The sequence below is a fragment of the Hirundo rustica genome, chromosome 7 (assembly GCF_015227805.2).
Source record: "Hirundo rustica isolate bHirRus1 chromosome 7, bHirRus1.pri.v3, whole genome shotgun sequence".
Lineage (NCBI taxonomy): Eukaryota > Metazoa > Chordata > Aves > Passeriformes > Hirundinidae > Hirundo > Hirundo rustica.
The window spans coordinates 17,999,651-18,053,244 of record NC_053456.1 but is presented as its reverse complement, the minus strand read 5'-3'; the positions used below and the strand labels follow the sequence as shown (position 1 = coordinate 18,053,244).

At 36.6% G+C, this 53,594-nt stretch overlaps 1 protein-coding gene across 1 annotated transcript; it reads left to right on the top strand.

The window, feature by feature from the left end:
- The first annotated feature begins 30,610 nt into the window (after positions 1-30,610).
- On the top strand, positions 30,611-52,376 carry SLC38A11 (solute carrier family 38 member 11). The gene is made up of 12 exons (XM_040069559.1): positions 30,611-30,639; positions 33,033-33,150; positions 33,570-33,644; positions 34,245-34,379; positions 35,456-35,521; positions 37,131-37,237; positions 37,400-37,479; positions 45,759-45,829; positions 46,691-46,852; positions 48,555-48,667; positions 49,335-49,466; positions 51,408-52,376. The coding sequence occupies exons 3-12, from the start codon at positions 33,584-33,586 to the stop codon at positions 51,651-51,653; spliced, it is 1,173 nt and encodes a 390-aa protein (XP_039925493.1). The 5' UTR covers positions 30,611-30,639; positions 33,033-33,150; positions 33,570-33,583; the 3' UTR covers positions 51,654-52,376.
- The last annotated feature ends 1,218 nt before the right edge of the window (positions 52,377-53,594 follow it).

Genomic DNA, 53,594 nt, shown 5'->3' with positions numbered 1-53,594 from the left:
ATATTTTGGCTAAATATTAAATTGCTCATATAACCATGAAATAACTGATGGAACATTGTAACACTACAGTCTATCAAAATCTCTAATACACTGAGAATCAGCAGTTGCTGTCTCTGAGTTGGACTAGCATGTAGTAAGGAAGCCATACTTCACTGGTTGACAGAAAATCCTGTGTTGAAAGGAGCCCACAAGGATCATTGAGTCCAACTCCTGCCCAAGAACCTTGCCCAAATCTTCTTGAACGCTGTCAGGTGTGGTGCTGTAACCATTTCCCTGGGGAGCCTATTCCAGTGCCCAACCACCCTCCAAGTGAAGAGCCTTTTTCTAATGTCCAACCTAAACCTCCCCTGCCACAACTTCAAACCATTCCCTTGGGTCCTGTCACAAGTCACTACACAAAAGAGATCTGTGCTGCCCCTCCTCTTCCCCTCACAATGAAGTTCTAACTGCAATGAGGTCTCCCCTCACTCTTCTTCAGGCTCAACCAAGTGCCCTCAGCCACCCCTCAAACGGCTTCCCCTCAAGGCCCTGGACCATCTTCATTTCTCCTCTTTGAACACAATCCTATAGCTTCAGATCTTTCTTATATTGCAGTGACCAAAACTGCACGTAATATTCAAGGTGAGGCTGCCCCAAAGCAGAGAAGGACAATCCCTCCCTTGCCCGGCTGGCGATATTGTGCCTGATGCCTCCAGGACATGGCTGACCCTCCTAGCTGCCAGGGCACTGCTGACTTGCCAGTGACCAGGATGCCCAGGTCCTTCTCTGTGGCTCTGCTCTCCAGCACCTCATTCCCCAGTCTGTCTGTACATTCAGAGTTGCCCAATCCCAGGTGCCGAATTCGGCATTTCGCCTTGCTGAACTCTACATGGTTGGTGATTGTCCAGCCCTCTAATTTGTTGAGGTCTCTCTGCAGGGCCTTCCTGCCTTCAAGGGAGTCAAGAGATCCTCCCAGTTTTGCATCATCTGTGAACTTCCTTAATATCCCTTCCAGTCCTGGATCCAAGTCCTTCATGAAGGTGTTGAAGAGAACAAGGCCTACGATGGAGCCCTGTGGAACCCTACTAGTGATAGATCACCAGCCTTATGTCATCACATTCATTATAATGCTTTGCACCCAACATGTGAGCCAGTTATTCTCTCTTCACATGGTGTGCTTATCAAGCTGCATGCTTATATAAATGGCTTTCCCTACACCAGAAAAATGCCTTACTAAGAACATGCAGAATTGTTTAGCCTGCTCATAACCCATAAATCCTGGAGATGGTCTCTGGGCCTCTTAGAATACAGGGTTAAAGCTCAAGACATGACCTTCCCTACCTGTCTTACAAGCACCTGGTCTGCAGGCCAAAATGAGAGAATCCTCTAACTTGTGTTAATGTCAGTATGTACATCCTTGAAGTCAAAGTTACATACATTATTTATTCCTCTGCTCCTCTGACTAACTCATCTAACCTTATAAATGATTCAATTTACTTCCAGAGACTTTTGGAGCTCTTCTGCTTCTTTGGTTCCTAACTTGAATCCAACAATTTCATTTTACTCTTATCTTTTCATATTACCCGTTCAAACCAGCACCTAAAATCTGCAGAGCTTTTGCCCTGTGAACAAGATGGCAAGTGTTCTGATGAGGAATGAAGGTTCATCATTCATTTTCAGGAGCCCAGAGTCTCTTACAGTACTCTGTAAAAGTGAGGTTATTGCATCCATCTTCACTACCAAGTACTGTACATGCAGAAACACTGACAACACTTTTGGAATGGACTAGCAGAAATGGCTGAGGGTCTCGGTTCCACCTGGTCTGTAAATAAGCTCACTTTGAGAGCATGTATGTCCTCCTAATTACCCTTTGCTGCTTCTGTTAACAACTTCTTTCCTTCCACCTATTCCTTTTCACACAGAAATTAGTTGAATTTGTATAATTTAACCTCACATCACTCCTATCTTTCCAATGTGTTTGAATGGAAATGCCACTTGAAAGAACTCTCCAAATGCTACTAGGCAAGCCAGTAGTGATGACTATTCCAGTCAAGCAGAGTATTATATTACTACCATATTGTGCTTGTAGTCCCTCCCCATTGTTAGTCCTCCTTTGTTTCTAGTCAGCAAAGGAAGATTCCTTATTTCATTAACTCCTAAAATTCTCACTGTATGACTATACTGATCCATGTCCAGGTGAATTTTCAACATATCCAGCCACAGACAAAATGCCTTCCACTCTGTATTAAACTTATCTGTCACGTATCGCCAAAAAGAGAGCATTAGTAATGCTGACAGTACAGCTAAGTCACTCTCCTAGTATAAGTTCATTACTTGGTATTTTTCCTTAATGAGTTTTCAGATGAAAAAATTTCCACATGGATGCCCAAAAAGGAGACATATTCCTGTTCAGTACATTACAAATTAATTCATAGGGCAGCACAGCTTAATTCTGTTCCCAAGCAAGTGTTCCCAGAAGTCCCAGTTCCTCACAAGAGCTAATGCAGCAGTACTACCATGTGCACAGTCATAAAAGAGTAACGAGCCTGCAGAATTAACTCGAGCTAATTCAGCACTGAAGTAATTTTAACAAAGGAGGAAAGACCAGTGTGTGGTGGAAATAAACCCCAACCATTTCCTCCAAGAAGCAGACTGGCCACAATAAAGACAAGCAGGACTGCCCTTATGGGAAGTTAGGATCCTGAGCAGCCAAATGTATTTACTGTGAAATTCATTAATGCATTAAAGGAAATGATGAGTACTCAGCACTTCTTAGTCCATTATTAATTGCATCCTGTACTTTATTGAAAAAAAAAAAAAATCCTTGGGAAGGTTAATCATGAATTAAAAAATCAGGAAAGTCCTTGCCCAGAGGGTTCATCACTAGTATATGACTGACATGATACATTATTATTATTGCTACATTAAATGTCAAAATTGTGTGAAGATTTTTATATTTCAGGCCTTAACTCTGTTGAAGTGCCATTTGTCGTGATTTTTATGTTCATCTCTTTAGTTCTTCATATAGACAGATAAAATGGAAAAAAACATGAAGAAATCTGAGCAGAAAAGATTACTGGACTAACAACAAAATCTTACACTTAAAATAAGTTTATATTGTTTTCTATTTTCTGCCATTTTGAGGAATGCTTGGCTATCTAGAAAAAAAGACAAGCCTTGGAAAAGACAAATAACACCATGAGAGTGAAGCTCAAAACCACAGAAATAATTATAAGTAGACAAAGAAAACAGCAAGCAGAGTTCATTAGTCGTGTTCAGATTACTGAGCTTGTTACAATGGATGTTTTCTAAAAGATCATGATTAATTCATATACAATTTAATAATAAGACAAGATAAGGTAAAGGAGGATTGGCAAAGTGCTGTGATCTGTTTCCACTAAACACCACAGACCAGAGATGTGCCTCATCTTTGTAATGTAACATACTTCTGCACCACTTTACAAATTAAATACCTCACCCTTATACTGCAACACGAGGCTTGGCTAAGCTAAGAGAATAAATTGTACTGCAGTAGCCTAAGTAAATTGAAGCCAATTACCATCTCTCAGGAGAGGAGACAAATCACATGCATCTCTGCAGCAAGTGCGATGTTTGATGCATATATGAAAAGACATATCATGAACAATTTATAGCAGTAAAGCAGGCACTGGTTCCCAAGCATTCCACACTTCAAGTACATTTCCTGTATAATAAAAGCCACTTAATGTTTTTTTTTCTCATAACCTACATTAAGGGGTAACAGAAAAAAACACTATCACTCCTGAAAGTATTCATTGTTTTCATAGAAAACACACACCAGACCTTACATAGCATGACTGTTTTCTTTCTATAAAAGAAATTTCAGTATCACAGGGATATCTACCCTTTATTCTAAAACCATAGTAGTCTGTACCTGGATCGCAAACACTTTACCTTTTCCTGATATAGAAGTGTTTAGTTTTCTTTCAGAAGGCATAGTCCCAGCTATATGCTTACAGTGAAATGCAAGCAAAGTGCAGTCTTAATGAGTGAAATTGGCCATCCTAAATTGAAGTGGGTTGTACAATTATTTTCCCTCAGCCTAATCCAGTGATATCACATCCAGCAAACCAAAAGAAGCAGTTTAACAACATATAATATAAAAGCAGCTCTATTCAAAGATAACATGCACAGGTTTTTTAATTATGTCACACAAACACTGTAAGTTGTACTATGAATCTCTTTCCCAGAGATTTGGACCTGACTGAATTGAACAGCCACAAAAATTTACACTTCTTCAATTTTTCCTCTTGTTGCTGTTACAGGGGGATGACAGTGATAGGTCTAATTTTATGACTGCAGGAAGCTCAGTCCTGGTATACACTTCAGAGATCCCAGCTCTGATCTAAGCAAGGAAATTGATTGACCCAGAAAAAAATAACAGATTTTATCTCTGTGGACTATCAAAGGCCTTTTCTTACCTCTTCATGCAAATATGCAGAAAAAGATCTGAGAAGCATGCTAAAGCATACAATGTGAAAGTTGTATAAATTTTCTCTCTCTCAACTAAAAAACATTAAAGGAAATAAACTCAAAATATACAGAAGGTCAAAGGGATAGTAGTTTTAATTGATAAAATCAGATACTAATATGTAAGATGTATCATAGGTATCATTTATTCTTTGGATGGGATTTTGCTACTGCAAGTCAAGGGAACAGCACATTCTTTTCAAACTCTGAAAGTGATGAGACAAAAGTGGCAGAGCATATGCTACTTCCATGAATGTGTGCTGTGTAGAAAGGATGTTGCTAACATCTCCCATCTGCACTAGGCACATCCTTAATTCATGTGTTGCAGAGTTTGTTCAGAAATTAGACGAGCAATGGCTTTTATTTTACTGTTATCTTCACTTCATAATGCACCCTTTTAACCTACAATCTAATTTACATGTGTATTTTCAATTATATGTTTTAACTTTAAAATCTGTAACTGCTCTATTTAGGATAATATTTTTTTCTTTTTTTACCAGAGAATGAAAATAAATTACCTGGTGCATCCAGGTCATGCAATAGGCAGCAGTAGCATTTAAATTACCTGCATCCTCTACCATGCCTTCTGGGTTCCTCACACACAGCAGAATTTCAAGAGTTCCACACGGGGATATACAGCAACATCCCACTCGCTGCCCATATACATGGAAATATATATATATATAAACTGAGTGCAAATAGCTATAAGGAGTACCTGGCCTCCACTGGGCAGTCCTATAGGGGAACTCTCAGTTTCTAGATCCAGCATGATTAGCCTATTTTCATACTGTGATCTGAGTTCACCATGACTCTGACACTGACACCTTGTATATCCTCATGATTTTCATGAAAAACAAGTCAAAACTTACTAGGTAACTAAAATACAAAGCCCCCCATTGTTTAGATAAGGCCAGAATACTTGTCCATAGGACGCAATTTTTTTTTTTAGTTGGGTGATTCCTGCTGTTAATGAAATAGACAGAGCAATTTGATGGCTGGGTAGTAAATTCTCAAAGTGATTTTGTGAGTCTGTATTTCTTGTTCTAACAATTCTATTTCTATTTTTCAGACTGTTCATATATACAAGAATATGCAAGCTCTTTGTTTTGCTTCAGATTAAAATATGTAACTGACAAAGCTGTTTACTGGCTTGGCTGTGTCCAATCCACATTCTGCAGAATTTGTCTAGCTGAAGCTAGAGATTGTAAATATTTTACAGTAAAATTACATTCCTGTATTTTCTAGGTCACTGCTTTTTCTGTTCCTGAATCATTAGGAGCAAACAGCAGAGTGAAAGAAATGCTTCATCTGAAGATGGAGTACAAAGGAGACCAATTGTTCTCTGCAGCTCACCACTGCTCCCACACTGCTCCACAGCACTGAAAACATACACAGAGTTGCTTCCCTTGGGAAACCAAGATCCAGATAGTAACTCTCATTTAACATGGGTACTTAGACTCCAGTACTAGCTGGAGTCCTTTCTTCCATTTAGCCAAATCACTCTAATCAATTCCCCATTTAAAAGGTAGGTTTTCTTTCTGTCTTTACTCTCCCAGAGCTTTATACTCTCCTTTATGTCAGCCTACATTAATTTGAAACAGGGACATCTTCCTGTTGTCTGTATACAACATTCCTGGCTGAACTTTAGGCTGAAAACTCCAACACTGAATAATAGTAATAATATCACAGATAACAAATTCTTTTCCACAACCCATCTTCACCAGGTATTTGAATAGACATACAGAGTGACAGCTGTATGGTCCTTAATATAAAATTTCACTCATGTAAACCACAAAAATTCCCAGCTTTCATTTACCTTGTTCTGTACCCTTCAAGTCTGACAGTCCTTCACCTTTTTTGAGGTTATGGTAACTCTCTTACATATCTCTCAAGTGTTCCACTCGTTACTCAAGCACTTCACCTCCTCCTGTAGCAGAGGTGTTTACTTGTGCTGCTGCAAAGGAGGAGTGGAATTGAAAGGACAAGTATCCTGCAGCAACTCCAACTCCAGCTGTGGTCTTAGCAGATTGCAGAAGTTTAAATGAGGCCACTCCAGGTCAGGTCATACAAAGCATGTTGAAGGAAAATACTAGCTATTCACTAGGTGGCACTTTTATGACCCTCTTGAATCTGAAGCCAAAGAAGATGCAATCACTTTTTTCTGCTACGACATTGAAAAGGTCAAACCATATTTCATCACTGAAAATGCTGTAAGACATCTTTCATAAGCAAAAGTCTGTGTGTCCTAAGCAAAGCCCAACTTCGTATTTCTTACCTAAATTGCTGGAATATACTGAGGGAAGACTGACATGAAGGAGTTTTCCCATTTATTTTCATTACCATTTCCCATCATGTGTGTCTACTCTCTGCTGCTAGAAGTGGTCATAGCCACGGAGTTCTCCCTTCTTATTCAGACCAGTGCCCTAAACCACTGCCGTATTAATGTTTTAACCCCAGCATATAGGTATACCTTTCCTTCTGAAGTGCCTGACTCAGGGAAGACCTTTGGTCAATATAATGTAAAAGCTCAGGCAGTCCAGCTGCGATTGTCCTCTTGTCTTTCCAATCCACGTAAAGATTTTAAATGGCAAATGCAAGCAGCCTCTATCACACTGTCTGCAGTGATCGATTCTTTTCCATTCCTGCATTTCAGGGAGCACGCACACACATAATAGGGTAGACAGGGTAGGCATGTAATCATGTGCAACCCATACAAAAGAACCCACAGCTAGGAGACTATCTTCATGCCCTTCCCCCGTTCAGGAATTACTATCATCTTACAAGAGCCCTCCCTAAGGGCTGTATGTAGTCATGGTGACAAGACATCACCACCTGTCTGCCCCTGCAATGGAAGCAATGAGCCAGAATGCAAAGCTTTGTTTTGCTGCTGCTGAATGCATACAGCACATTTCTGAATAGCCTGATTCAAACAGAAACCAAAGAAAATGACAACACTTTTCAAAACATAAATCTGAAGAAAGTTTCAGATTTATTAATAATGGCTTATGAAAATGAATCAATAAAAGAGTGGCTTGAAAATCTACATGAATTAACATGCTTCACAATGTTTAAAATGCAATTTTAGTCATAAAATCATAAAAGAGGATGCTTTATGACAAAAAGCTGAAAATGCCAACATTACAGTAACAGAATTTAAAATAAGCTGCAACTGTTAACACATATTGTTTTTATGCCAGTGAAAATGCACACAGACTACTACATACTGCTTGCCTGCTCTTAACAATGTCCAGCTTGCAGCACTTTGCCGGTTTGGGTACTGACTCCAAACATCAGCTGACCGAAAATCACAAAGAAACTGGCCACAGTACTAGCACAACACCAACCAGTGAAGGGAAGCAGTAAATATAAAAAATGAAACAAGCAGGTGAAATGCACCCCAGCAACAAAAGGAGACAGTCTAAATGGAACAGGAGCAGAGTATTTCCTCTTTATTCCAGATATCTAACCTATATCTCAGGTTACGCATACATTAGGCAGCACTTCACAGCTCTCAGATGTGGACTGTATGCCCCTACCTCAGGCTGAGCTTGTGCTAGGCAAGACACAGTGGGAGTATCTCCTTTCTCTTACCTTCCCAGCACAATGGGTTTCCCAAGGAAAGAAATGACAACTGGTAAGGATTTTCAGTGTTCACTAAGTTCCCTGAAAGTGAATTGGAGGGTGAGGACTGAAAAGCAAGCTGCAGAATTCTCCGTTTTGTGGCTTAGATTTACCATCAGAGATGGTACATAAGTTTTCTGAGGCTGCACTGTTGAATTTGGCCTGACCTTTATTTTCCTATATAGGCAAGACCTACCAGACACCTGGATCTCTTATGGATCTACTCACATGGGCCGGCCCTTCTCTGCACATGCTCCAGCACTTCAATGTCTTTCTGGGAGAGGCCTAAAACTGAACACAGGATTCAAGGTGTGGCCTCACCAGTGCCGTGTACAGGGCGTCAGTGACCTGCTCCTGCTGGCCACACTACTGCTGATACAGGTCAGGATGCCATTGGCTGTCTTGGCCACCTGGGCACAGCTGGTTCATGTTCACCTGCTGTCAATCAGAATACCCCAGGTCCTTTTCTGCCTGAAAAGATTTCCAGTCACTCCGTCCCAAGCCTGTGGCACTGCCTGGGGCAGTTCTGCCCCAAGTGCATTACCTGGCTCTTTGCCTTGCTGAAACTCTTGCAATTGACCTTGGCCTATCAATCCAGCCTGCCAAGATCCCTCTGCAGATCCTTCCTGCTCTCAAGCAGATCAACACTCCCATCCAACATGGAGTCATCTGCAAGCTGACTGAGGATGCAGTCAATCCCTCTGTCCAGATCATTAAAAAAGATATTAAACAGTATTGGCCCCACTACTGAGCCCTGGGGAACACCACAGCAATCTGGATTTAATTCCATTCCCCACCACTCTCTGGACCAAGTCACCCAGCCAGTTTTTTACCCAGAGAAGAGTACGCACATCCAAGTCAGGAGCAGCCAGTTCCTCCAGGAGAATGCTGTGGAAAACAGTGACAAAGGCTTCAGTAATACCTAGGTAGATGATATCCTCAGCTTTTCCCTCCTCCACTGAGACACCTTGCCAGAGGTGTCATAGGTTACATCAGATATTCTTCCATCAATTACAACACCATTTGCAAACAGCAAACATTTTATCTTTCAAGTGGTTAGCAGAAAAGGCATTGTTTTGATAAAGTTAGGAGAAATGAGGAGTGCTTCAGTGCTCTCAGGTACTAATTGATTCAATTTTGGCTAATCCTTACAACTGCCCAAACGTGAGGCGCTTATGCACTCTGCCCATAGTCACTCTCCTTCTAATATATACCCATTTAACAGGCAGACAGAGGCTTTCTGGTATCAATAAACATAAAAGCTTCATGCCCACACTCAATATTCAACAAATGCTAAAGGTCACATGTGCTAAAGTTAATCTGCCATCTTGTGGGTATATATCACAATACACTTTTTTTTATTATCAACCATACAATGTATTACAGACAAATTAGCATCTTGTATTTGTATATAAACTACCTAAAGGTTTCTGAATGAAAAATGGGAGACGCAAATACAACCTACCACCTGCTAAATAAGACATACACAATGAGTATTGTACTTCCTAAAGAAGTAACCACAGAGAAATATTACCCAAGATAGAGTAGTAATTCCAGTTGGACAGACACTATAGGCTGGAAACTTGATCCCTTGAAACAAATAACAATATAAGTATAAATTACGAGTTAACTGCATAATAAATTAGTGTAATTAAAATAAAGAAAAAAGACTCTTTTTCAAACACAGGAAGAAATATCAGTCATGAGGTGCTGAGTAACAACTTTATTACTGCTTTGGCTGCCAGTTAAATTTTACATGGCATAGAGCAAGTGCCAATTTAAAGGTAAAGTCCAAATGGCATCTGCAATGGTACAAACATCAAAAGTGTTTCCCCATAGATACATAAAACTTGCCAGCAAATTATGACTATCAAAGAAAAAAAAAATCTTAAATACGCTTAAATACAGCCTTGAAATGCAAACAGCTCTTTCTATTCTGTGTGGAATATTGTTTCATTAATACACAACAATATAATGAAATTATATTAGATAAATTAGTGATTAACTTCAACAGTGTCATGAAATGTTGTTCCCTGGTAGAAACTCCCAAACTTCTATCACACTTCATGTTCTTTATTTGTTCTTACTCTAATAAAGATCTCTCTCTAGTCATGAATTGTGGAAAGTCTATAAAATTAACAGTAAAACCTTGATTGTATTTTAGATACAGATAATTTATTTCAGTGTAATCCATCAAGACACTTTTCCTCAACTCTGATGATAATGACTATTTGCAAAGCTGTAAGACTCTAAGGTGCTTTCATAGGAATATTCCTACTAGATAGAAATAGTACACTAGTATGGAGACATCATATGTCTAAAACATTTGCTTTTTTAACAGTTGGAAATCAAAACTCTGGTTATATCTTAGCGAAAGGTATTTAGGGCATTTTAATAAAAACAAATAAATGGACTCAAAGAATGGGAAAATTTCATTTTAAACCATCATTCTTAGAGCTACAAAGTGTATCACTTGCAAAAGTGTTGTGGTAAAGATTCACATTTTTCTTCAGCAGGATTGAGGATTTAGGGTCATTCATTGAGACATATTTTTTTCTCATGTTTTTAAGTGAAGATCGGTCTTTTAGCTTTAGCTAGCCCGTAAAGATTCCAGGTTTTCTTTCCAAGAGAAAAAACCCAGAGAAAATATATCTCAATAGCTTATGATGTCCCTCCCAAATGCTTTTCAAGAAGAAAAAGAAAAATAATTTTCTAATGAACACCTGGGATGTATTTTCAGACTGAGAAAAAAGGCTTCACACAATGACAATATCATATGAAATAAATTTCTACAGTTATCTATAATTTTGTCATTTCTCATTATGGGAATGTATTATGTATACATATACAAAATGCAGTTCAGAAAATTTTATAAAGATTCAGCAGTGTTAAAAAAGGTGACAACAAACAAAAGAGATCATGCTTCACTAACTTGATTGTCTTACACAATGACAACTGACTGGATAGACAAGGAGAGAGCAGTGGATGTTGTCTACCTGGGCTTCAGCAAGGCTTTTGACACTGTTCCCCACCTCCACCAAAGCAAGCTCAGAAAGTGCAGGCTGGACAAGTGGATGGTGAGGTGGATTAAGAACTGGCTGAATGGCAGGTCTCAAAGGGCTGTGATCAGTGGCACAGAACCTACTCATCTAAACACTCTCTAAAGCAAGTCAACTGTTAGAAAAAGGTAAATACCATCAAGATATCCCTCCCAGAACAGTAAAGAGGAAAAAAAATCTGAAACAAAATCTCCCAGCAAACAAAAAATCCCAGCTTATTTAACACTCATATTTTCTTTGCAATACATTAACATACAATACACAAAAAAGTTGGTTTCAGGGGAACTTGAACAACTGTAAGCCTTCTCTGAAGAAAATGTCTTTAAATTGCTCTAAAATAATAGCGTGGCTTCAGTGCTGCTCATACAATTATATTTGCTTGGATTGTAAATTGGGTAAATTTAAGTAAATCATTCACTAAATTGTGTGGTTTGGTTTATTTCCCTTCCCTAGCATATTCAGATTCCAGAAACAGAGTTTCTAGATCAAGCTAAGTTATTTCTGGTTTTTCTACTGGTGCTGACTGAAACATGTTCTTGTTCCACAGGCTGCAACTTACCTACTACCCTCCCCAAATAAATTACAATCTTGGCACATCTATGCCCTGTTTATATCCTCTTTCTGTGCTGCTCTCCATAGTTATTAACTATTACGTTTCTCATACGATATGAGACAAATTATTCTCAATGGTATTCAATTTTGAAGTTTGTTGTTCTCCTTCAGAACCATAAAAGGGGCTTCTGTGACCAAATGCTGTTTTTTGAACTGTGCTAATTGTTCCAAGAAAACGTATCACCTGTACCCGCAATTCCAATCTAGCACCTGAGAAGACATAGGAGCCAGTATAATCAACAATATCTGTATAGTTGTTTTAATAATTCCAAAAGAGATTAAATGAAGAGATCCTATACAATCACTTTATGGCATTAGTACAGACTGAATTTCATAACTATTGGAGTATGACTATGTGGTCTTACACAACCCTGTTCTCTTTGTGGTGACCTGTGTTAGGGTACCCTACAAATGATTTCAAATTATGGAAAGCATGGGATCAATTCTGGTTAAATACTAGTGTTGATTCCATGGCTTACATTTTTAGTGAAGAGTCTCCTTAAAAATTAACTATCATATTTTGGATGAATAAAGTAAATCCAATTAAGCATAAACCAGGATTTCAGTAGATCAATAACTAATAAAAAAATTATGATTATTTCATAGCAACTTGCAATAAGGATACTCTAAAATTCTTATTGACTTGCCTAATCCTAGTAAAATCCTTCTAATGTGTTTTCATAGACCATAACTCTGCAGTACAGCAAGCAGAGTTTGTGCATAAACAAGATGACCTAGTTTTCAACATCTGCAAGTCTTAGCTTGAAGCTTGTTTGTTACTTGAAAAGGCAATTAAAATTTAAACAAGTGTGAAAGAACAAACTTATTTTCCTTGAATTTCTGTGAAAAAACCCAGATACACATTAACTAATATTTAATACAAAGCCACATCAGAACTCAAAATAACAGCAGATAATTAGCATTCATTTTTTAGAATAAAACAAACCACAGACAGATACTAAAACATACTCAAAAATATACAAGAACAGTAGGGGTAAACAATCCAAGAGATTAGGCTGGGCAATTCCGTTCAAATTATAAACCATGGACAGAAAGTGTAATTTCACAGGACAAAAAGAGATAAGCTGTGAGTCAATGAACTAAGTGACGTATTGTATGGTATTCATTAAAAATCCAGACACTCATCTTGCAACAGAAAAACACTCCACATAAAAGGTGACTTTCAAACACCAATACTTACAGAGACAAACTCATTACTCTTTTCCTCTGATAGCAATTTTTTTTTTTCATTGCGTTTGCCTCTTTTACTATTTAACTAGGATGGACTTGCTATTAGTTATTGAATATGACGTTTATTACAAGAAGAAAGGTGATACAGATCAAAATAATTTCTGTTCCAAAGAGCTTGTAAACCAAACACAGGAAAGCACAGGAAAAACTGCCAAAGGACCAAAGGGCATTACAGCGCCCATTTTAAGAGGAAACGAAAGAACCCAAATAATTTATACTTCTTCGTGTCCTGAAAAATGTTCTGGAAGACAAAGGTGCAAGAGCTTAATATACTAAAAAAACTATACTGAGTAAATTTAGCTCCATCCCTGTCACAGCCCCAAATGATGGCTTTCTAGTTAAAGCACAGACGCTGAAATAAAGAGGACTGTATCCAGTTACCAGTTCCTCTGCAGGACTTCAGACTTTCAGCTGAGACTGTTACTTATTTTCTCTACTTCCATCTGTATTCAGAGTCCAAATATATGTAACATTTACATAAAGAAGTGTTCTAGACTTTCCCTATGGAAAGTCTACTTGTTCTGTGTAAGGCATATAAATTATTTTCATGACAAAATTCATGTAGCATTCTACAAATGCTCAATACTATAAACACAAGATTTCTGCTTCCACAGACCACAGTATTCATAAAAGGAATAACTGATAAAGATGAAGGATGGAGAATAGAGTAGTCACAGGACACTAACCTGCTTCTAAAATTAAGTATGTATTGCCATTCTTTGTGAATGTATATTTAAAACACAAATTCAAAAGTATAAAGGCAATATCTGATTACAAAAATATCTGATCTTTGTGCATTAAAGGAATGTAGAAGGATAGGTTAACATTAGCACAGAAATACTATTATTTCCTTACTATACATTTATGTACTTTCTACTCCTTCTATTTCTCTTATTTTGTCTTCATATTGTTGTGATTTCTTTATTGTTTTAATTACCACCTACTCAGACTTTTGCTCTTATTAATACAAAATATTTTCAAAGCATGAAAGACACCAGACATATAAATATATGCTTTTACTTTGATACTGGGCAAAATCATAGAATAGAAAATAAAGACCACAGTTTAGAATTGGAGTTGGTAAAATAACTGATCAGCTAACTGAAACAGCTTAAGGAGAACTAAGTCTCGCCAAACATCACTTTTTTTCTGAATAGAGGTTTATTTAATCAAAGTAACTATGTTGACATCAAATACCTGGTAGAGTCTTCTAACAGGCTTATATCACATTCTGAGATACAGAAAGCAAAAATTAGTAATATATAAAACACAGGTATCCAAAGATAAATGTAAATGAGACACTTTTAATACAACAGAGCATTTCCATGCAGATTCCATGTGGCTGGTTTTGGCCAACAGAAACACAGACCTGTTTATTATAGCCTGGAGCATGGTCCTGCAGCACATTCTGGCATACTCGCTCAAGAAGAAAAGAGAAGTTGAAAAAGTTGAAAACTGTGTGTCACATACCAACAATACAACTGAATACTGAAGCAATGTGATTATCATCTACCTATTACATGCAGAAGATATTCTTTCTACATTCTTAAAATGCAATGAGATAATATGGCTTGCATACAATTCTCTTCAATATCATAATCTGGTAATAGATGCAAAGTCTAATTCCCGGTCTCAGAATATCTGCATATGAGCTACAGCCCAGTAAAATCACTCTATTTACTATGATTTACGCAACTTATTTTACTCCCACAAAGGGGAGTTACTAGAATTTCTACTAGAATACTAAAAGAAAAAAATAACAATCTCCCTACAAGAAGCATAAAATAGCAAGAATTAGAAGTTTTAAAAAAATCCCATACCTAGAAACATCTCTTTGGATTAAATGGTATTATCACGCACATGAGATTACATGCTTTGGAGTTCAAATTGCATGACTCCAGTATTTCTTTCACCAGTAGAACAGCTTTACATGTTAACAATTATTTCTTTAAATCATATGCATCTCCTTATTGAAGAAGTCTGCCTTAGTGTAACTTATGTTTGGATTTTATCATTCTACCATCCTCTCTTTCTCTTAGACAACTTGTTTGCTTGTGGCACCATCTGAGAAAAGATTACAGGTTAACCCGGCAGCTATTAGCCAACCAGTTTCCCTTCCAGGACAGCACCCCTGGGCATATGGTCAGGCAAATCAGCTCACTCCTTCCTGATTCAACCCAGACAGGGACACAAGTGGTTCATCCCTCCTCGCAGATAAGCTGCTGACATTTCCATCTCTGTTTTCTGGGTTAGCTGTCAGATTGCTGACACGATCCCCCTTTGTTTTCTCCCTATTCTCTTTACATTAGAGCCAGGAACTCTAGCAGGTGAACACCTACTCTCTTCTACAGAATGGAAACACCATGTGGAGTCCACTTTACAAGTAGTTTCATTTTTAAAGTATAAAAGTTAAACACATATTTTAAAAATATACATTACAAAACTCAGATTGACAAAAAAGTATCACAAGTCATGATGCATATGAATTTCACATACAGATGTTATTTATCAAGGAGCACAAAAGGTTTTGCAAAGATTTCAGAAGGTACTGCAAAAACACTTATGAACAGATCTTGATTAATTTAAAAAAATTAGATCATACGTCTTTTTTAATTTAAATGAAAAGCAGTTTTAATTCTAAAATCTAAAGAAATTTAAATTTGGAACTTGTGAAAGGAAATGCAGCTTTTGACAGCAAACAAGTGACTTCAATAGCTTCAGGAGTGCAAGAGTTTGGTCTAAAAGTTTCTCTATCTATAAAATAAGGATATATTAAATTTTTTGTGCTGTTTTCCAGATCCATTAACTTTAAGCAAGTTAAGCTTGACATTACTCAACTGTAAAAGCACAAAAATGTTAATTATATATAGGATTACGCAAATAAATCTTCCTAGGAATGGAACTTCAAAACCCCTACAGGACACAGTGAGAGAGGACAGGCCTAGATACAGGACTGGCGGAATTTAAAAAGACCACTAGTACTCTAAGAAGAAAAAAAGCAGTGAACCCATAAACTTCTGACACCACTAGACCAGACATTGTGGAGCACACAAGAACATGGAAACTATTTGTTTATTCACTGTTCACTGAAATCTCACTAATTTGTGAACAATACATTCGGCTTTTTCTCCAGAGATTAAATCATCAAAGGCAAAAAACATACAGCATTCTGCATGGAGGTTTGTCTTACAATGATAGCTTAAACCCAAACCATTCTGCAGCCTCCTACACAAACGAGCTTTTTTAATACACTGTGCTTTTAATATGCCTATTTTAATATACCCCAGAAACTGAAAAAATTCCAATGTGCCCACTGCCTCTTCTCTAGGCTAGCACTCCCATTTTTGCAGTTTCTTAGACCTGGTAGGTGCTGCTTCCACATAGCTAAAAGAGTTCCTGTGAAAAAAAAGGTAATTAATGATAGCCTCCAAAAGTAAAACAAAATTAACTTTCCCATATCCTTAAACTTCTTTCTCCCATATCCTTAAACTTCTTTCTCAACATATTTGCTTCTTGTCAGTTTCAATGGAAGAAAGTGAAAAATGGCACTCAGCACTAGATCTGCTAGAACTTTACAATTCTTGACACAGCACCTAATGGGACAGTGGAAGAGAGTTGATTTGAATAATTTAATTTCAAAAATGGGCTAAGAGGGGAATAGACAAATTTATCTTGCAAAATAAATATAATTTTTAATTCCTACCAACTTCTGGGTTTGAATTTTATATAGTTTTGAAAACTTAAAAATAATTCTATAGGTCAATCCTTGTCCCCCTAATATTCATATCCCGCACTGAACCTTCCTTTTATTTACAGAAAAAAAAAAAGTTTCCTGATTCAAAATGCCTTTCAGTACATTTTAGGAAGAGAGACTTTAAAACACAAAACTGTATTTGGCAGAAATCTTTTTGTATTCTATAAAATGGAGACCTGCAAGTAAACTCAATTTGTGGTCAAAAGAGACACAATGTTTCCTTCAAATGCATGGTAGGATAGCTCAAAGTGCCTGTAAAATGTGCTCACTGATGCAAATGCTTAAAACATTATCTACCGCCAGTAGCTGCACCACTGGCAGTAGACTACAAGTGCAGAAAATTTCTATCTACTATAGCAGAAAACTGACACTTTATACATGCTTATAACTGAGGAAGAAAAGGCCTAGCAAAAGGAATAGAAGCACTTTTAATATATATAACAATAAAAATCAAGTTTTGGACAAGAAATTTCATCTACTATAAAATCTTATCTTAGAGCACACAGATTTAAAGTAGGAACTATCTAAGGCAGTTTGTGTGTCCTCAGTCTGTGGCATGAATTTCTAAAGAGGTTTCTGTACTGGGTTATCTTTGTACTATTAACAATACTATGCATATTTTATCACCATTTCCCTTTTGACTGAACTAGGTCTCCACAAACACACAGAAATCTGGAAGCAGAATGTAAGTGTTTTAAAGCAAACATCTAAAATATAAATAAAAGACACTACAATTGGTTTTACCATTACCAACTTTGTATTACATAAGGAGGTTACATTGAATTTTCTTTCTGATACTAGTATTGCAACAGGAAGCCCAAATTTTTAAGATTCCTTCTGAAAGCAAATAAAATTCTGTCATGAACCACTTTTTCTGCTTTGAACTGCTAACAAACCATGTAATGAACATTCCCAGATTCTGACTGTATAGGCTATGTACCCTTGCTATGGGACCAAAGAGTCTTATTATTCATAAACCCACTTTTTAATTAATTTAGGTCACATACATATGTATTACATATTATTACATATGTATTACATATGTATTTTTATGAGCATTGTTCAGAGAAATTGTTGAAGTTAGTGATGTCACATTTCTGGAATCAGGATTTTCTGCACATTAGTTTAGGTGCTCCAACACCACCAAGGTCTGTGTCACTGGAGTTTTAACTCCATTTATTGACCTCTAGACCAAAAAGAACTAAAGGTAAGTGCAATTTAAAAAAAAATTAAAATAAAGAAAAAACCCACTGCCTGGTCCATTCAGATTGGTGATGTAAAGGAAGAAATTAAGTAACAACACAAGAAATATACTTGTGAAAATGTATTTTTTTAATCCCCCAAGCCTTAAGTGCCTTCAAGCAGCTCAGGAAGGACCAGTCAACTTCTACAATACTAAGCAGAGTTCTGCTGTCAAGGATGTATTATTCAAAATGTCCTTCTCCATCTAGGTCAAGTCATAGAGAATCTCATTTTGTTAAACCCAATGTATGCAATCAGCAGGGTAAAAGGTGAGCTATACTTCTGAAACTAAGGCTAACCAATAGCTAGATTCATTGTATAAATGGATCCCTTGCTATTTTTAAGTGATTTCGCAAGTACTGTAGCAGGCATTTTACACTGGCTGGGTGTCGTTCTGTGCTCACTCAGAGTATTTATGCCTATGCAGGTACTGCGACCTGGGTGTTGCAGGACTATACTAAATGTCTTAACACCTCAAAATGCTGCACACACAAAAGCTGCTGTCAGTTTAAACAAAATAATATTTTTTTCTGAAGTCAGTATTTGTTTATATTATTAAAAATCAATTAAAAATTAATGCAGTGAAATTTATTAAAAGACACAGATAGCTGCCAAATAAATATGGAAATTGTGACTGAAGTAACTTACAATATGAGAAGAAAAAATGAAGTAATTATTTTAAAAAATTCTACGCACGTACACAAAATGCAAATTCAAGACAGATAAAAAATAACACCAAAAAGAACATTACTCATTTATAATATCTACTGAGATAGTTCTAAGTCTTCTTTGTTATTTGTAAAGAAACTTTTGAGGCTCCTGCACCTAAAATCAGACTTACAATATCAGTTATGTTTGTGTTCTCGGCTGTGTTGTGTTCTCGACATCCTTGGCCGTGCAGCCCCTGCACTGCACTCTCGTGTGGTGGCGTGGTAATGCAATAGCTCACTTCTATTTGTTTCAACAGCCTGCACTCTCCTACACAGAGATGCACCATGGGAAAGGAGTGACATAGCAGTAACCAGCATGGCAGAGGAACTCCTTGGACCTAATTTTTTTGCTGCTGGAGGATACAGCAAGGAAAAAAAAAAGAAAAAAAAAATTAAAAAAAAAAAAATATGAACACACCTGCAAGTGTTCTTTTCTGAATTAGCACTGTAGATCAGGACTACTAAATATTTATCTTGCAAATAAAACTGACTGAAGAGAAAGTAGTAAGACAAGCTGTTAATATCACAGTATGGTTCAACAATAATTATTCATAGAATAATAATAAAATACTTATTTTAAGTGGAAAGAACCTACTATAATTCCTCGTGCAATTCCATCTCTTGGCTGTAATAGGAATTGAGATACTCAATTTCTTCATAGCATGTTTCTTGGCTTTATCAGACCTATGCTTATCACACCTATAATGACTGTGACCACATTGGTGCACTTCCAGACCAAACCTAGTGAGCTGTTGACATGGTAGTGATTGGTGAAAGGCTGGACTGGATAATCTCGGGCATCTTCTCCAACCTTAAGGATTCTATGATTCTAACTGCACTGGTAACCTACTGTCACCACCCCAATCCTGCCACCACCGGAATGCTGCCATCACCTCATTCCTGCAGATGTTTTCAATATTATAATCAGTTGTACTTATGCTTTTAAGGCAGCACCAGGAATCTTAAAATAATTTTAAAAACATTTGAATAATGTGCTATCTTTTCTGCTATGCTACAAAATCAACATTTAGAAACCATGGGCAAAACTGTTTAGCTTATTTTTTGATTATGCAATTGTGATGCTTATTTGCATATATTATATTAGTAAAAAACGTATTGAGGCAAAGAGGAAAGGGATTGATAGTGGATCTCTTTAAAAGCACTAAAATACCTATAATCCACAATAATGTCTAACAATGGAAAAACTCTAACTGCAGTCCTTTCTGCAATGTCACTAATGGTTGCTGTGGAAATAACTGTCGTTAATCCAAAATTGAAAACAGGGAGCATCTGGAAATTCACAGCTCAGTCTGCAGCATCTCTAGTGTTAAATTACTAATGTAAAAATTTCTCACCCATAAATTATATTCTCTCAATCCTTTTCTGCCTCCCACCCAGCTGCACCTCCACCCACCCTACTTCAAGGCTGTACTGTTTGTGCAAGGGGTAATGTTCATCGCTGCATATAGTAAAATGATTCTACCTTCTGTTACCCAACAGTTCTTCTTTTTCAATCCATATCATTAATAGTTAGTCACAGAGCTATTATGCATTCTTTGAACTCCTAAAATGAGATATCACCGACAGGTTTATGTCCTTAGCAACTGCACATAATATGGAGAACTGTGTTTTGCTCAGCCACAGGTTTCTATTTCTGCTTGCAAACAGACTCTTGTTGTTAAACAACGGGTGTCAACAATAGGTTTCAACAGGGTATTTCATACCAGTTAATATGCAGCATGTGTTTACCTCCCCAGCAATGTCACTAGTTTGAGTGACTGCAGTCTTTCAGCCCAAAAGTAGATTTCTCTACTAGCTAGTACCTGTTAACCCTTGGTTCTACTATCAAAATGTACATAAGTGCATATATATTTATATATATATAGGTTTGCCATAAATAATTCTGCCTCCTTATATGTAGAAGCAAGGCAGATATGTTAAATTGTCTAAATATTTGATTGCATAGTGATAATTACTCCTGCAAATGTAGATGCTTATTTTTAAATTTTATATTTACTATTTTTTCCTTGAATTATTTACTATATATTCCTTCATTTTACTCCATATAGACAGTAAGGAATACCCCAAATAGAAGAGATAAGACTGTGACATTCTTTAAAGAAAATGTAATTTTTCTATAGTCATAATCAGATTTTATATGTTCTATCAAAGAACATGCAGGACACGCCGCAAGAACTTTAAAAAAATAACATATCTAACTTTACATACATGTTCGCATTAATGTACTTTTCTATAGGAAAGGAAGATGGTTTGGAAGACTTACTTTTGTTATAATAAACATGAAGGGAATGCAGTGGTCAGCTGGTCTTTCAACACAGACCCAACGTGGACAGACCCTCTCTCATATATAATTTATCCCTTTCCTAAGACAGTAACAGCATTCATAAATAAGGGAAGTCATAAGGTCAGAGAACTCTACAGTGTCATGAATATGTAAAAGCTGGTATCTCTGTGAGTAAATTCTGCATTTGATAAGGAAAATATGTCTATTGTTCAAATCCCACGTCTTGTTTCTGGATGCTTTTTGGCCAGAATTGGCAGTGGATTTCTTGCAATTCTAAATTCCCTTTAGGTCAACCATGCTTCAAAAGCACCACAAGGATTCCACACCTCACAAACTTAATACAACTGTTACCTCCTTACACAAGGGGAGCTTTTGTTCATGCAGTGCTAGAGTAACGTGTTCCATACACAAACCTAGCTGGTATGGTCTGCTTCCCATTTCCATATATGCAACAATGTTAAAAAATCAAAAACAAAACCAAGCCAAACAAAGCTTTAAAAATCATACGTGGAGTTATTTATTACAAAATACTTGAGTTTTGCTCGATTTGTCCTTCTTTTTGTTGTTCTTTTGCCAGAGTCTCACTTTCTTAAACCTTTCCTAAAGAAAGTCAGAGCCACTGTCTCATACAGTCATAAATACTTTACCTGCAAAACAAAGAGACAGAATGACTTGAGTTTTAAATTAGGGATATGAGAACTATAGGATGTTGTTCCTTCGGGCTTCAAAGACAGCCAGAAAAGTCCATTACTGTTTCTTTCAAAGGATATTATCAACTTAGACAGCACATGTGGTTTTCTGTAGGCCTAGGTCTTCTGAAGGAAGGCAGAAATAGGGCAGAAGGTGAAATAGAATTTCTTGAGGAGCACTGGGTAAACTCAGGGGTATGAGGGGATACCATTAACAGCAAAATAGGACTAAGATGTGTGGGGAAGTACTTAACACTTAAACTAGAGTATGTCTGTCTATATGTTTTGGGTTTTTTTAAACAAAAAAGATTACATTACAGAGAGGACAAATTAAATAAACACTACCACCACATTACATTCCACTACTACTTCTATGAAAAGTATATACGGTGTATGTGCATAAAAACATAAAAATAAAGACAGGTATATGCACCTGCTATGCCAAGTTCTTCAAAACAGTGCCTCTTCAGTAACTCTCCTAGGAAGAGTATAATTTTGGCCATGAGAGGTGGAGGATATTTTATAATACCTCCAGCTGATTTTTCCTGTTGAACATAGATATGTCTATATTTATATATCCTACATTTATTCACATAGATGCACATACTAACAGTTATCAACCTTTCCATTTCTTTATCCCATTGAAAATGCTACAAAAGTCTCTCTTGTCACTTATCTTTACTGAAAATAGAAAAGAATTGTTTTTATTAGCAAATATTTTATTATAATTGTGGTTACCCATTCCTTTAGTTAGTTGTTATTGCCAATGGAGATTATTCTGTCTTTTCCCAGTGACGCTCTATTTGTCACTATTCTGGGCATTAATCCAAGTCCAAAGATAGGAATGAAAATTATAGGCTCTTCCTACATAGCTTTCCTTTTTAGCAACTTCATGCAGGCTCCACATTAGCAACTTCTAACTTCTCTCAGATTTCTTCCTACATAAGTCATTCTCCAAATTGATCAAAAGTGGAAAAAAAAAATCAGCTCAATTCTCAAAGGGATATTATCATTTAACTTCTTACTGAAAACACGTATTTTTCCTTTTTTTTTCCAAATTCAAAAAAAAGTAGTAGCTTGGGGGGGCAGGGGGGAGGGGAGGTGTTTGGTGTTTACTTGAAGCATTTTGTATAGCATGTACCACTTTAATATCTGAGATAAAATATTAATAGATTTTTCTTCACAGTAGTTCCATAAAAAGGAAAATATCATTGCCCTCATTTTAGCAGTAGGGAAATCATGTACGGATAGCGAACTGCATGTGCAACATCATAAGAGAAGAATATGCTGAAATCAGGAACACCTTTCTGAAAATACAATCCTTTTCATCCCTAATTCTTGTCAGTGTTTTGGAAAACATTGCTATATATTTTTACTATTGTTCCATGATGTAAATTAAATGGAGTGTTGAATACAACTTTTTTATTTGATCTAATTCATCACGCTATGTTAATGGATAGAAGCTCAGTTATGGGTCATGATTTATTCGGCCAAATATTAACAAACAACCAAGTTGGAAAACCTAATAATAATATGTATTAAGTAACCAGTAAAAATAGATAACTAAATTAAATTCACTCCTAGTCTGAATTAATTGACAGCAAGTCTATTTTGAAGCAGGAGACAGAACTAAGGTGTCACTGTAACCATCTGTCATATATGCTTTGACAAAGAGGAGAGACTTGTAAGGTACATCCACATCCCACTGCTAATGGAAAATCTCTGTATGTTATATGGAGCCCCTACATAGAAGTAGGAGTATGTTGGACCAAACATTGCTCTCTATACGTTTACCAAATCTCTTGGTTTATATCAAGTAGATACTTAAAAGGAGATCTACTGTTTTACTGAACTTCAATGGAAACTATATTTGCAAGTAGCTCTTCAACCTCTAAAATAAAATCAACAGCTCTTGCCAGATACTTTTTGGCTGCATTTCACAATGTAATGTTTTCATTTAGGATTAAAATTAGCAATCAGATATGATTACGAAATGAATAGTGATTGGGAAGCACTTAATCACCTAACTAAGATAAAACATTAGGCTTGGAAAATCAGAAAATGCTTTTGAAAGAAAAATAGAAGAGGTTGCAAATGCAGTCAAAAGATAAGCTAAATGGCAGGGAAGTCATTAGTAAAATAATACTTCATAAGCTTGATTGCCTTTTTTTTTTTTTTTTTTTTTTTTTTTTTTTTTTTTTTTTTTTTTTTGACAAACCATTTAAAAATTATCCCTTCCCACAGTCCTTTCTAGTTTTCTCCCTCTTCCTCTGGCTAGTTCTGTTGGCAGAACAAAAACTCCCTGTCCTACTCCTTCTCAAAAAAAATCAGTCTTTCACTTACTAATAGATTCCAAACCTGCATTACTGCAGAACCAACTACAGGAGACATACAAACAATATGACAAACAAGTGTGTCACACCTACAAATAACAAAAACACACAAGAAGCATAACAAAGTATTCCATTACATTCTACAGGTGTATGGAATTGGTTAGCTCTTCTGCTTTATTCATACCATAGAGCATTTAGGAGTTTCACCACTGACTGCTGTTTGCCCAAGATTTCATCATTAATATTGTTTCTACAAATCATATTTTAAAATAATGAACAAGTGAAAAGTTATGGGGAGTCCATACTTTCCAAAAAGGATAGCAAAAATATTGTGCCCCTTGGTACATAATAAATAAACTATAATCGGTTTACTGCTTTAACATTTTACACCATAAATAAGTTAACTATTTACATAGCATCATTCAAACACCAACTTCCCTGATCAGATTTGCAATATCTTATCTCACCACTATGCATAGAAATAGAGAGAAACATGAGTTTGAAAGCAGTCAAGACTCAGAGCTGGGCAAGCAACTGTAAGGAATGCCAACTTATGGTGGTTCTGAAGAAGTCAGCAAAGGACGGCAGGTTGACAAATCTCTGACACAATCACCTTAATTACTCTACAAAAGTTCGTCATGTTTTTATAACACGACACTCTACCAGTTGATTTTTATCTTTATTGTCCACCCCGATAAATCGTTCCGAGCACGGCCAAACGGCCCCAGTGGATGCCGCGGCTGTTGCCGGTGCGTGGGCGGAAGCCCTTCCGTGCCCGCGGCGCCTCCGCGTGGGCAGCGCGGGGCCACAGCGCCCCCTGGTGCCCGCTCGCCGCCCGCCGCCGCTCCTGCGGCTGCAGCGGGGGCGCGGAGCGGCGCGGAACGCGAGGTTCCAGGGCCCAGCAGAAAAGCCGCGCTCCTTAACCCTTGCTGGGTGAGTTCCTCGCCGTACTGTTTAGAAATTAACTGTACGAGGGTCTATCTGAGCAAGAACCACTCCAAAATAGGAGTTAAAAACAAAGCAAAGAATTTCAGGAAAGAATCCACACTGTGTATTAGGGATACAAGGGATTTGCTTGTCAAAAGATGAGGAAAGGGGTCTGTTTATACTCAACAGTATATTGTGTTCTAAACTAGAAGAAGAATTTTGAGTAAATTGACCTTAGTTTTTCAAATAAACCAGGAGCTTACCATATTAAGGGCATCATTTTTATGTTACTACAAGTAATCAGTTCACCATCCACTTCAGAAAACACAGAAGGTGTGTTCCCTAAAAAGGAAGGGAATCATGCCATTGCCTAGGATTTGTTCGGAAGACATTCAAGGATGAAAGAAAAAACAAAAAAAACAACTCAGGTGAAACAACAAGCTCTAGTAACAGAAATCAATACTGCAACACCTATATTAATCCTTTGAAAGTAAAAACACATAAGCAGTAATCAAAGAAACTTGGTTTACTTCTGTATAGGATCTGTTAAGGCACTGGAAAAATACTATAGTAAAAGCTCTAAGATTGCAAATGCAGATTACCAGTGAATCAGTAACACCCAGCAGAATAGCAACACATGCAGTATTAGCATCTTCTGCTATGGCTCAGAAACAGAACTGAATCAATAAAGCTAACAAGTGGGTAACACAGTGCCATTACTCTCAGCATAAATCAATACCATGCATGAAGTAAAGAAAACAAGAATACTTCACAAAAACACCTCTGAACATAAACATAAACATAAACATAAACATAAACATAAACATAAATATGGCAAACATGCCTCTGTGGCCTTACCTTCTGTTCTCTGAACACTGAATGCCTTCCGGTGAGCTGATGGCTGGTAAATTATCGGTCATTTGTGCCTTATTATCTTGCCTCTTGTTTTCCTACTTCTCTTAAGATCCTTTCATCTAAAATCTGTTACAGCAATACTTCAAGTAAACCCCAATTTTTATAACTTCCTCCCCACTCAAATTCTAGCTCATCCTAGTAAACAATCAAGGAGACACATTTGAATCCTCTGTTCAACTTCTCTTTTCCCCCCCAGCAAGGACAGTCCAGCAGGCAAAAATGTGGTATCCCCTTTAATCCTAGTCCCTTAGTTACAAGCAAGCACAGTTAGCTTCTAACCCACATGCTGTCACAGCACCCATCCTCGAGCAATTGGAATATTAAGCAACCATTTATTTCCTTAATTACTTTCTCAATTATTGTAAAGAAACAAGAGTAGAGCCGCTGCAGTTCAAAAGTACACAAGGAAAAAAAACTTCCAAGCTCCTAGAAAGGGGAAAGAAACTTCTGGGAAAGCAAATAGCCAACCCTTTTTGGACTCATATGCTTTAGCTGAGGTTACAGGGTGTAACACAGCAAGGCAGTTCCCAATTCAGAGTCATGAGTTCTTACTATAGCTCTCCAAAAGCAGTGTGCCTGCTCTCTAGGTTTCATTGTGGTTATTTTAAACTAAAAGTATTTCAGTTTTGATTTTCCCAGCTACAGATCTCATGAGTTAATGAGTCAGAGAGACAAACAATGAATTTACCTTTCAAATTTGCCATAAGAAAAATTCATATGTAAAGCTTCAATTTCTCCTAGTTGGTTTCATGTAAGACTTAAATGAAATAAACAGTATATTATTTGTCACAACCAACTAGTAAGGCATAGCTGGTTGCAGTTTAAGATTTTGTTTTCCCTCCATATGCTTCCTTTGACCATAACACTGCAGGACAGGAGGCAGAATATGTTATCAGGTAAGACTGAAGTACCAGGATCCACAATGAGAACCATCAACGAAAGGTTTCCAGCACTGCCTACATGAGACTTATCAATGATAAATTTAAAAACTCGGTTTCCCCAAAACAGATTATGGTACCTTCAACTCGCAAGAGAGGAAAAGCTGTACTGATAACTTCCAGGTCAGTTACTTAGCTTTTGTCCACTAACTTCACAAATACTATAGGTTCTTATGAAGACCAGCTTAGAAGTTTTAGGACATAAACATTTTCCTCAAACCATAATTCTTTTGAGTAGTTTCTATAAAGCTCTATACACCCTTACCAGAGACCAGGTGCTTGGTATTTATTAAGCTCATCAGCTCAGCAACACAGGCAGACTGCCACAGCAGTCTATACACAGGACAGGAGGTTGCGCTCCCCTGTAGTCCTGATCATCCTTTCAGGGGTCTCCATAGAGCTGGACAGTTTCCATTCATTGCTCACATGCATCACCAAAGCTCATTTCTCAACAAAATATTTTTTAAAAATGGTCCATAATCTCTTCCTGGCAGATTGTTATGTATCTCACAGCTAAGTAAATTTGCTGTTGAAAACATTAGTCCTTTTTAATATGTTTGCCTCAAAGACACTATTAAAAAGTAAAAGGTTACTGACTTTTTACAAATAACCAAAGAATGGGACAATAAAGTGTCATGTGATTGTAATAATCATACCTTACAAAAATGCTCATTTTTTCTGTTTTATTCCTTCATTTAGAGATAAAAGGAAATGTAGTCTTCTGTATATGTCAATTTGCATCACACGACTTATTTTTCTAGGCCTGCCTTGTGTCTAATCTTATATCTTTAATCTTATATGGTTTCAGATGATTCAGACATTCTTGGAGTACACAAAGAGCTTATAGTATTGACTCTTCTTTGGTTTTTTTTTAAGGCCTTGTTTCATCTAATATGTTTCATGTTTTTGAAAGATGCCAGTGGTTTCACTGGCATTCAGAAATCTAGTCCTCAAGCAGTAACAACGGCAAAGCAGAAGTTGCAACAGTGTAGGCTTCTCCACAAAGCTCTGCTAACACGGTTCAATGCCATCTCATCCTATTATTTATTATAGTTTATACACCTTGCCTGGTGGGGATGTCAGGCATGTTTGTACATAGTTTCCTGGATCATTCTTGGAGATCTTTCAGGCAGCCATACTCATGTCACGTGTGCCATATCCAATATCACTAGTACCATTGACATTAAGCAAAAACTTCCCCAGCCACAAATTAATTTATGATTCCAAGACGAATACATCTCATCATCCCAAATCATTATTGTTTATATTTTCCGGTCACTCTATTGATAATTCAGTTTAAGGCATATTCTCCGTCTAGTTCTCCTTGTGGAAAGTGTTTTGCCATGGAAAATTTCCCAAGATACTCTCCAGTAAAAAAATCCTTCCCTCTTTACTTTGTCTGTTCTGGATTTATTGTGATTGTGCTTCCCACCCAGCCTTGCATTTCTGTGGATCTTCAGGATTCTCTTGCAGAATTTCTGCTCATAAATACTAAAGGTACTAATAAAGATTCCTTTTTGGTGGTTGTTGCCCTAACTGATTTTGGCCTCCTAGTATGTTTCCACATTTAATGAAAATTTATGGTTGTTTCCTTTTTTAGACACAAATTCCTTTTTGCCTATCTTTTTTGAAGGTGCTATCTGTTTGTTTGGCGTTTTTAGTAATTGTCTCCTGTGTTGGCCTCCTTCAGAGCTTGATCCTGTAGCACAACCAGAGAGGTAAACAATTGTACCAAGCGTCCTACAGCAAACTCCCAAAGAACATAATATAAATAGTGGATTATGGACTTGCAGTGCACCCTGAAATTTAATTTACAATGTACTGCAAGTCCTAATGCTAAGACTAAAACCAGGATTAAGCATCCTGTACAATAACCACATTCCAAAGCACAAGAAGCACAGAGCAATCCAAGTAATCAAAAACTACTCTCATAGTATGGGAAAGGCACCGCTGCACAATTTTTTGGGAAGTGCCTATTCCCTTCCCTAATTCACTGTTACTAAGTGAATTAACGCTATCAGGTTTATAAACACTACTTGGAATCATGCCAGTGTGACCAACAGAAGTAAAATTATAGGACTCTTAAATGAATGCCACATTCAGGCACCAGCCTCCTTATGTACTAAGAGCTGCATAGTGGGAGCTTGACTTAATTTGTCAAAAAAAGCCTGAAGGATGTCTGTGATTAATTATAAGGTTATACCTGGGAAAGTATTTGAACAAAACAGAAATTATTTGCTAAGGTAACTAATGCACACTCCAAACAAGAATTAAAATAAAATCACATTATTCAAGGCACTATTGTAGAGCATGTGGGTGTTAGATATAGAGGCTTTGTGAGGAAATTGCTACAGTACTAAACATAGAGAGTTTGGTAGAAGACTATCTTGGAAACTTACTATATGCTTTATTACACTTTGCTTTAAGGCAGCTTAATTCTCTGGTTTTACACAGAATTCTTTGTACACTCCAAGAAAGAAAATAACATTGCTACAAATCACGGGAATTGGATCTTAGGCCTCTCAAAGTTTCTTTGCTGAGTCATGTCATCTGACTAGTCACACAAGAATACATGTCAGCTTTTAGCTTGTCAGGGACATGATTACAGATCTTTTTTGACGGAGCTAAAGCTAACGTGCTTAAGCTATTGAACAAAAATGTCATATATGCTCTTTTTGTGCACTTTGTTCTCCATATTAAATCATATGCATCATAGATCTTTAAGGACAAAATTACAGATGCACAGCACATGTGCTCCTTTAACCACCACGATTTACCCTAGCAAAGTATTATGAAATATAGGAATTATTAAAACTATAGAAAGGAAATTAGCACGCTCCATTTTCTCTGCTATTTAGTTGTCATCTCTCTGGCATTTTTTCCCAATAATGATTTAATCTTTGTTGAAAATTTTGGGTCCACATTCTGATGATGCCCTCCAGTAATTGGAGTAAGTTCCCAAAGTTAGGTGGATTTTTTTACACTTGCAGGCCCTACATTTTTTTGTCCGGCAATACTTCACAAAATTAATGACTGCCTCCAATTTTTTATCAGTACTGGTTCCTATGGTTTTTGGTTTAAGATGTATGTTTCTTTGTGTGGCTTGCTCCCCATTTCCAAAGCTGGACACTGCTTGGTTTCAGCTTGGTATCTAGCACCTAAACTTTCAGCACTGTCATTTTGCATCTTTAATTAGTTTGGCCTCTTCCCATACTTTCACTAGAACCTCAGTATGCTCTTTATCTGATTCATCGCTCTTTACAGCAGATTACCCTCCTTGAGGATAATAGCGAGGCCTTGCCAACAACACCGATATTGAAAAGCAGCCACAAATTAGCAGCTATGACATCGGACCTAGTTTTCCTCACACATCCCACCGAGAAAGCTTTCCTGGTGCCCTCGGCGTAAACAAGCATTGGGTAAACTCGGATCTAATAAACTCAAGGCAGAGAAACGCTTACTTTCTGGAATGTTTCCAATGAAGGGGCCGTCCGGAGGAGGGGCCGCCGCCTCGCAGCCCCCGCCCGCCCTTGCGAGCCCCGGGCTCTCCTCCCGCTCCTGACCGCGGTCCAAGAGCTCCCTGCAGCCGCGGGCCGGGCCGGGCGCGGCCGGACGGGCGCACACCGCCTTTCCCTTTCCCTTTCTCGGACCGCTCCGCGCCCGCCTGAGGGGAGCTCGCGCCGGGCGCGGGCCGGGCGGCACCGGCGCCCCCCAGCACAGCGGCGCCGCGAGGGACGCGGCGCGCCCGCCCCGGGCCCGCCGGCCATGGAGCCGCCGGCGGCCGCCGCTCGCCAGGTACCGGGCTGACGCTGGGGGCAGGCGAGGTGTTGGACGCTGGGGGCAGGCGAGGTGTTGGACGCTGGGGGCAGGCGAGGTGTGGGCTCAGCGAGCCCGCCGGCACCCGCCGGACTTCTGTCTGCGCTCCGCGGCCCGTGGTGGGTGTGAGGGGCACCGCGACCGGTTGCGGCGGCTCAGGGCGACCGGCCGCTGGAACGTCCCGGCTCCGCGGCCGAACGGGCGGCAGCGATTGCTTTTTCATCTCTCTTCAGTTGCCCCCGAATTCGGAGGAAGAGTCGTAGGTACCATGCAGGGGGAGAAATGCGGTCTCAGGGTCTCACCCTTTTGAGACAGGGGAAGGGCGGCCGCTTGGCACGGCTGAGTTTGGGTGTCGCGTGAGGAGCGGAGCGTGAGGGCTCCGTCTGCAGCCGTGCCCATCATCTCCTGCCGTGCCCATCATCTCCTGCCGTGCCCGCTGCTGTCGCTGCCATAGCGGGTGGCTTGGCTGGCCCATGGCTCCCAGGGGGCCCCAGGAGAGGACCCGGCGAGAGGCAGACGCCTCCCGTTCCCCTCTCCCGCAGCCTCCCAGCTCTCTGGCCGGCTGGCATCCCTCCCTCTCTGCTGGCCAGCGGCACCCCCGGCAGCGCTGCTCTTCACGCAGGAGCCGTTTCACACGTGTCACAACTTTTTGTTGCTCTTTCTTTTTGCCCGTTTAAATATGTCGCTTCCAACTAGGGACAGGGACCCGGGCTTAGCAGTGCACATTGTGTCAATTTCTTGTAACAACTGAAGAGAGGATACCGGAGTGTTCTTTTCAGTGCAATTTCACCTGTACAGTGCTGATAGCAGAGAACATTAAAATTTCAGGAGAGAATGACAGTGTTGCTTCTGTTGCTGAAATCAGTAGTGAAATAAAAATGTAGCACAAGTTTAGATAAGAAACAACTGAGGGAGAATGTCGCTTATGAAACTATGTGATATGAAGGAGCTAGGAAATAGCGGTTAGTTTGCCTGTGATGAGACAAAAGTTTTGGGGACACCAAGTGAAAATAGTGAATGGTGGATTAAGAGCAAATTAAAATACGTGTCTCTTCTTAGGATGCATAATTAAAACATGGCATTCAATGACACACGATATTGTAAATGCAAAGACTTATACACAGTTTCAAAAAAGGGAAAAATGATGCAGCAGTCCATTGAGAAGTGTGATGCACCAGGAGCACAACCACTTTGGGAAATCCAAAATTCACAAACTGAGGAAAGCTGGGACAGGAAAGTTATTTGCTAACTAGTTATTTCTTATGTTCTTATGCTCTTCCCTAGGCACCTTCTATGGTCATCACTCAGAAATACGTTACCACGCTATACTGGCCTTTGATCTGAGACAGTGTTATCCTTCTTATGTTAGTGCTGCTTAAGGATTAAAGGTTCCACTTAAATGTTCGGCCCTACTGGAGGCAGACAATCTTATGCCTGTCAGTGTATGTGTCTACCTACAGATGACTTCAATTTTTCAGTAATTTAATTTTTTTTCCCCATGGATATTAGAGTCAAGCATCTGAGTTTGTGCTATCTGCTATGTATGTTAAATAAGCTTCTGCATCCACGAAATAGTGGTTTTACCTTCATACTTAGTACACTGAACACAGGCTAGCATTTTATTCATTAAGTGCTTGTTCCTCTCTTGAATTTTGCAACTTTGGGTAAAATACAGTCTTTGAAATTAATAATTCTAAAATATTCTCTGGCAGCACAGTGGTGGTCTAGGGAGAAGATTACTGCATGTTTATTAAAAAGTTATTTTATGAAGATAAAAACGTTAATTTTTGAAGCTACTGGCTACGTACTGTGCTTTGAACTTTGGTTCTTTTCCACAGAAACTTTCTGGGACTAGCTGATTTTATAGTGTCTTTAACTATTCATAATTAACTAAACCATTGAATGACATGGAAATATTTAAAATACTGGATTAAAGAGTATGTTAAGATGTTGGCATGCTTTACTAGTAAATCCCAAAATTAATTTCATTTCTGTGATTCAGGAACGTTTTTTACTGACAAATTGTATTAGCCAAAATATTTTCAAAAATACTTGATTCACATTTCTGCCTTTGAAACATGACTAAGAATGTCTTTGTTTAGCAGCCTACCTCTGAGTTTGTATTTATTTCTGTCCTTCCACTTACTATTTTTCAGAGAATTACAGAAGATTATGGGTCAGACTTATACAGGAATTAGCTGCTTAATACCCCTTTGATTTCTAACTGAAAAAAATGGGATTTATTTCTCAAAATACCTCTACAAATCTGAGTCTGTGACAACTTTTGAAAATCTTTCATAGACTATGTGCAAAATCCTTGTTCTCACCTTTTTTTCTTCATGTATCATGTTTTCCTTGTCTTCCCAAAATAGGTAGAAACAGATGACCAAATTGCCCTCCTCAGTAAGCCCAAGAATAAAGGAGGAAACAGTGATCTGGCATCAGCTGGGTTTAATATTATTAATTCAATCATAGGATCAGGCATTATAGGTAAGTCTACTTCTCTTCACTATTCTGTATTCAGCCTTATTTATTCATGCATGACTATCCAGCTTGGAAAGTAACACTGTCTCCTTACTTTCTGCTGCTGTTTTTGAAGATTGTTCTCTGTATTTATCTGCCTACTTAGCAAAAATGCAGAGGTGTCAGTTGAGACCACGCCTCAGTGATAAATACCCCAAAGTCTCTTGGCCATAATGATCAAATGTTGGTTGGGTACGTGCTGACTGAACTTCATACTTAAGCAACACTTTGTCCAATGAGAATTATCTTTTTGAGGTTCTTAAGCATGCTGGTCCAATTTGGGAGATTACTAGCATTTTTTTAAATCTGAATTTTTCTTTACTTTGATTCTCACAAATAAACATTTGGAAAGAGTCTTCTAGAATCTCTTCTTTTCTGCTTTGCAGGATTGCCATATTCGATGAAGGAAGCTGGTTTTCCTCTAGGAGTACTGCTTTTGTTTGTGGTTGCCTATATTACAGGTACTCTAAAGGCTGTTTCTGTTGTAAAGATAAAATTAGTCCTGTGATATTTTAGCTGTTCTTGAGCTTAATGATGCCTTAAACAGGTATACCCATAACAATAAAAATGACTAATTTTTTCCTTACCTCACTAATCCTTTGAGCAGATTAGGAAAAGTAGAGAATTACACTGTACAACACATGAAGCTGCTTTTTGACTGCATTTATTTTCATAAAACCTTAGTTCCCTAGTCGAGGTAACATTTGAAAGAATGTTCTTATTTGTGCCTTCATAATCACCTGTTTGAGTCCACTGTTTTTATCTAATTAAGAAACTGAATCTTGAGTGGGTTATATATGACTTTAAAAACAGCAGAATGAAAACCTTTGATTGTACTATGATTTTAAGTATTTTCTTCCATTATGAACCTATAGCTCCTAGGTTTGTTGGGTTGAAAGATTTTGTGATGTTTCTCATCCCTGCTCTTCCTAGTGCCACTGCTTTTCTTCTTAAAGACTTTTTTTTTTTTTTTTTTTTCCAAGAGGAGTGAAAGAAGGTGAAAAGTAATCAAATGCAAGTTGGCTTATATTGTCTTTAACACTAATTTTATTTTTTAACAGATTACTCCATTATATTACTGATCAAAGGAGGAAATCTGTCCAGTACCAAAACCTATCAAGAGCTGGTCAAAAAGACATATGGTCTTGTAGGTTATCTAATCCTTTCAACTCTCCAGTTCTTATATCCATTTATTGGTAAGATCACATAAAATATAAATGTTTAATTTTATAAGTAATAAGCTTTTTCACATTACTTCATTGTTTTACTGATTGAATATTAAGAACTATATAAAGAATGTACTGTATATGCTTCTTTGCTATTTAAAAAATAAATTTATGTTGTGGGTTCTGAAGAATGACTGAGGAGTAATGCAATGAATTGAAGGATCAGAATAATAGAAATGGACTAAAATGTAATAGCAGAGAAATTGGTGATCACATGTATAAAAATTAATGACAAAAGTAGCTAGAAAAATAGCAAAGGAGATTCTGTTCTAGGCTGAATAGCAGAGCACAAAGTTGATGTATCTGAAACAAAAGGAAAATATGAATTTAGGAATATGCTGAATTAATATTTTTTCAGAGATGCAATGTTACTGTAATTGAGGAAGCCACTTAAGGTCTTCCTAGATTATGTGCTGTCATTGCTCTTCAAAAGCATTACTTCAGCCTCATACACAACGTTTTGTACGTATGTATACACACGTGCACAAATTTAGGCACTCTTAGTGTAGTGTCAGATAAGAATGAAATATGAGTGGTTAAGGCCACAGCACTTATTAATGAGAGGGAGGAATCAAAGTCCATATCTGATATCTTAATCTATTTTCTCCTTCTTTTTTTTTGGTTTAAAGAGTTTACTAGCTTTTTGCATGAGCTAGGAAGTCTTTTGCATTTCATTGCAGAACTGATTATTAGAAGATTTACTAAATAGAAACAAGCATTTGAAAATAAACTGACAAAGAATTGCTATTTGAAACAAACAGTTTTAGAAAGTCGTTTTTATCCTCTTCTGAAGTAAGTTTATATGGCCACTCGGCACAATGGCCATGCTTATCAGGCTGCATTATTGCTTAGGTTGTACCTGCTAAAAAAAGAAAGTGTTAAATAATTATTTTTTTAAACCTGAAACTTACAGTTTGTTGCTACTAGCTAGAATTCATATTAGAGGGATAGTGGCATGTAATCCTGAAGTTTACAAAATATGTATTCAGTGTTAATCAAATATTTTGGATATGACTTCTACTAACAAAAAACGTATTTTCTTTAAGCTATGATCAGTTACAACATAATAACAGGAGACACTTTAACTAAAGTATTTCAGAGAATTCCTGGAGGTAAGATGCATTTAAAAATTTTAAGAATGCGGGATTATGTATTGGAGAAAAGCTTAGCATAATTTTTTTGAATTACCTGTAATTTAATTTCTAAATTACTCTTAAGTTTAGTTCAAATTAAGAATTTGAAACATGTCAATGAGTGGGACTTTTTGAGTTTGGTTTTTTTTTTTTTTTCTTTAATAAGCCTTTCCCAAATAAAAACTATGAATCCTAGTCCTTGGCTATCAGTGGACTCAGTGTCAGTGAAGAGACCAGATGCTTCAGTGAAATACTAAGCAAATAGAAGTGAGTCTTCCACAGTTGTGTATTTACAAGATTATTGGGTTTTGGAATTTTTTTTTTTTAGATGTTTCCTATAATAATTACAGTGAAACTGTACTTCATTTAGTGAATAATTCTGGATAAGTTACAAATTATATAATGAATTATATAATGCTTTTTAACTCATGGCCCCATGTTTTCCTTCCTGTGCTCTAAGTTTTCACAACAGCATCAGTGGAGCAATATGTGTATGTGTTTGGTATCTACTTTAGCACAAAAGCAGCTAAGTTAAAACATTCTTCACTGCGAAATAAAACTGAGAGAAAGCATGTCTATAATGAAGTGGAAATGAGTATTTGTATGAAATGTTTCATTTCCACAGGAGAGATGTGATTTTCAGCAGGTGGAACCTGAAAGGTGTGGATGTAATTTTAATTGTCATACTCTATTGTTCTGTGAATACCTCATCAAATTGATAGTGACAGTGAATATCTAATAATTTATATATAATATGACTTCTGTAATAGGGGGAATCCCCAGCATGGCAAATCTTATTACCCGTCTGGTAGAATACCTGCCTGGAAAGAGGTGGGAAAACATTATGATCACCTAGAGAAAAATGGAAACAGAACACTGAATTTCCCATGTCAATTGCTAGTCACTTTCCAGCCATAATTATTCATCAAGTGTTCATTCTAGCCAATGATTTATGGTGGCTTCACTGAAACTTGGAGATGTTTTAAGTTGTCTTTGGCTTGAAAAAGCCCACCAGTTATGCAAACAAAGCCCACTGATTGCATGGAATATTATAACAGCACTGTTGCCTTCACATGGTAATTGCTTTGCAAGTAGAAGCTGGCTGGTGGCAAGAAAGGAGGTGCTCAAAAGAAACCTCAAAATTAACTTATTTTAGGCCATTTCTTAGAGAACAATGCTATTTTAAACAGCACAGTAATTGATGTCAACCTAGTGTATCAAAACATTCTCATCTAAATGGCAGGAGGAAGCAGGATTTTTTACTTGCAGTCTCCCAGCATTGACCCAGACAAGATGAAAGACATTAATACCAATCTATACATAGGAATACAGACTTTGCAATTTTGATTTAATATATCCCATATGTTATGCATTTGGTTTGAATTTGCAGAATTCTTGTGTTTATGCCCATGCTGTGCATGGCTTCCTCAGTGTTAGTTAATGCTTAGTTTTCACTGTTACTTAGCCTAAGTAAAGTGAATAGTAACTTGATCACCAACAGTTTTTTACTTCTAACCCTTCAAATATAGCTAATCTTTTCCTCAAGTTAGTCTCTTAAAGAAATAAAATATTTTCTTTTTTGCTTTAGTTGGGCTGGATAACGTGCTTATCGACCGTCACTTCATAATTCTTCTTACCACCATCATCTTTACCTTACCTATATCTTTATATCGAGACATAGCAAAATTGGGAAAGGTAAATCATTAACAGTAGTTGATTTTTGATCTATTGTTCTGTATGCCATTGAAAATAAGTGCTAGTCATAACTTTGTGTAAAAAGTTAACAAATGCATTGTGCTGCTCAAAGAACAACCTTTCAGCAGCTTACTGACTGAAGTCATGTTTTTACCTTTACAGATATCTCTTCTTTCTCTGATTCTAACCATTGTCATCCTGATTATTGTAATGGTGAGAACAGTAACCTTCAGTCCACAAGTGTGAGTATTCTTACACTTGCCACAAAGTGAACCTTTGTTCATATATAATCTGTTATTTCAGTATTGCATTTACCTGCATAGTTGTGGAACAACTGCTTTGGAACAGACAGGTAATTGAAAAATCTCTATCAACAGTAATACAAAATGAATAGCTAAATATACTTCATCCTTTTTAGTTTTTTCTTCTATTGGGTATAAGAAAATCTAGAGAAAGTCTCAAAACCCCCAGAGATAAATAAGAAATTATGGATGACTAATAGCAGGTGGGTCCTGAATCAGCATGTGAGATTGTCATTTGAGATTTTTTTTCCATATTCACAATCTTAAAATAGCTACTATCTTAGCAATATTTCTTTTTCTGATGAGATAAATATAATAATTTCATAATAAAAATCAAATACAAATACTGAGATTTTTTAAAAATAACACAATAATAAAATATTTTGTCATTTCAGAAAACAACTATATAGTATGAAAAACTCTTACAACACTCATATTCTGAAAGTAGTATTTAACATTGGACTTTGGAGTGTTGCAAACAATTTAGTACACATGTGTACAATGTGTTGTGATTTTATGTATTTTTATGATTATATTGCAAGAACGTGTTATGAATTTATTATTTTTCCTTAAAGGCTTAGAAGGGCTGTCTTTTTTTATCATCCTTTAAATGTATAGATGTATTAATAAAGGTAGCAAATTCTGTTTCTGAATGCTTTTTTATTTATTGGAAGAGGTTTATATGGTACTTCTTATGTTTCCCTAAGTGGATTCTTCCACCAGGATTGATTCATCAGTGTTAGGCAGAATTGTTCATTTGTATTACTGCTGTGATACATGGGTTAATTGCAGTGTATTCAGGTTTAATGGTAGGAAGATGCCAAGAATAGCAGTTTCTGAAGTTGTACCAGATGATGTTGTCTATCATCCACAAAATCTCTCTCTCAGAACAGTGTGGAACTTCCCTCCTCACCATGTTTCTGGAGCAGCATGTTTTTCACTCTCAGTGTCAAAAGGGTATTTTAAAGGTTAATCTCAGAACTCCCTGTGAAAAAAGGAAGACTCTATATATAATACTTACTGATAACCTTGTTACTATGGTAACATTTCTTCTCCACAGTTGTGATGCACTGAAAAATATGGCATGCATGGTTTTATTTTTTCTTACAGTACCTGCTGTTTGGCTTTTGAGTGATCCTTGAGGTTTTACTTCTTAATTCTTTAGAGACTTCCATTTCTGCCTTTATACTTCTTGTTTTCAAAAATATGTCTAGTAAGTTGATAAACAGTTGGCAATTTTTTTTTCCCTCACCAACTTTCTGTTAATTTCTATTTTTACTCTCTTTGCTAGTTTTATTTTACAGTTAGACATAGACATATACATTAGTTGTTAAAACTCTCTTCTATTTTGGTAGCTGTTTAATGGTAAGACTTTTTTTTTGCAATGAAAATAAAGAATACTGTTATATTTTAATATAAGTCTCATCATATTACAAGTGAATTAACACATTTACTGGGATCGTTATTAAAATACAATAGAAGTCAGAGTCCCCAAAGAGATTTTTAAAAATCATTATTATGAAAGCACAGTCCTTGTATCTGTCATATAGGAAAAGAATTTGAACAATCCTGGATAAAGGCTTGATGGGGACAAGAATAGTTAATCCTTACGATAGTTCTGTGACAGGACTGAGTATGTGCTTGAGATTGATGACAGGTGATTGCCAAGAACAAACTAGACAATTCCATGGTTTCCCATTCCAATCCTTAACCAGCCTTTTCTTATGAATTCTTCCTAAATGTGTATGACTCCATTTCATATTTGGTTACTTCTTGGCCTAAACACTGTGGATATGGACAGCAAACTTCTTATGCTTTTTCAAGTGCTTGAAAAACACCTGTAAAAAAGCTGTAAGTTATCCCCGTTTGGGGGTCCTTTTTATGGAGTAAACAAGCACAGTTCCTTTAGGGTTTCTCTTTTTGTCATTTCCTGTGCTTTTAACAGTGCTTAATGGCTGCCTTAAGGTTTCTGCAAATTTAAGTGGAATTGTGGTACCCTACTTGCCTGGGATATTCCCTCTGAGGACCGGAGAAGAAAGACAAATGTATCTTAAATGCAAAGTGTTGTAAGGTCCCTTTCGACTGTATCCCTTGAGAATTGCCATGCCTTTCTTAATGGAACCTAGTTTGATGTTCCTAGTTTGATGTTTCCTCTTTGGAAAATAGCATGATATCATGAATGTGCTTTGGGTTTGCAGTCTGGTAGAACTACCAAGCATGAGGTACTTGCAGAACTGTTTGCTGGTGAATTTTCCTTTCTTTGTGTCATGGGTTAGTACAGTTCAGTTTTTTAGTTAGAATATTGGCATCTAGTTTGACCACTAAAAATGTCAGTTGCAACTTTGGGAGTATCCATACAAAAACCTTTGATTTCGTGCAGGTCACCCTTTTTTCCCTTTGGCCAGAGAGAGAGACAAGTAACATCAAGTTGAGCCTGCTGCTCCAGCCCCCCCCCACTTTTGGGGTGGAGCTGGCCCGAGGCCTAGCTGGATTCCATCAATTCCCGGGTGGAAATACCAATTAATGTAGTGGTTTCACTCTTTTTCTGTGGGAGACAGACTAAGACCGCTACACTGAATTTAGCAACCAGAATTTAGTGAACATGCAGCCACTACACTTTGATACTCTTCTCATGAAGTATGGGATTTTTTTGTTTGTTCTCCTGCCTTGTTCTTTTGAAGCCTTTTTATCCTCTGCATAACTGTAGAATTTGTCATTACAGAATTGAATGCTTCTTTGTCAGATTTCTCCATTTATCAACATATTTATGATTTTTCTTTTTTTTTATTCCATTATCTAGCATGATTGTGTTAGTTGCACATTTCATGCTTTCCATTAAAGACACTTTTTGCTTCTTGTTCTATCGTTCAAGTCATTGCTGAATACATTCAAAAGTACTGAATTCAGTCCAGGTTCCACTGGAATCCCATTTCGATATCTTCCCACTTTGATAATTACTTTCCGAGTACTAATCAGTTTTCATTTACCTTTAGATTTTTCAAAGTGAATACTTCTTCCCTTTGAGAGGTACAAGATCATTATATGGAAATGATAAAACTTCTTTTGCCTAAATCCAATCCATGCTCTGAAACTGAAAATTAAATCTTACTTGGACAAGAAAGCAATAGAGGATATTTTCTGCAATAATCTGAAACTTTCTGCAATGTTTTAGACCATGAGAAAAACAATAAGATTATTACTATTTTGGGTTTGGGACAGGTTGCCCAAGGACATTTTAGGAATGTTATTGTTACATTCTCATGAGTGAAACAAAATGTATTTAAGATGCGCGGTTACTTGGTTTAATTTATTTCCTCTTATGATAAATATAAAACTGAGGTATTTCTTTTTTTCAGTTTTGATTTTGATTACTATCTTCCATATGATTATTGTTAACTGAATGACATAATAAGCCTGCAGGTAGAATCCAGTCTTCTAGATTATTAAGAGTTCATTCTCAGTATTTTAAGATGTTGCATAAAGATATGTTTTGACCTGATCTTTATTCCCATCTGCCTTATGGCTGGGTATTTACTTATTGTGATCAGAAAAAATAGGTAAGAATTAACTTGAACTGGAAAGTGCAGCATGTCAATTCTACATGGAATAACTTCATGCTTCAAACCTGAAACTAACATTCCCTGCTATAAAAAGAAATATTTTATGTAGCTTATAAAGAGGGATCATTTCAATTTAATTTGGTGTTCTTTAGCAAGAATGTTATGATCCATAATACATAAGTGTCTATGAAAAACTTCAAGAGCATCTGCTACACATAAAAAGGATGTGAGAATTTTTCCCCTGGCAGCTGATTACAGGGATAAAACACCAAGGGCTCAGGAAAAAAAATTGAAAGTAAAAATTGGATTCTTTCCTTCATATAAAAAAATCTAGTAGTAAGCAAAGGTAAACTTTAGTGTGTGATGAAATTAAATTAAAAAAAACAACTAAGCTGCTTTGTATTTACAGAATGGTTAAGTAATTCATTAAGGAATAAAGAAGAGGAGAAGTAGCTGTATCTAAAGTTGGGCTGACATAACAGCTTTGCCTTGTCTGTTATTTCATAAGATGACTTTGATATATAAAATGATGTATAAAATCAAAGGCTAGCATGAGCCCTACTCATTTTCTTTCCATTATATTGATTAAAGTTATATTCAGCATCTATGAACTTTTCAGTATCTTTAAACTTTTAAAGTTCAAAAATACCTAGAAAGGTATTTTACCTTAGAGTAGTAAATTAAAATGTTACAATGATTTCCTAAATGTGTAAATCATTGAATTAAATCTGAATGAATCTGAGATGATTCTGGATTATATCGTTAACTGCTGGTTAATTTGGCAGTTTGGCCCTAATCTTCAATCCAAAACAATGGAAGTCTTTTGCTCATTACAACATGTAGCTCCCCTGTCAAAAATATGACTTTGTTCCTCTCTAGAAATCACCTTTCTTTTTTTCAAGTCAGTGTTTCATACCCTTCATTAAAGATGTTTTGCTTCTCGTGCACTATTCTGCTGTATCTTTTCTATATAAATAACAGAAAAGATTTTTTTATAGCATCGATCTTAAGATGGGGCCTATTATGCTGCAGATGTTTTACAAGAAGTACAAGACAGGCCATCTTAGACTGCCAAACAAGTTTGCCCAACACTTACTCATGATGCTTAGTCTGTTAGGATGTCTTATCCTTTGCCTGGTTCATTTGTTCTTCTCAATTTCCCCATTCTTATGTAGATAAACATGAATATTTTCAAAACTTTTTAGAACTCATTAATATGTGTATTATGGTATATTTTCACTTGCATATACTGAAGACTGAGAAGTCTTATTTTCTTACCCTCTAGGTCTTCTTCATTGCTAGGCCTCATTGACTTCAGTCTGTCTTGCTTTTGTCTTAGTTTCATCTAAGACTTTTTCCTATATGGGAATTCCCTTAGACTGACTTTTTACTTAATATTTTACTATTTTTGTTCCAAGAACTACAGGTAAATTACATCTCAGGTTTCACTTTGTGTTTCAGCTTCTACTATTTATGATAGACAGTACAGCTGTCAGCAAGTGCATTTAGTTCAATAATCTATTTCTTCTCTTGCCTTTCATTGTTTCATCTAATACTTCAGCATGAAAAAACTTCCTGTTCATGCAGGCATAGCTTATGCTTTTATACACTGAGTGAGAAGCTGGTTTTTTCATTCACAGATTTTCACAGCTAATGCTGTTCTTGTATAAGCAGCAGTTAAAATCTTCCCCTAATAACTCCTAACAAGAATGTAGGTCAGAACAAAGGTCCCCTCAAAAAAAAAAAAAAAAAAAACAAACCAAAAAACCAACAAGAAACCATGTTGAACAGTAGCAGCAGGATTGAAAAACCACAACAAGTTATTCTGTATTCTTGTGATACCCTTTCAGTGTGTGTATGTGTGTATGCATCTGCCTGCAGAGATGTATATATTTATATCAATGTGTGTATGTTTTACTTTGATAGATGATATTTCCATTTGCTGCGCTTTGACTTGTAAGTGATTTTATGTGATTGTTCACTGTATGGCTCTTCCATAACTAACACCTACTGTTTTCTGACAGTTTTCTCTTTCTGAGAAGTCTTTCTATGAAGTCTTATTTTATATAGACACTTTTCATGTCACCTGCACCCTTTCCCAGGTGTTTTTCATAAGTTGTGTGTGTTCTGCAGACTGAATTTGGGGGTAACTTATTATTTATGTGATCACAGCTCTAGAGCTGTTGACTCTCAGTTCCAAACACTCAGAAATGAAATTTCTGGCTGTGTGCTTTCACTGCATGAGATCCCTCTATTCCCACAATATGAAAATGTTTTTCAAAGCACATGCAGCAGTATATAAGTTACTGAAGAAAACAGCACATCTGTACCAGCATACATTGTAGAACATTACAAGCTGCTGGTAGTGTTCAAATCAGGGATCTGAAATTCTTCCTCTGTTCTGCAACTAGAATGGAAGGAATTTATCTTCTTAGGCTGCTAAATAAGCAGGATTTTATTATTTTGGATTTTTTCCCCCAAATAGTACTCCTAATCAGATTTGTCATTCATTGGTAAAGCAAAGCAATATCTTGGTCTTTTGCATATTGCTAGTGCATAAGCTAACAATGTGCAAGGTAAAAAAACAGTTCCTGTGATTTGTTTCTTTTAATTAATTGGCCACTTTATTAAAAATGCTTCAAGTGAAATTAATGTGCTTTCTGAATTCCCTTTTAAAATTTGTATTTGTAGGAGCTCATAGTATAGCATTGCTGTGGATGTAAGGTTTTCACAGAAATGAAATGTGTTTCAGATAAAAGCATTCTTTATTTCTGTGCTTTAAAAATATTTTGGTTTATAAGGTATTAGATAATCTAACTTAATTATTACACTAGGAAAGAGGCAAAACTGATAAATTCTGCTGTCAAAGTAAAATATAAAACAAATTTTTCCTTTGTATGTTTATTATCAAAGCTGACCTCTAGTGGTTACAGAATGGAACAAAGGTAGTGTTAGCTTCCTTTACACTTTTTATTTTGAAATATTATTACAATTTTTCCAATCAGATATGAATGTTTTCCTGAAAAATATTACATTCAAAATTATTAATATTAATTTTCCAGACACATCTCTAGGTGCAGTGATTTGAAATCAGTGGCACTATAATATTAAGGGAGCTTATATAAGGAACAACAGCAGCTGTAGAGGATCAGAACTCAAATTTCTCAAGACAAATACCAGATAGCTCTATTTAATCTATAGTACTTTACATCCACTTGCCGAGTCTGAGGCTATTTTAGGAGGGCCATATTCAGCTGCTGAAGGCTCAAAGCAGTATGTTACTGCAGTTCAAGACAATATACTGTACCTGACGACAAAAAAAGGGAACTTGATTTTATGTTCAGCTTCTGTTAACTTTGAAGTTAAGCTTGGCAACCACAGCTTAAGAGCTGAAAAGCTGCTCTAAGTCTGACCTGAATGCATTAGCTACTTTAAATCTGAGTTTTATTAAGATGAAAAAGGAAGGACTAACTATTTGAATTCAAAAAATTGTAAGATATGAATTCTGAAAGAGGAAACTGCAACTTTTTTTTTAACCTTTTTTTTATTATTTCTTTTATTGCAATCTGTTTATTTTTAGGGGCTGAAGGTATAATTTAAACATTTGAAAGCAATGAAACCTGGCATAGCATATGCCACTGCAGCTGTCAAAACCAGCAAGAGGGAGAGATCACCAGAGAGAGGGAGAGATAAAACTGCCATTGTTACCTTCACAAACTGGCCTGAGTGCCATGCTGCTTCCTAGGGCAGTAGGAAAAGAGGCCTCAGGTGGCAGCAGCTTTCCCTCTAAATAAAAACAGAGCAATCAAGGTTAGCAGTAGCCAGCTTTTTAAGAGCAAGCTTCTCTTGACTGTTTCGCATTGTCTGTGCTTTAATATTATAAATTCAATATTTAACTAGCTTGTGAATTTAATTTGATGTCTTTAGCAAATTGTATTTCTGGAAAAGGGTGTTTTGTGTCCTTCCCCATTTTTTTCATTTCAGCTCTTTATTCCAAGATGAAGTTCATGCAGTAAATGTTTTTTTAACAAAGTTTGTTGATGGTCCTCCTCTAAGCATTGCAATTACCACAGGTCCAAATCTGTGAGCATATCTTAGAGGAGGAGGTGGGGAATATTACATTCTTGCCTGCCTGTAAAAGTCTCCAGGTACTCTCTTACAATTTCTTTTATGATTTGGGAAATAGCAGAATCTCTTTACTATGAGGAGCTATGTTGAAAGAGGTGTAAAGGAAGGCAAACTCCCTCACTTGATTTGTAGCCTAGTAAAATGGTATCTCTAGACTGCATGGATTACGTGTAGGTAGAAATTGCCTCTAAATAGTCAAGAGGATATTTTCAGTTGAGATAACCTTCGTCCGAATTGGTAACTGCTTTACCTTCTGTGTTTCTGTTTCTTGGTATATGCTTGAAGAGTTTATTTAAACTGAAATAGGCTGACATTTTCGATTGTAAACACTGGTTACAGAAATACTTGAATCAAAGCAAGGGAAATGAGAAAGGCATCACCCTGGTTTCAGCTTGTTGATAAACACTAGGGCTATTTCAGAGAGCTATGGAGATTTGTCTAGTAGCAGTTCTATATTACAGCATATTACTTGAGTCCTTTTTAATAACTGATAATTGAAAAGAGGGTAATCTATTTAAATGTCTGTTTTAGACCCAAATCAGAAAATGCATGGATATTTGCAAAATCAAATGCAGTACAAGCCATTGGGGTGATGTCATTCGGTAAGTGTTTTTTGGTTTCTGGTATCTTTTTTTTCAATGTTAAGATCAATTGCAAGAAACTATTTAATATTTGGAACCAAGAAGTTTTTTTTAATATCCATGTTAAGTTGGTGTACAAAAAACCAAAAAACAAACAAACAACAAAAAAAAAACCCACAAAAAAAAATTGACTGAATGATCCATATGAATGTCATTGTTATTGTGTAAGACTGACCTCATCCATTGTCCATTTGGCCCTAGAGGCTTGCCACTGTAGCAGAGGCAGTGTATGCATGAGTCCAGCTCACCTGCACAGGTCATCCTAAAGCTCCTGCAGCAGTGGGTTCATCTAACTGATAAACTGAGGGGGCTGGGATCATTCTGCATTCCCTTGGGTAACCTCTAACAGAAAAATCCTCATTCTGAAATCTGTTCCTACCTGCAGGATCTGGTATATTATTTCTTGTTAATGTTGTGATAATCTGAGGCCGCCCAATGACTGCTGCTGCCTAAAATGGATGCCATATAAAGTCTGAAAGTAGCAAATGGCTCTGTAGATTTAAAAAAAAAAAACAAAAAAAACCAACCTTCTCAAATCTGCTAAAGTACAAGAAGAGCGGGAAGAGGAAATAGCTGTGGAGTGGAGATATGGAGGGTGGGAAATGGCATAGCATTTAAGGATAATGTAATCAGAATCATCTGGAGATGAATATAAACCTTCATCAAATCAACTAAGCAAGCAAAGGTTCAAGCCATTTATCTTTGCCACTCATTGCAAGATTAATGTTCGTATTTACTAATGAGTGGATTCAAACTGTGCTGTATCTCTATACATTTATGCATGAATTCATACATTTGCTTTAATTGTCATGTGTGTTTCAGCATTCATCTGCCATCATAACAGCTTTTTAATATACGGGTCTCTGGAAGAACCCACATTAAAGAATTGGTCTCAAGTCACACATATGTCTGTGGCCCTTGCTCTTGTCATCAGTGTAGTGTTCGCTGCCTGTGGATATATGACTTTTACAGGATACACAGAAGGTAAATTTCTTGATCCCTCAATTTTGGTGCTTGCTATAATCCTTACACTTTGTCTTTCTGTCTGATTTTTTTTTTTTTTTTTTTTTTGTAAGCGTCTTGGTGACTGTAAACATGCAAGAATCATAGTAAGTTTGGGCAGAAATATGACATTCCTCATAGTTACCCAACAACCAAAACAGGATCCAAAAATGTCAGCTACCTGCTAATAGCTGTCAGATTCTTCAGTATAAGCCTTGCCACTGGAAGTCCCCTTTGAATACTTCCATCATTAAAACACTTTGAGGACTGTACAGCTATGACTTATACACAGGGTCAAGCAGGAGAGAGGAGTAAGAGCAAAAATTTCCTGCAGGGTATCTGTAGGACTGTATATCTGCATATATGTTCTTACCTTTTTTTCCCATCTGTACTAATACAGCATCCTAGAGGGAGATATTTCCTATCTTTGCAACAGCTGTTCCAGTGTTACTAATCCTACTGTCCCCTCCATGGGTGTATGAATACACATAAATATATATAATCAATGTGGCATCATGCTATTTAACATCATTTTGTTGAAGTGAAAAAGGTATGTTCATAAGAATAAGGTGTAAATTGGTTTCACTGCATTACTTTCTTCACTTTTCATAAGCAAGCATATTTTCTGTTACTTAATAGTGACAGATTGAAGGAGGAGGCTTCCAAGCTTTTTCCTTTTCTGATGAGCAGCAGCGTTTAGTTGATAACAGAGAAACTGTAGGATGGGGACTCCTGGTTTTATCTGTCCTTTTTTTCTGCCTCCAGCAGAGTAAGTCACTGTCCTAGATGTACTGTTGGTAGACAGAATGCAGGCTTGCTGAGAGCTTTGAGGTACAGAAAGCTCTGCCTGCAGCTCCTCCTCACCTTAGACTCTTGTGTTAGCAGGTTCCATCTCACCTTCTGTCTCCCCGTCAAAATCCTTTGGCTGTTTATAAAGTACACCTGATTGCTTCTTCAACACTCTTGTGATCCCTAAAGTAGTAAATCGTGATATCGTAATTGCATGAAAGAGAACAGATAGATAGATCAGCTGGTCCCTGTCTTGCACTGTCTCTTGAGCCTCGGAGGTCATTATTACAGAATCTTTGTGGTAAACACCAAGCAAGATGATTTGAATTGTACAGTGATGCTTCTGTTTTTAGATATAAGAAGGTTTGCTAGGTAATACTCCATATGTTTATGATCGGCTTTTTGGGTCAGAATATTTTAAATTCTTCTCTTCAGCTTATTAGCTGTGATTAGATACTATCAGGGAAATGCAGCTCTCCACAGGTAACTCTCACCCTTTTTTATGTAATTATGGTTCTAGGAGTTTTTAGTGAAAATTTGTCTTTTACATATAAGCTTTCTTTCTAAATCTGTCACATATTTATTTAATCAGACACTGGCATCTCATACAAAATCTATGCTACAGGGAAGATAACAGATGCCAAACTCTGAGATGTATATTTTAAAATATTTTTTGAAGATAAGTGCTACTTGAGGTAAATACACTGCTACCAGCAGGATAAGCTGAAAGTCGCTCCTAGACATAACTTGTGACTGTAACTAGTTTCTAGTTACATGTCAGAAGAGGGGATCAGAAAATCTGTTACTAGAGTAACTCCAGTAACCTGCACTTCAAGTTGCAAATATAGGTAAATGATGTGAAGTTCAAACTAACTGGTGTTTTGTTGTATCTCAGGAGATATATTTGAAAACTACTGTAGAGATGACAACCTTGCTACATTTGGAAGGTTTTGTTATGGAGTTACTGTAATCCTGACCTTCCCCCTTGAATGTTTTGTGACCAGAGAGGTAAGAATTTATTACATTTTCCCTTTAACATTGTTGTTATATATTAATAATATTCTCACATTATTAATACATATTGTAGCTGAATTCTATGGTTGATTTGTGATAAGTAGCAGCATATTTCATCCTGCTATGTGCAATAAGTATGGGGGACTAGCTGTACTGTTTAGACACTGGCCACATAATGTTTTACATTTATTATAATATTATTCAACATTATCGTAATAATTACTTAATAATATCAGGACTGCTTAAAATTCCAAGTTTGGCATAAATGACACTGTTAGTGCATTGAGAATAGCCAAAAGTATGTACTTTTCATTTTTTTCATAGTTTTGCTTTTTAGAAGTATCTCCATCTAGGAAATCCATCAATTCAATAAATAATTGTAAGTGGATTTATTCTATAATGGGCAAATGAGAAAAGAGTAAACCCTAGAATCCTACAGGTACAACTAAGTCTGTTTGGCAAGTGTTCTGCAGTTTTAGTAATGATTGTTATGAGTTATTTTTGGAAGCAGATGAAGATGTTTTCTTAAAGCAAGGTAAGTAAAATTCAGCCAGCATATTCTCACCCATTCCTTTAGTTTCCTAAGGTTATAAGATTTGGAGTAAACTGTTTGATAACATAAAGATAAAAATCAAGGTTTAAAATTATGGTTCTGTTTCAGGTGATTGCCAATGTGTTTTTCCATGGGGACCTCTCAACAGTTTTCCATGTTTTTGTGACAGTAGTTATCATTGCTGTGGCGACTGGTGTATCATTAGTGTATGATTGCCTTGGAATAGTTTTAGAGCTGAATGTAAGTGAACCTGTATACTCTTTTATTCAATAAGTCACTTATAAATAAATTAGAACTTTGTAAAATCCATAACTCTAATGAAAATCTTATGTAATTTGACATAGCGGTAGTGTTAGAAGAAGGAATTACTGCTTCAAACCCCGATAACTAAAGGTAAAAGGAAGTTCAAGAGGTAAAATTCATATGGTTGCGGGGGGCGGGGGTCAGGGGGCGTTAGAACAGTTTTGTAGATAAGGCAAGTGGCTATGACTTACCAAATGTGTTCAAGCCACAGCAGAAATCACTAAAATGCTCATCCAAACTTTATAGTGGTATTGAGTTTATAATTTCTTTCTCTGGTCTCTGCTTCTGATGAAGTTGGCAAATTACTAAACACTGGGGCAGATTCTAGTGACTGCCTTGTGCCAAAGGGGCAAAAAACCAAAGCGGGAGGTAGAAAGAAAGGACCAGTAGTAGCTAGACTACAGATGGTCGCTGGAAATACACAATTCCCTCAAAAGCAAGCGTTCCATCAATGCAGTGTTTTTTTTTTTCCTAGGCAATTAGTCAGTAGTCAAGCTGATAGCTTTAGTCAGTTACTAATAGAAGTTGATAGCCAGGCATTTGCATGGATAGCTCCTATCTTGTGGGGATTTGTTTGTTTGTTTTTATTTTTAAGAGAGAATTTGACAATACAGCTGTAGGTATTTATTGGATGTAATAATTGTGCTCAGAAAGATTGTTCAGTCTTGACATCCAGTATGGAAAAATGAATAGACAGAGTATTTACCTGTGTAAGAAAGGTGATCTGTCTTTTCAGCTGGTTTTCTGTCCAGCAGAAGAGCTGTCTTTTGGCTCTTCACCACAGATGGCATTTGATACTATTTCTCTGACCCCGCTTACTCTTTCCCTGCTTTCTGGTTTTAAAACAAAACGTAAGCCATTGTGTTTGCCCGGTGGTAATTCCCCAGGGAAAACTATTGGTTCATGTGGGAGTCAAAGGCCCACAGAGTTTGTTATTCTTTTACTGGAATGCTGGTTTGAGTTACTTCATAGACCTAACTCTTAATTTTCATGGAGAAGATACTTCGTGCTTGTACCTATTTCTGATGTCTATACTGATCACTGTTAACAGGTTCTACTATACAAATATTGGAACTTTTGTACAAATTATGATGTAAAGTTAGTACTTAGGCTGGATTACTATCTTGCCATAATTAAATTGAAACATAGTGTTTGTTAAGTATGTAACAAAATGAGCATTCAACATTTCTACAGAAAATTGCTCCATTTTGGCATGTAACTGATATGCTAATCTGCAGTGGCTTACTATGAAAAGAATTTTTTAAAGTGCTTCTTGTTTGTCCATTCCTAAGAGAGCATTTAAAGAGGAGCTGAATTTTTAGTGAGCAGGAAGGTTGTACTCTGTCAAAAGGAGCTTTGCTTTCATAGGGAAGTCAACCTAAATCAGGTTACAAATGTCAAAACTGATCTGAATTCTTTGAGCTGCTATATGATGCTTCCACTTTTCAAAAAACTATTCTTTTTAAAGGCAGTGTTACATCTAAATTCCTCCATGGAATTATCTTAAATAATTTAATTGAGTCCAAGTATTGAAGAACTATATTTGGACTTTTACTCTATCTCTTAAGCTGAGAAATTTTGGGTAATAAGATTTAATGCTTCTTGCTATATTAACATATTATTCTGTATCAGCAAAGCAAAAGCATTTAAATCTGAATTATTTGAAATAGTTTAACAGATATTTTTACACATTATTTGTGTCTTTGAAAAAAAGGTTCTCCATAAAGCAACATAGGAAACATAGGAAAAGGCCTTTATACTCTGTTTTTACTGTTACATCAGTCTAATCACAACTGTTAAAAAATTTAGGTTTTTGTTCTTCACATCTAAATAAATATGCTTATAAGGTTTTTTTCTATTGCTCTTTCCCACACACAGGGAGTTCTGAGTGCTACCCCACTTGTTTTTATCATCCCATCAGCGTGTTACCTAAGGCTGTCCAAGGAGCGGTGGAACCATTCAGATAACCTCATATCCGGTCTGATTCTTGTTCTTGGTGTGCTAGTGATGGCAGTTGGGTTTGTCATGACTGTCTTATATCCCCAGGAATGTAGCCATGGAAAAGAAATGTTCTACTGCTCCCCTAGTAATGTTTCTTCGCAGAACAGCACACTTCCACCGTAGGTAGCACACCAACCTCCAGACTAGATCAGGCACATCTCATAGTGAACCATACGTGCCAGTTTAAAGGAGAGTGGAACAAAGATTTTTCCTGTTTTGAGATGCACTAAGAATTTTAAACTGTATAACTTGTATTTACATACTTGATTTTATGCTGCCATCCCTTTTCAGGTAAGACTTCAGTTTTAACTGTTGAAACACAAAAGGTGCCTTTAAGTAGACATTACTTGAATAACTTGCAAGCCTACCAAAAAGGTTGCATTTTTTAGACTTTGTCTGCAATACTGTTTAAAAGCTATAAATTAAATGTCTTGGAATATAAACCTTTCCCATGTTTCATTGATTTAACTTGGCTTTTATTAATTTTATAATCTTTCATTATATTTATTAGCACACTATAGTATGAGGTTTTTTCAAGTCTTGAGAAAAAGTATGTCTGGATCTCTGTGTATTACAATTCTGCTATTAAATCAAAAGACCCTTATTAATTTTTTGATTTTGCAGTAGTTGTCCTTTAGAGCTGGAAGCTTCCCTTTCGCTGGATCTTGAGTCAAATGAAATTTTGTATTCTGACTGCATTGTAACTGATACAATTAATTGTAACTGTTACAATATATGGTCTTGTAATTGAAAGATATTGCACTAATAAATCCACAAGAGTGGATTTTAAAAGATTCAACTAGGCAGTCTTTGTAAAAGTTTCAAGATTGACAAAGAAGGAAATTACATTGCAGCTCAGTTCTTAAGTTTATAATATTTTTCATTATTTCTGAAACTGAATTGAAACTAACATTCTAAACCAAATTATCATTCTAGTCCTCTTGTTTCTTTTCAGTATGTGACTAATGATTTTGTCATGGTTTGTCAAATTTTGGTGATTTGTTGTTTTCCAAAATTCATTTAACATCAAGGATTCATGTATATATATGTATGTGTATAAATATACATATAAACATAAGTATATATAAAAATAGACTCATGTGCCTATAGTATAGGACTAATTTGAGGTTGAGTAATATGAGTATCCTCAGACATATCAATGCTGTCATTTTGAAAATATTTTGTTACCAAATCAAAATGTGTACTTAATTTTTGCATTATGATGATCCTTGTGGTTCCTCATGCCAACTGGATGCGTAATGCTACTTAATTTTTATGCTGCTTAATGGGGATGGGTTTTGCCTTCATCTTTCATGACAAAGCTATGTCGCTCAAGACTTCCAGCTAAACAGATCTGTTAACAAGGGTCACTAGATGGTAATACACTTGTAAGAATAAAATACTTTCTAGTAGTAGTGCTTCCAAAATAAATGTTTTAAATATTACTGGGTTTTTATATTTTGTTGTTACTTTGGGCTTTCTGTGGTGTTTTTTGTTGTTGTAAAGCAATTAAAGAGAAGCGTGAGTATTACTCTGCTTTCATTTCTCTACATAGTGTCAACTTTGAGGGTGATAATTTACTTTTTCTCCAGGTAGCTGATACTGTTCTCAGAGAATATTTCTCACCAGTTTAGATTCAGCAATAGGTGATTTTGTCTTAGCTGTGGGTGAATTGTTACTGAATAGATTAATTTTCTTCTATGCCAAATGGAGTTAAACCCACAGATTCTCTTGTGACAGCTAATGAGATCTTTTTGAAAAATTGTAATACTTTCTTCTTCTTTTTTTTTTTTTTTTTTTTAATTTTGAAGTAGGCTACCTTGTTTCAGGTATTAATTATAAATTATCTTTGCTTTAGCGTGTCAGTGGAATAATTTCCATTTCATTCTACTCAGGCTGTGTTGCATGTTTGCATGTCTTTTATGAGGGATGAATCTTTCTATGCTTTTCTATTTTATAAATGAAAATGTAAAGATTTTTTTTTCCCAGTTCTTTTTTAATTTTTGAAGTTTAATGTCTGAAGTAGTAATGGTCAGTTAAACGTTTTCATTCCTGCTAAAGTTT

Bases quoted from the DNA above. Each gene is read 5' to 3' on its own strand.
- SLC38A11 (XM_040069559.1), top strand. From the start codon at position 33,584: ATGAAGGAAGCTGGTTTTCCTCTAGGAGTACTGCTTTTGTTTGTGGTT. The intron at 46,853-48,554 runs GTAAATTTCTTG...GTTGTATCTCAG, and splicing joins TTTTACAGGATACACAGAAG to GAGATATATTTGAAAACTAC. The intron at 48,668-49,334 runs GTAAGAATTTAT...GTTCTGTTTCAG, and splicing joins AATGTTTTGTGACCAGAGAG to GTGATTGCCAATGTGTTTTT.